At 54.9% G+C, this 70,532-nt stretch overlaps 1 protein-coding gene across 1 annotated transcript; it reads right to left on the bottom strand.

Annotated features, from left to right (window-relative positions):
- Nucleotides 1-34,020: 34,020 nt before the first annotated feature.
- Nucleotides 34,021-64,475, bottom strand: MN1 (MN1 proto-oncogene, transcriptional regulator). The gene is made up of 2 exons (XM_066609977.1): nt 61,322-64,475; nt 34,021-37,439 (listed from the first exon to the last, which is right to left on the bottom strand). The coding sequence occupies exons 1-2, from the start codon at nt 64,473-64,475 to the stop codon at nt 37,255-37,257; spliced, it is 3,339 nt and encodes a 1,112-aa protein (XP_066466074.1). The 3' UTR covers nt 34,021-37,254.
- Between the last annotated feature and the right edge of the window lie 6,057 nt (nt 64,476-70,532).

Here is a 70,532-nt window from a genome sequence, read left to right as displayed (position 1 = left end):
GTTTCCAGCAGGGCGCTCTGCTCTCAGGAGGGCTTGGCAGCAAGCGCAGACCCACCCCACAGCCGTCTCCATGATGCGTCCCAAGGATGAGCCCCCAAGGCCCCGCGTGCTTCCTTGGGGTCCAGAGTCGCCACTCCCTCGCTGGACAGCTCCCCACCCCTAAGGCAGAACCCTTTGCTTGGGAAGGCAAAGCAGAGGCATGGTCTTTTGGAGGAGCCACTCACCACAACCCTAGCCAGGTGCACACGTTTTGGTTTCCTTCCTGACCACCTGCTTCTGAATGCTGAAGCCAAGGCATAGCTAGAGCCCGGCTTTCTCCGTCCCTTGGCCCAGGCTCTGATGCCAGCCTCAGGGACAGGGATTCAACTAGAAGCCCATCCCAGCGTGGCCTGGGAGAGCGTGTTAGTGAGCCTAGGTGGAAGCAGCAGGTTATGGAATGACCCCTTTCTTTGCAGGGGGGAATGCTGGACAGGGGGGGTCGAAGAGCATTTTATTGACATTTCCACAAGAAGGCCCAAGACTTCCTCTCGCTGGCAGCATCCCTCTCCTGTTCAAGAGGGAACTTGTCAGCAGCGCAGGAAGGGCAGGTTCAATGCTGGGGACGCAAAGTGCTTTGGGAGGAGCCGGGATCTGGACGCGACAGTCCACCTGCCTCTCAAAACGGCCCACTGCCAACAGTTCTCTTGGGGCACAGAGTTCCACCCTCGCCCGCCTGCCCCCATTCCCAGGCTGCTGTGCAACGGGACGGGGGCAGCGGTCATTGTTTTGCTTGTCCGATTAAATTAACATTTCCACCTCTCCCTCCTGCAGTTTGCAAACTTTTAAAAAATTAATCCCATCGTTTCAACAAGTGTAACAACTAAATTATCATCTTTACATGATTAAAGTCTGTGCAGTGCCTTTTCTTGGCAAACATTACATGCCCATAATTTTGCTAAATGTAATAAACCAACCATAGAACTATTAATTTTACCATGGTATTCATAACAATTAGAAACGCGTGAACCTTAAAGCGATAAAACCTGCACTGAATGTGAAACTAGCCGCGAACAGGCAGAGGCCTGCAGGACGCACTGGGGTGGCGCCATGCTTTGAGGGGAGCATCAGGCAGTTCCAGAGCACCTTTGATGCTCCCCAAATCGCCCCAGGAGGAGCTGGGGGTCTCGTTGCCTGGTAGATTAAGCAGCAGAACTTTCTCTCTTCCTCCTGCCACTGGCAATAATCTCCACAGCCAAAGCGTTTATTCCAAACTGGAACTAAACCTTCACAGTGGGGAGAAAGGGAGACCAAAACTGTTCAAAGATGCCTTTGGCTGGTAATCACAGCCCACAGCCCACCTTGCCTTGTGAAGATGGACCCCCTTTCAGGGCAGCTCCAGGGCCTCTTGGCAGAGAAGTCCAGCCTCACCCCAGCTCAGGGTTCATACGAGTATCCTTGCATAGAGAACTGCCATCACTCTCCTCCTAGTCCTGGCCCATTTGCCAGCCTGCTGGGGAGCCCTGAGGAAGGGCTGCAGAGGTGTCCTCCCAAAGGTGCTGATTTTGCAGGCTAGGTCTGCCACCTGTCAGAGGTCCTTCTGGCGCAGGCCCTGCCCCCTACTTCACCACACAGCCTCGGGTGGCCTGATGCCTTGCAGGCCCTGAGCTGCTCTGGAAGGGAAGCGTCCCCTCGCGTGGCACTGGGAGGAGAGGAACATAATGAATGACTGCCCTGCCTCACAAGGGAGCTGCTATTAGAGGCTGGGCACTGGGAACAGCAGGGGGTAATTAAGCCACTCATTTAATTGAAAGTTCTGTGATTTATGGTCCATAAAATCAAAGGCTTCCTACTTACTGACACCAGGGCCGGCATGGAAGCAATCGCCTAATGGACGCGCATCTCCTCTGGGGGGATGACGGGACCCTCGGCTGCACCGAAAGCCCCACCCAGAAAGCCACCCTTCGCACCCTGCAGCAGCCTGGTCGATCTGCACTTGACCTGACCAGGGCCTTCCTGGGTGCCTGCAAAAGTGCTGTCATCATGGCAGGCCACTCGTCCCCTTGGGCGAGAGAGGACCAAGGTGGCCTTTGAGCACAGGCAGGTGCCAGGAGAGAAGCAGCACAAAACGCGCCCTGGAGGCCAGGTGGCCTGGAGATGCACGCAACAGTGTGGTGGAGCGGTCTGGTCACTGTGAGAGTCCAGCTGGACATTGCACACGAAGCCACGATGGATAAAGGCTCACAAGAACAAAAGAGGCCGAGGGTGTAGGGACCTTTGCTGTCAGGGTGGGCTGCCTCCCGTCTGGACATGGGGCGCTGCTGTCTACTGAGGCAGCGCAATTGTGTCCACAAGACTGGCAGCAGCTCCTCAGGGCTGCAGGCACAGAGAGCCGCTTAACTGGCGGTGGCGACAGGGGTGCAGCCTCCCCGCATGCCCACCTGGGGCTCCCCCCTGAGCAGCGGCCTGCTTGATCTCGCGGAGGGATTCTCTGCACCGATCTTTGCCAAGGAGGGGGTCAGGGTATCTGCAGGCCAGGACCAGGCAGAGGAGGGCTGGTGGGTGGCTGCTGCCACACAGGTGGAGAGCCAGGCCGGGCAGCACAGCCTGAAGCCCTCCGAAGCCTGAGTGCTGGTGCTGATGAAACCCCCTGCATCCTACAATCACCCACCGAGACCTGCTGAGTCTTTGGGCACAGGAGGTGCCCAAGCACAGCCCATGGCAGGGAAGGAGCTCCTTCTCCTGGTGAGCCTGCCTGGCTTTGGCTGCCCGCTCTGAAGGAGCCTGCTGGGCGCTGGGCAGATGGACAACTTCTGAACTGAACTGAAGCGAAGTGCCTGGATTGCCAGGACCAGTTTACAGTACCACGGCTCAGCCTTGGTACCTCCGGGATAAAAACTGAGACCATGCTCTGAACACGTGCAGAGTGCCTTTTCGCTGCAGGTAACACATACGTTCACACGTACAGTTTCACTGAGTCTGCTTGGAGAGGATTTCAAGCCAGAGAGTGCAACTACCTGCCTGACTTCCACACAAGCTTGAGCAGCACACCGTCCTGCCCCATCGCACCCACCCGCTGCACCGCCCTTCCATGAGGCTGATCAAAGGCAAGCAGTTACTTGACACCTTCCTTAGGGAGGGAGACCGTTTGGGGAGAAGAAGATCAGCTTCCAGCCTCATCTTCGCTCCAGGGAGAGCTTCTCTCTCTCCCTCCTGGCTGCCAAGACAGCCTTGAAAAAACCTCCCCCGTTCTTTGTGGATCTCAGAGGCCAGAACAGTGGAGCAGGGAGGGGACCAGCAAAGAACAACACAAGCCCAGGAGTCTGGGTAGCCAAACGCAGCCCATTGCGTCAGTGAGGAGAAGGTGGCTAATGGGAAAGCCGGGGGGGGGGGCGCGGAGAGGTCTGCAAAGCGCATGACAGAAAGAGTCGAGGGCTGCTCCCAGCCACACAGGATTCTCTGGACCAGTCATCCAAACCCACCTGGCCAGTCCAGCTGAGGATATCTCGCCCCTTGAACTCAGGTTTGCAGCACCGGAGTCCTCAGCCCTGAAGGAATGAGCCCAGAGTTGTTTCTGACAGCCAGGGAGGTCTTGGTGGCACACCTGTGACCAACACTGCTAACATCGTGGTTTCTAGGAATAATACCCTCATGTTATATACCACTCAATGTATAAGTGACAGCAGAACACAATGAAGAAGAAACCAGAGCGAAGCATCTCCTTTCTATCAAAAATGAAGGCCAAAAAATTAGAAAAAAATGTAACAAAAAGTACATTTCCTTAATTCAAAACGGACCAATGAAACTGAATGTTAGAAGAGCCAATGAGATGTTATTATGGCACAGCATGGAACCAATAAGGTGTTGGCAAGATGACACGGGGGAGGGGGGAGTGACACCATTAGTGACCAAAACTGCTAAGATCCCATAAAACCATCGTGGCAGACACCCTTCGATGCATAATTTACAGAAGAAAGCAATGAAACAAACCACGATGAAGTATCTGTGTTCCTTCAAAAGGTATAGCCAAAAAACCAACAGGGGCAGGGCGACGGTACATCGCCATGCCCACCACCCAGGTTGTTGCCCCGCCCACTGCATGGGAGGTGGTCCATCACGGGGGTGATGCTCCCACACCTCCCACACCGGGTGACACAAACCTAGTGATGCCACTGCCGATCAGGAAGCGACCCTGACTGAAGAAGGCCTGAGGAGGATGAGCACTCGCTCCACCAGCAGCCACCACCACACGCGTACGCAGACTAGGGCTGCTTGAGCTGCAGAGCCCAGCAAAGGTGGGCTGGCCGTGCAAGAACTCAGCTGGACTCGCTCTGAGGAAAGCTGCCCGGACGGTGCCCGGGGCGGTCTCCATGTGGGAACAGGGCAGAAGGTGATCGGCCGAAAGAGGCGCTCTTCTACCAGGCTGCTCGCAAACCAAGGCACTAAAGAAACTTAGGCCAAGCAAGGATTAAGACGGAAACAGGAGGTTTACTTACAACCTGATGCAGGTTCATACAGACACTCACATCCAGGCTGTTAACACTAAAAGACCAGGAGCCCTAAACAGCTGCCCCTGGGTGCCTGCAGGGGTGCGAGAAACAGAGACTCTGACACACTCACCTGGAATGCAGAAAGGGAGAGATGCACACAGAGGAAATCAGCAGAACACCCACCTTGACAATCACCATTAAAGGGACACATGCACTTTCACCGAAAAAGATTAAATGCTCCCTCAGCTGAGGAACACCACTCAGTGCTGCTGTTCCCCAGCACTCCAAGGGAGGCTCTCACAGGCAAGCAGAGCAGCCAGCAAGCAAAATGCACAGGGCTGCCCACTGGTGCCAAAGCCGGAGGCTAACACTAACCTTCCCAGCTCGGCACAGGTCTGGGCTATCAGTCCCAAGCCAGGCTTCCCGAGGCCCACCTCTGCGATGGACGTCCAGTCCCATCGCTGTTGCTCCAGGGCTTCAAGAGCAGCTGAGTTCCCTGCGTTTATAAATCTCGCCCAGCCCCCCCCCCCAGCCAGCCACAGATCGTGTGCTTTTAATTGCACAGTCCATCAAGGCTCCCGCCAGGGCGGTCTAAACGGAGGCCACTTCACCCATGAAGGGTGATTATCTTTTATGAGTGCCGGAGCTCCATAACTCAGGGCTGCCCCGGAGAGCGGGAGCCACGTGCTCTGGGCCACTGGGCGCCTGGGCCTCCCAGGGCCTGGGGGGTAGACGTCTTCCATGCAGCACCAGTCTGGCCGCTCCTCTGGCTGCTTCCCCAGTCCCCCACAGGCCCCACTCTGAAGCCACAACCTGCTCTCCCTGTGACAGCCATGAGCTGCTCAACAGCCCCAAAACTCAGCATGAATGCCAAGAACCTCGTGCCACGCGTTCCAGCCCCTCCTGCTTCAGCCCAGAGCCCTCAGCGCAAGAGCCTCTGAAGAGCTCCTTGAGGCCACTGGCCTCCTGCGGCTGCTGCTGGGGCACAGCGGGCCTGCTGCCCCAGGTAGGCCATCTGCAAGGAGGCATAAGGGGCAGCCACTCTCTGCCTCCCACTCTCTGCCTCCCACGCCCGGTGGGGACCCTCCAAGCGGCAGCGCAGCGTAGCGCCACAGATCCCGGGTGTGTTTGCAGTTAATTAGCGGGCCTTGCAAAGTTCATCAATAATGGATCCTGCCAGGGTGGCTGATTGCTCCCTCCCTCGCAGCGGGTGGGTGAGGGGCGGGAAAGCAGGCTGATGGATTGTTGACCACTCCAATTTCTCCAGCAGTCATTCCAAGCAATTAAAATGCCTCCCCCGGAGACTGACAAGGTAAATAGCGTGTTGGGGGCAGCACCAAGCCCAGGCTTGGGTCTGGGAGCGGAGGAGGGCCCACCTGGGCATCCAGAGCAGCAGGAGGGAGGGAGGACTCTGAAGAGGGCCAAAGTTCTGGTGCTGCAGGCTGGAGAGGCCAGGAGGGGGTACTGTGGGCTGGAGCTGCCCCAGCTTCTGTTGCCCCACAAGCCAGCAGAGACAGGCAACAGAGTACCTGAGACCTGGTGCTCAGCCCTGACTCCCATGCCGCCTCCAGCAGCTCAAGTGAATGCAGGGGCAGTCTTGTGCTAAAGCAAGGGGTCCACAGCCCTCTAAGCCACATACCTGGAGATCACTGTTCGGCTAACAGCGAGGTCTGGGCCTGCTTCGGCGTCATCACAGTCTGGGCCTCTTACTGGAGAGTGGTGTTTTGCCATTTTGCCAGCACAATGGAACTTGTGGGGTTCCACAATTTGTGTGTGTGTGTGTGTGTGTGTGTGTGTGTGTGTGTGTGTGTGTGTCTTACATACAGAGAGAGGGGAAGAGAGAGAGCCGCATGGCCAGTTGTCATTGCTGGGTGATGATGATAGCAGAGACGGTCTCCCACTGGGCAGGTCTACCTGTGGTGACTCTCTCTCTCTCTCTCTCTCTCTCTCTCTCTCTCTCTCTCTCACCCAGTCAATGAATGTTGGGCTTGCTTATGCAAATCTACCCTTCTGCCATTTCTCTGCAGGGCTAGGGAGACACTTCCAGCCAGAGCTGCCTATCCTGGGACACCACCTGACTTGCAAGCAGCCGCCCTGCTCTGCTTAACCAGCCCCTTCAGTGCCAGGACAATCCTCTGCTGGCCCCAAAGTGCACCATTGGCTCAGGGTGCGCTCAGGATTCCCCGCCTGCATCCCCTTCCAAGTCAAATCCATCTGTGCCTGAGGAGGGGGCAGCCTTGCAAGGGGGTGGGGGCAGCTGCTGCAATTGCCTCCTCTTGACTGGCAAGTGAAGCACACAGAGGGAGGGAGGGGGCGCTGGAGGTCTCGCTCGGCCCCCTGCTGAGGACTGACAGGCCCGCTGACCTTTCCGCAGCCACCACAATGGCTGGGAAGTGACTTTTTGACAAATGCACTTGGTGATGGTCTCTGGTCTTTCTCATGCGGCTGGTGGAGCAGTTAATATCTCAAGCCACAGCAGCAGCAGCAAGGAGGCTTGTGATTAATTTAAGTTGCCAATTAATCACCCCAAATGGGCCAGTTTGTCATCACTTCCTAATGGGAAGATGTTGATGTGTCCTGCAGAATTTGTGGAGAGGGCCTTGGCACATGCTCAACCAGCCCCCCCGCCCCCCCACCGGCTTTGCCAGCACAGCCAGACTGAAAAACAGAATCACTCCTGGAAGAGGAACAAACACACAGGCAGGGGGCATGAGTGGTGCAATCCTGCCCCCCCCCCCAGGAAATATTACCAGGCATCAGCCTGGATGTCCTCCCTCCCGCCACATGCTCAGCCATGAAAAGTGCAAGGTTGCGATAACGAGAAGGCCTCTGAGCTCTTGCAGAGTGCCTGCCCTATGAGGGATGGATTCTGCTCATCATCTGGGAACAGTCCATCTCTGGAACTCGTGTGTGGAGTGGAGGCCATCAGAGCCCCTGGAAGCCCCTGGGTCCCGTTAGGGAGAAGGGCGGGATATAAATAACGTTGTTTATTATTATTATTATTATTATTATTATTATTATTATTATTATTAGCCAGAGGGGGCTGCCAATACACTTGTCTGTGGAAGGAGAGACACAACTCATCCCGGCCCTCAGGACAGGCAGCCAGGGAACACAGTAGGTCACAGGAGTGGCCTTTCCCAGGCACCCAGTGAGAGCAGCAGGGGAGCCTCCAAGTCCAACAGGTCAGGGACTGTGCCGCTGCCAAACCATAATGTCTGCTAGGGAGGGCCAACGCTCCCCCCACCAGTTGAAGGCAGCTACAGGACAAACTGGCCAAGGAAGGGTTGTTCCCCCCAAACTCATTGCCAGGTAGAAAGCAGTGGCCCGAAGACCAGGGGAGAAGGCTATTGGCTCACCAGTCAGCCAGCCCCACAAGAGAAGGGGAAACCCCTTTAGTTTATGGGAATTAAGGTGGAGGGCTTTCCATCAGGTCCTCAGGGTGGGAGCGGCAAACCCATGGTTGCAAGATCAGAAGAGGTGCAAGAGGCCGACCTGTTCGGGGTCGGGACCCTCTAGATCGGAAGCTGCCCTGCCACTGATAGAAACGGTAGCCCATTTTGTCCAAGAGTGTATGCCGGCGAAGGAGTTGTGGAGGGGCGTAGCGAGGGCCTTCAAGTGGCCCGAACTGGCCCAACAGGCCTGGGAGATTATTCTCTGGGAAGGAGCCAGCGGGAGGTATGAGGGGACCCAAGAGGACAAGTAATGCGGGACAACAGAGGGGAGGAAACGATAGGTGGGAGGTGCCATGGTGTACGGTAAGACTGATAGATCTGTATGTCCTTTTTGCGCTGGGCATCCAAAGGGGCAAAGTAATAAAGGAGAAAAAGTCCACCAACATGCAGCGATGGGTCCGCTTTGTGGTCTCCAGAGTATACGGCGTCGCGGCTTACGAAAGGGTGAGAACCGGTAGAGACAGGTGGAAAAAACAGTGGGAATGGTTAGATGGGGTGAATCCACCTATGACGTGATGTATCTGTGTTCTAGTTAAACAGTTGAGGTAATGTGACTGTAGCTGAAAATGTAAAATGTGATTTCTTTCCTTTGTATTATTTATTGTAGTATGAAACTTTTTACTTACTTACTTACTTACTTACTTACTTACTTACTTACTTACTTTGTAGTATGAAACTTACCCCTGGGGGCTGGGGGATAAGAATAGGTCCTCAGCTTGGCTGTACTTGTCGTAAGAGGCGACTAAACAGCCACCGGGTAGATGGGACTCGTCAGCCTGGGAAGGCAGCTCATCTGAGAGAAGGAAAACTCTGATGCCAAACCTAAGAACATAAGAACATAAGAACATAAGAACAGCCCCACTGGATCAGGCCATAGGCCCATCTAGACCAGCTTCCTGTATCTCACAGCGGCCCACCAAATGCCCCAGGGAGCACACCAGATAACAAGAGACCTCATCCTGGTGCTCTCCCCTACATCTGGCACTCTAACCTAACCCATTCCTAAAATCAGGAGGTTGCGCATACACATCATGGCTTGTACCCCATAATGGATTTTTCCTCCAGAAACTCGTCCAATCCCCTTTTAAAGGCGTCTAGGCTAGACGCCAGCACCACATCCTGTGGCAAGGAGTTCCACAGACCGACCACGCGCTGAGTAAAGAAATATTTTCTTTTGTCTGTCCTAACCCGCCCAACACTCAATTTTAGTGGATGTCCCCTGGTTCTGGTATTATGTGAGAGTGTAAAGAGCATCTCCCTATCCACTCTGTCCATCCCCTGCATAATTTTGTATGTCTCAATCATGTCCCCCCTCAAGCGTCTCTTTTCTAGGCTGAAGAGGCCCAAACGCCGTAGCCTTTCCTCATAAGGAAGGTGCCCCAGCCCCGTAATCATCTTAGTTGCTCTCTTTTGCACCTTTTCCATTTCCACTATGTCTTTTTTGAGATGCGGCGACCAGAACTGGACACAATACTCCAGGTGTGGCCTTACCATAGATTTGTACAACGGCATTATAATACTAACCGTTTTGTTCTCAATACCCTTCCTAATGATCCCAAGCATAGAATTGGCCTTCTTCACTGCCGCCGCACATTGGGTCGACACTTTCATCGACCTGTCCACCACCACCCCAAGATCTCTCTCCTGATCTGTCACAGACAGCTCAGAACCCATCAGCCTATATCTAAAGTTTTGATTTTTTGCCCCAATGTGCATGACTTTACACTTACTGACATTGAAGCGCATCTGCCATTTTGCTGCCCATTCTGCCAGTCTGGAGAGATCCTTCTGGAGCTCCTCACAATCACTTCTGGTCTTTACCACTCGGAAAAGTTTGGTGTCATCTGCAAACTTAGCCACTTCACTGCTCAACCCTGTCTCCAGGTCATTTATGAAGAGGTTGAAAAGCACCGGTCCCAGGACAGATCCTTGGGGCACACCGCTTTTCACCTCTCTCCATTGTGAAAATTGCCCATTGACACCCAATCTCTGCTTCCTGGCCTCCAACCAGTTCTCAATCCAGAGAACTCCACTGCCTTGTGGCTACATCCAGTTATGGAAAAGGCTTCAGGAGTCAACCTCGAGGCAAAATCCGGAGCCGGAGCCCGAGGCAGTTCATGGCTGTACACAGCCACGTTCTGGCAACTCCTGCGACGTGGGGGGAGGGGGAGGGATTTGCTGCATGGGAAACAGCCTATCCTCCATACCTGCTGTACCCAGGCTTCGCGCACCGTAGAGGACACTCTGTTCCAGAACCACCATTCAGGTCGCAATACCAGAGTCTTCCGAGACTGCAGGAGGCCAACATGAAACTTTCTAAATAAAAATCTAGATTTCCCAGGAGATAAGGGGGGAAGTCTGCCCCATGTGTTGCAGGCCCGCCCTTCTCTGTGCTTGGTAGGGAATGCAGAAGCCCAGAGCTTTGCCCAGGGCTGCCCTGGGGCAGGCGAGGGCCGTTGTGAGGTGGGTGCTGCCTGGCACAAGCCTCCTGGCGCCCAAGTGCCACTCAATCTCGGTCGGCATCCTCACTGCGCTTTTATTGACAATTAATACTGCGGGAAGAAATGGCGCTGTTGTGCCAGGGAAACATAGCATTGCTTTTTGGCCTCATCAATTAGATGCTTCTGGAAATGGCCAGAGGTTGGGCCAGTGCCAGCCTTCCCTGTGGCTGTCGCCCCCCAGGCTGAGCTGCAGCCAGGCCAGCAGGGGAAGTGGCAGGGACTAGGTGCCAGCCCCTCCCCCCCCTCCCCGCTCTGGCTTCTCCAGGGCGCCCCACCAGACGGGAGCCAGATTTGCCTCACAACGCGCATGGCGGAGGGAGCGGGATCCAGAGGAGGCTCCAGCTGCTCTGACCACGGGGGCGGTTGCCAAAGCCAGTTGCGGGTCTGAGTGGCAGGGGTCGCAGAGGCAGAGGTGAGGCCAGCCTGAGTTCCCTGCTCTCCTCCACACACACACCTTTGCCCTCTTCAGACACTGGGTCCAGCTTTGCCCTGGCAGGATTCCTTAGCCTCCCGTCACACTGTGTGACCTGCAAGTTGAAGCTGGGGCAAGGCTCCGCAACCAGGGACCCCCTGGTACCTTGGTGGCTCTGCCCAGGCACCAAATATCAGGCCCCTGCACAATTTGGCACACTGAGTGATAGAGGAGGGCTGGGGGACAGACCAGCATCTGCCAACCCCACCAGGTCTCACCTCCACCGGCTTGGCACCTCTTGAGCCAGGGCTGCGTCTGGAACTGGACGAGGAAGGCCAGTGAGGCTCAGAGGGGGGCTCTGTCACATGCTTAGGGGGGTTTGGGGTGCTCAGAGTTCTTGGTTCTCGAACCCTAAAGCCCTCGAGGCCCCCCCGTCCAGTAGTACTGCCACCACCCTGTATGTGCCAGTGCCTCAGTCCAGGGACACTGAGACCCTCTAGGCTTAATTCTGTCCCTTGCAGGCACTGAGCGCTTTCTCCAGTTAAAGCTTCAGTCCTCAAGTTACTAGACCTCAGTGAGCACTTGGTAGCTTGCTGAACGGCTAGGCAGGATTCTGAATCTTTGTTCCCAACAGAAAATGAAACAACTTGGTAAAAGAGATTTTAGTTTATTAAGTACATACGGTTACATAAGGCAGCAAATGCTAGAGGCATAAACATCTAGGAAACATATCAGCAATAAAATAACAAAGCTAGCTGGCTATCTCTATTAATCCCTCTCTCACCTGGGTCAGTTACTCTTGTAGATGTCTTAGCTCCAGGGTTACCTGTGAGGCCAGGTGCCCACGTTGGACAATGGAGCTCACAGCGTGCAGGATGTTGCGCCCAAAAACTCTGCCCAAGAAGAAGCGCACACACCCCTTGGGGCACTCATTAGTATGCTTCTTATGCTAATAGTACTGAGCTGACTTCATGCTTATTTAGACTGTCCATTCAGAAACTTTTGAGGACAGAACCTTCTCGGAGTGGGTCTGGTTGCCAGCCCTCCTAGTTCCTAACCCTTCCAACCGGAGATCCACAGCTGCACTCCATCCACGCTTGATCAGGCGTCTCTCTGTCTACTAAGGTGCTAAACATTCCAAGGGGTTGTAATTCTTGTTGTCTGTCCTTTCTGGCCAGCAAAGGAGAGACCACAATCTTTTTGTTTGTCTACTCACATTCTTGCAGCTGGGAACTGCGAGCCACTTCTCCGTTACTGACTTAGTTTGGTTCAGGCTTTACATGCTAATCCAGGCCTAAATTGTACATATTCATGACAGGGTCCCAGGGCTCAGCAGTCAGTCTTCCTCCTCCATTGGCTGAGGAATTTGTGGGGATACCATGTGACTCCTCACTTGCTCTGCAGAGCATTGCCACGTAACCACAGCGAGGAACGCAAATTGGACATCAAAGCCACGACTAATACCAACAGATTAATTAACTTCTTGGGGGGAAATCTTCTTTTTGATTAGTTTTTAAAAAGTGGTAATTAATTATTAACCCTGCCTCCCAATACAAGCTTTGGGATCTAACCAGTAATTATTACACTTGAGTAGCAGCTGGAGATTGTACAGCAAGCTGGAGCTCCCAGGGAGATCAAAGCCAAGATCAAGGTGACTTGAGTAACGGCCTGTTCAAGGCGGAGCTGGTAGCAGCCTCCCTGCCCCCCAACCGTTTTCTACCCCCGAGATGCAGCAGAACTCCAGGACTGAAGTGGGGGGGGGGCTGCATGGCTGATGGCCAACCTGCAGCCAGAAAGGAGGATGTTCTGGTGACCAGAGCAGGTGCCCCAAACCCATATCCCTCCCCCCTTCCTAGGGACCTGTCCTAGGGCTGCAGCTGCCATTGTCTTCCTTTAGCCAGCAGGCCATCCAGCAAAAGTCAAAATAATTCAACCTTAACTCTTCAGTGCACTTCACAGCTGTCCACTTACCCCAACAGGCTGCTTACCAAGCAAAAAGTGCCCCTGGCAGGTAGGCACCACTGGGCAAGCCAGGCAAGAGGCATGGAGGGTCGAGGCCCTTTTTTCTCAAGATTTGGGGCCCGGTGCAGAAGTGCAGTGACTCTTCTACACGATGCTCCAGGGGACTGGCTGCCCAGCAACCCAGGGTAAGCCACCACTAGGGAAATGGACCACTGTAAAGCTTCTGGACTGGAGTCCAAAAGGGTACAACTGTGCACGGAAAAAAGGAGGAGAGGAAGCCGCTCGCTGTCCTTCTCTCTCTTGGCCAGAACCCGTACCATCCAGGCCCAGAGCTTTGCCTGGACTGGGCTGGACTGGGCTGGACCCTGGCGACACACCCAGGAGAGATGCCCAGAGCCAGCAACAAGCAGCAGCAAATGGGTTTGCAAAGTGCGTGTTCTCTCTGGCGACCCTGAGATCCTGCCTCCCGACTCCAGGGCCCGGGAGCCGCAGCACAGGTCTCCAGGCTTCCTGCCACGGAGCGCGTCCAGATGAGCACCCCTTTCTCTTTGAATTAAGGAGGGGTGGCGTTCTGTCCCTTCGAAGGGCCGACGCGCGCCCTGCCTCAGGGCAGGCACAGCAGTGTACCCCGGCGAGATCCGACAGTGGCGGCCTTCTCCCCCGCCATGGGCTGTTTATTTCTGCCGTGCTTCCCTCTGAAGGACACTGGAGGGTTGAACTTGTCATCTTTGGAGCGCGGAGAATCTCGTGACCGCAGGGGGCGGAGGCGAAGGCACTCTCGGCCGAGGCCGGCCTGCGCTAACGCAAAGTGACACCCCTGTCGCAGCCAGGGTGGAGGCCGGTGCCTCTTGGCCCCTGCTGAGCGGCTGCTTCTGGCTGGCTAATGTCTCCTCCGAGCAAAGGCAGCAGGGGACACTGCTGGAGAAACTTCTCCTGCATCCTGCTTGCATCTTGAGAGGCTAGTGGCCAGAGCGCTCCCTGAACAAGGGGGGGAGCTGGAGGAGGGAGGGAGGGAGGGCTCAGAGCTGAATATGCCCTCGCTGCCCCCCCCATGCCATGACAGGCCTAGCTCTCCACAGGGGCCTAGCCCCCTGGACCCCTCCTGTCTCTAGTGCAGACCCCTTCCCCACACCGCAGAGGTGGCCCCCAGGAAGCCTCCAGCTGGAGCCAGAGCGCAAAGTCCCCCGGAGAGGCTCATCAAGCACACAGACCACACTGCCCTCACTCTGCATCAAACAAGACTAACAGCACAATCCTAAGCTGCACTGGAACGGGGAGGCCGGCACGCTTGTCCCATGTCCAGTGCAACCTCAGGTGGGAAGCAGCTCAGCTTCCCCTTAGGCTGGGGAGAGCCACTGCAGCCCCAACACGTCTGCTCAGATCTGCGCCACCTACAGAGGAGCTGTCCTGGGCTGCCCTGGAATGGGGTCCTGGGCCCGCCCCAACTGCCAGGTCCAGAAGCAGGAGACCTGCGCCGGCCCAGTGCCATCTCAGGACTGCGCTCTGACACTCGAAAAGAGAAATAATGACTAGATTCCGGGCAAGCCAGGGCAGACCACCGCCAAGTCTCTCCTGCTGCCCCGTCACAGAGAGGCAGAGAGGTCACCATCCAGGTCAAACAGGAACTGGACCAGAGGGGGCAGAGTCTCTTAATCCTACTGCTGGTACCCAGTACCAGCTAGCACTGCTGCTGGAGGGGCCAGCACTCTGCACATGCTTGACAGCACTTACAGAACAGGACAGACCACCCAGCCTGTAAGGGAGGCTGCTGAGCCCTTCACCTCAGTCAAGGAGGCGGGAGGTTCCAGAGGCTGCGTGGGGGCTGACATGTCATGTGCCTGCTCCCCACAGGCCACCCTTCTTCCTTGGCAGTGAGCAGATGCAGGGAGGGCGACAGGCACAGTTCTGCCACTGCCCGAATCCCCATGGCCTGGTGGTGCCCAACCGGCAGCACTCGCAAGCCGCCTTGCAGGATCAGGCTCTTGCTCGTCTCCGGGTGAGGCTGCCTCTCCAAGCTTGCTGCTGGTTAATTGCCGGCACACTTCTCCCTGCACACGAAACACCCTCTGACAGGGCGCCTGATTTATTGCTGCCCACTGCAAAACGGAACAAAATCAATTGCCTATCACCTCCCTTAGCAAGAGGCTGTCACCGCCTGGAAGCTGAATGTTGGGAAGCCGGGCCAGGCTCCGGGCCCACCTACTCCAGGACAGAGGCCCCTGGGGAAGGGCTGCCTTCCCAGCCCCTCCTAGACAGCTCTCCCACTGCATCCAGGGCTGAGGGGAGTGGGGCAGAACCACAAAGATCAGTCCCGCCTCCCCGGGCAAGGAACCCCCTCATCAAAGCAGTGTGAGAGCTGGTGGTGGAACTGCACTGTCCAGTGATCTCAGGCACTCGCTTCTGGATGTTTGCTAAGCCAGGCCTTCCCCTGGACCTGCACTGAAAGCAGGAGAGCTGGGGAAAGGGGGCTGGCTTCATCGCGCCAATGGGAGGAGAAGCACTGCTGGGCTGGGGAGTGCAGAGGGGAACTCCTTTTGCGTTATCTGGAGGCTCAGGCCTGTCCCCATGCCTGGCTCCTGGCTGCCAGCTCTGAGCCCCTGTTCGGGTCAGGTCCAAAAGAGCGGTCTCCGTTGGGGTGGGAGCACTCCCGTCCCCACCCCTGCAGGAAGGGCACTTTGGTGGAAAACGAGAGGCCTGGGCCCCAGGAGGGTGAAACAATAGCAGGATGTGACCAGGAGACACTTGGGATGGAGCCAGAGCTGCTCCTGGCCGGATGCTGCTCGACGCAGACTCCAAAGCCCTGCCAGAGGTCCGGGGCTGTCCTCACGCTCCTCGGGGGGGGCCAGCGGCACAAGCCTCAGGGGAAGGGACGTCTGGCTGGGCTACTGGCACTGTGCCACTTGTTGAGGGGGCCCAGTTCCCATGTGCTGGCCAAGCCTTGCCTCCACTGGGCTCTCGCTCAGGGTCCTGCCCCTCCTTGGCACACGGCTGAGAACCCAAGAGCGACCCTGGCAGCACTGCCAGGCACAGGTGGCAGGAAGGCCGCAGGGAGACCCCCAGGACCACAGGCCCACTCCCTGCAGGGGGTTGGTGGGGTGGAGCGGCTCCCCAGCCTCCCAGAGAGCTGCCTCTGCAACCCCACAAGGACTGCATTGTTCTGGCCTGCCTCAAGGCAGGCCTTGCTATGCACAGGAATGGGGGGGTGCTTCCCTCCCTCCTGCCTTTCTCTCCCCACACATCCACAGGTTGCCATGGCTACTTCTTGGGATTTGTCAGCACATGGGATGGACCTCTGCTTCCCCCACCCCACGCGCTGTTCCTGGGAAGCCAACCAAGGTGCCTGTGAGCATGTCCAAAGGCCGCAACAATAGATGCCAATGGGGGGGGAGGCAGGGGCAGAGGGTCTCTGCATTTCAATGGCACAGGCAGGAAAAGGCCCGGCCAGCCCCTGCCTTTGTGAGTTCCCAAGAAAACCCCCTTTGCTGCCATTTTCTCCCTCTGCCCCACCCCCACCCCTGCCTGGGGACCCAGCACTCTGCGCTCTCAGGGCATCGGGTTACCTGGACAAAGGGGGCTTTGTGGGGCACAGCAGGTGTCTCAGGCTTGCTGATGCAGCCAAAAGAGCTGGCTTGCTGGCTGGAGACAGGGCCTTCAGGGGCGAGGCGGGGGGGGGGGCTTTTCTTGCCAACCCCACCCTTGTGGGAAGATTCTCTCCCAGCCCCCCAGCAACACCTGGCTTTGGCCACTTGGGCTGCCTGTCTCGGGCACAGGAGAAGGTGGGTGGGCTGCACTGACTGTGGGACTTGTGGGGCCAGGCTGTGTTGGCGTGCAGAAAGACTCAGGCAGGACCTCCAGGGAGGAGGATATCAGGCCACAGGTGTGGGGACAGACTCTGCCTGGATCCCTGAAGAGCCACTGCCAGGTTAGGTGAGCCCACCCTGACCCCTGGATGCTCCCTGGGCACAGGGGAAGCCGTGGGGGGGATTCGGCATCCTGGGGGGAGAAGCAGCCTTTGGTCCTGCAGGAGAAGGATGGGTGCCTGGCGGGGATGCCTCTCTCTGTGGGTGTGGCTGCCGCCGCCCAGAGAACTCAGAGCACTCCTCTGTTCTGGGCTGTTTTCCTGGGCCTCAAACACCCCCCCCCCCGCTGCAGCCGCTGCTGCCTGTGCCACCTCAGCCCCCTCACCGGTGCCACTGCAGAAGGCCATATAGTCCACCCTCTACATTTAGCCAGCTGTTCCTCTGGAAGCCTTCGCTGGCGGGCTTGGGGGCATTTTTATGAGTGGGATTTGCAGGAGTATTTTGGGGCCGGCCGCCCTACTGCCAGGCAGGGGGAACGTGGAGGCCGAGAAACTCTAGAGCAGTGGCAGAGATGCAGGCCACCTCCTGGGGCCTATATTTAGCGCCTGTCGCACGGCCTGCCTCTCAGTCGTTCTGGCCCCTGAACACGAGGCCCACCGTGCAGGGCCCTGGATCCCGGGCCTGGCTCTTGGCTTGGGGCCAGGGGTGCGCTTGGCAACCGTGGCATGCGTCCTGGGCAAAGAGCACCAACAAGCCAACGCAGGGGCACATGCTGCTCAGCGAGAGGCCCCCGGGCAGCTGGAAGCTGGGGAGCCCCAGGGCAGCCCCACCCAGAGTGCCACCTTCCTGCCCCCTCTGTTTCCAGAAAGGCTCAGGGAGGGAAGGGGAGGGAGACATGCCTGGTGGGTCCCTCGCTCTGCCTCCTGCGGCTGAGGGTAGCCTGAAAGCAGACGCAGCCCCAGCAGCAAGACAGCCCTGCTGGGAGCAGCTGCCTTCGGTGCCCTTCCAGGAGGCTCACCGCCTCCCTTTGCCTCTTGTGCTGCCTTGCCCGTAACAAAGGCATTCCAGATCAAAGGAAAGCGGCGGCTGCCACCGGCCTAGTGGCCATGCCAAGAGTCTGGGGAAATATAGATTTTTTTTGGGGGGGGGGACGACATGCCAAGAGTCTTGGGGCTCTGAAGACTGTCAGTTCCCGCACAGAGGCGAAGGTGTCCACTCCACTCCATCAATCACTTGTTGACAGATGGCTGGAAGCCCCTGCCGTGGCGAGTTGCGGACAGCTGACCAGCCCTGGCTTCGCTGGGCTCAAACGTGGCAAGGGGGGCTCTTTGTTTTCTAACGTGGGTGGCTCTGGAAGGAAGGACGATGACCTCAGCCAATCAATCACAGGACCAGGATTCTGGTCTGGCAGAGGCATTAATGGCCCACCCAGCTCCACACTGAAAATCTTCCAAAATCTTCCAAAATTCAGTGTCACTCCTGTGGAAATGGCCAAACACCGAGCAGAAGAAGAGCCCTGGCCTGCAAGCCTGGTGTGGACTACAGGCAAGTGTGCACACTCACCAGGACAGCTTCACCGTGGATTCATCAGCACGCCGGCTGGCTGGCTGGCTGGCTGGCTCCAAGAAATGGCTCACAATAAGGCCGGGAACCCACAGACTGACTGACAGGAGGAACAAAAGGAAAAGAAACAGGCAGCAATGGAACTGACCCCCCTCCCCCCAGCACAGCCGGGAGCTGCTGTCCCCACCAGGCCTGCCGCAATGGAGTGACATGCTGTGCCAAGTGTGTGTGAGGCAGGAGAAGGCACTGGGCGAGCCTATTTGGAGCACCAGGTTGGAGCTCATCTGGAGGGGGAGAACTTGCCTCTCAGGCAGCCTCCGGGGGGCTGGCCTGGGCCAAGGGAGGCTTCCAGGATCAGGGAGAGCTTCTGCAGGACTCTTCCGGGTATGCAGAGTGCTGTGCTGCTCTTGTCTGGTCCTGGACGAGAAGGCACAGAAATGATCAGGCAGCTGGATCTTTGGGGGGGGGGATGACAACTCCTTCCCCTCCAAATTAAAGCCCTCAGGCCATCAGATACACACACTCACACCCCAGATCAGCTCCTAAACTGTGTGAAGGGCCCTTCAGCTACAACTCCTTCCACGGCATTGTTCCAAGGCGCCTTTTTGCCATGCTGTGGGCTCCCTGCGTGTTGACTGTTTGCACAGGTGGGAGAAGGCGCAGAAAAAGACTTGAACCTTCTTCCAGGCCTTTGTCTCTGCCGCCCAGGCTGACAGCAGCCAGCAAGCCAAAGCAGAGCCTCGTGGCGCAGGCTCAGGATGAACAGCAACACCTCCTCTGTCCCGGAAAAAGAGTGGGTGACACTAGAAGGTATGGCAGGCTGGCCACTCGTGGCCCACCAGCTCTCACCACACTGGGGGCAGCAGTGGCACCTCCCTCCCTGTAGGGAAGCCCCCAAAGGGGACAGCTCTACTAGGTGGCCTTTGTGGTGCCTTTGTAATGCTGATCCCCTGGCCCAGAATTTCTCCAGAGTCTTGCTATGCCCCGCTGGCATTCTCCACGCTTGGACAAAGGGGAGCCGCGACAGAGATGGGCCACAAGTTCTGAGCACACAGAGGAAGCCCCAGCTGCGGCGCTGCACACAGCCAGCCCTCTCCTGCACCCTCCTTTCCTTTGGCCAAGTTCTTCCTTTGCTGCTTGTGGTGCCAAGTGGCGACACTTGGGGGTGGGACCTTCTGGAATTTGAAGCAGGTTCCCTCGTTCAGCGCAGGTGGCCAAGGCTCTTCAGCCCTGTTCCTGCTGCTCAGGTTCGCACTCCGAGCCACCCAAAGTTCCTCCGGGCAGCCCAGGTCTGGCCACCGCCTGGTCCAACCTGGCTCTGCATGTTTCCCTTGTCACCCCAGCCCCTCAGCCGGCACCACAATTCATTTCAAGAGGGGCTTTCGACTCATTACTTTGCAGCCGCCCTCCCTGGCAGGATCACACATAATTCTCCTCCCTGAGATGGCTGCAATTATGAATGGTGCTGGCTAGCTCTCTGGCTGGCAATTCCCCTTCCTTCCCCTGATTTAATGACCTATTTGTATTCTATCAATAAATGAACTTCTCAGGGCCACCCTGAAATGGAAGAGGCCCCGTGCGCCGGTAGCCAGAGCCGGGGGGGGGGGGGGAAATCTCATCATGGGACCCAAATGTCTGCTAGGATGTGATGCTTTGACTTATTGGCCTCTCCTCTCCGCTGCACTTGAATATTAAACATTGTATTAATAGCTCACTCTTAATTATCCATGAGTAATGGACTACAACTGGAAAATTAATGGAGGGAAGCGCCACAAAAATGAACATCTCTCCTCAGTGTCTTGGAGACATTTCCAACGAGGCTGACAGGCACACGTCAGCAGCCCATCCCCCTAGAGTCTGGGGGTCAGGGGGCTTTGCAAGCCCACTAGTTCTCTGTGGGTGCCACAGGAACATGCATCCAACCAGGCCTTTGGAGCCAGTGATCAGGACTGGACCTTGCAGGCTGGAGAAGAGCCTAGCAGCCAAGGGTGGTGGAGGGAGGGTCCTGAGAGATCAGCAGGATCCATCACCCTGGGGGGCGGGGGGGGGAGCTGATGCAGCGAATGGGCTTGAACCAACAGCAGGTCCAAGCTGCCTGGGATGGAAGGACTGGCCTGAGCACCATGTCGGAGAAAGCGATGAGGATCTCAAGCAGCGGTGTGAGGTGAGCTACAGCTCAGCAGGATTCAGCTCCCAAACCTGCTTTCAGGACCAGGGCCTGGAGTGTGCACATCCGTCATATGAAAAGAGCTGCACTTCTCCCAGCCAATGCAGCTGAGCAAGGCATCCACGGCAGCGCCTCAACAGGGCCTGCTACCAGCCTGGCTGGCTGCGTGGAGCTGCAAAGATGAGAGCGCAGGGTGCCTGCGAAGCACGGGGGGGGGGAATCCTCTCCCGCCAGCAGCAGAGCCTCTCCATGCCCAGGCAGCCTCCCGCAATGCTGACATGTCAAACTCAGGTGGAAATGGGGAGGAGGAAGTTGCCATACCTTAGCCAGGCACCGCCACACCTGGGAGGTGAGACACCGGCTGGCTTGGCAGCAGTGCCCTGGCTGGCACACTGCCTCCTGGGGCCAGACTGCGCTGCTGGCACAGCAGTCGTCAGTGGACATTGTTGTCCATGAGCCACTCTGAAAATGTGCCTGAAACTGGCCCGGCCAAGAAAGCCGAAAGAGCGAGAAGAACTTGCTGCTCTGCCCTCAGACAGGCTACGTTCCTGCTTCCTGAAAACATGCCAGCCAAGTGGAGCTGCTCAAGGAGGCCTGGAACCTGGGCAGCTTTCCTCTCCCAAAGGTTCAGGTGAGGAGGCAAGAGGCCGGCAGGAAGGGGCCCTCAGCCCGCCTGGCAGGAAGGAGAAAGGCTAAACATCTGCCGTGTCTGCAGGAGAGATGCCCCCTCTAGAGGGAAGCCATATGGCTAAGGCTGTGAATTTGACCCTGCAGGGTGACCCTCGAGAGAGACGAGCTGCACAGCCAGGATCCCTGAGCTGAACAGGGACACTGCAAGGTGGGTAAGCAGCGCTTGAGAACATCCATGCACTCAGACTCACAGAAAAGAGCAGGCTCACACGCAGGCATGCACAGTCGGCAGGCCCTTTTTGGATCGTGCTGCAAGAGAAGCCTCCAGGGCTGCGACGGCCTTCCAAACACATCTCCCCCTCCTCAGCTTCCCCACTGGCTCTGCAGGAAGAGGCTGTTGGGAAGTGGGGTTTGCAGCAAAGGTCACCGATTCTCCCACATCCAGAAGGGCCCCCTTCCTGACAGTGGGATATGAGGAGGGAAAACAAGGACCCCCCCCTCCCTGTTCCAGCAGCCACTGCGGAGCGGACAGCAGCCAGGATCCACCGACGCACAAGCAAGCCTCAGAAAGGGAACGTCCCACTCCCAGACTCCTTCCAGATGCACGGCTGCCCCTCCACTCACATGCCCCACTTCATGAGATCTGGAAAAGGCACCAGGTGGCTGCTGGCCCGGAAAGGGCTCGTCTCCCTATAAAAGGAAGCTTCAATTGGGGCTTCCCAGGAAAGCCCAAACTGGCAGGTGCTGCCTGCGAGGAGCCAGAGGAAGACGGGTGCTCTCACTGCAAGCCTGGGCAGTGCAGCCTGCACAGTCCCCTTCCCAGCACGATCCCAGAGCTTGAACTTAGCCCTGAACTGTAGGAGGAAGCACACTTCTGGGCGCGTGCAGAGAGCGCCTTGGCCTGGCTTCCACCTCACCCCAGCTGGGACTACAGAAGGACCTTTGAGGGGGCTGCAGTGCCCAGCAGGCCGGTGCCTCTGCAGAGTGACCCCGACGCACAGAGCCAGCCGCCACCTTCTGCCTGCTCGCCGGTGGAAAGCCAAGGTGCTGTTGCTGGCCAGAGGCAGGCCAGCCCCCCCCCCCCACTGTCACTTGTAACAAGAGCCTCAGCCAAAGCAAACAAGCCTTGACACTCCTCATCTGTTCGGCATGTTTGCGTGGAAGGGCGGAAGAAGCACCTTGGCCACCTCTGCAGCAGGAGGTGGTGGACACCCAAGGAGAGGGTGGCTCCCTGGCACTCAAGCAGCAGGGGAGGGAGCTCTGACACTGGGCTGGCAGCCAACCCCACCGCTCTTGTACCAAGCTATGCTCTCCTGTTGGCCAGAGCATCCTCTGGACAGCAGCAGCTGGGCCTTCTCCAGGGTGGGTGCAGCCACTACGCCTCACCTGGAGGCATCCAGAAGAAGAGCTGCCACACACAACTCAAGGGGCCTTTTCCTTGGCTGCCCCACAGCCTTTCGGCCCAAGAGCAGTGGAGGGATCAGAAAGGTCACTCACACTCTTGGTCAGGCATTGCATGAACAGGTCAGGTTTAGAACATTCCCCCCTCACAAGAGCAGCCCTGTGCTTGGCCGGGCCCAGGAAGTCCCCTCCCGCCCTGACCCTGGTGCCTCACAGTGGGTAGCGGAGCCCACCAGCAAGAGCCCAGGGCACTGCTTCCCCCTTCTGTGTGCAGAAGCCTCTGAACCTGGAAAAGGCACTTCCTCAGCATGGCCAGGAGCCGCAGATCAACTGAGCCTGACCCCGTGTAGTAGGGATCCAGACAGTGGTTGCACCCCCTCCCCCAACACACACAACACTACAGAGTCCGGCTCCACTGTTACAGGCGAGGGATGAACACTCTTTCCTCCACACCAGGCACCCGCTCATGAACGTGCCTGCCCTCTCCCTATTCCACTTGTTCTCCTACCCAAAAAACTTCCAATGTCACAGGCCTGCCCTTGACGGAAGGTGCTCCAGCCTCCAGTCTCTGCAACGAGGCAGGCCACACAGGAAACCCGTGTCTCGTCCCACCCCACACTCTGCTACCTACGGACAGGCAAGCTCTGGCCGTGGATTCCAGGAGGGCATCCAAACATGCCCCACCTCCCTGGCCACTGGAGGGGCCCTCAGACCTCACCACTTCTGACCAAGGAATGCCAGCAGCAGACTCTAAGCAGCCACCCTCAGCAGCACAAGGGCACGGAGGTCTGTCACCACAGCCCCAGTCTGCACAGGCCCACAAGGCCATCCTGTTCCTGCTGCTCCCCCCTCCCCCAGCCCCAGACCTCCTGCTCGAAGGTGCTCAGGCAGGAAGGGCAGGCCCAGGGATGTGTCTGGGCTAGGGGGATGTGCTGAGCCCTGCTTGGCGGGCCCTGATGAGTCATTTCCTCCCAGGAGGAGGGAGCGATAAGCAAGCGCTGGGGCTGCTCCCAGCCCTCAGGCCAAGCAGGGAAATGGCAGGAATCCGCAGAGGCGAGGCTGGGGCCCAGGGTGAGTGTCCCAGGGGCCTTCCTCTGACTCTGGCTGCCAAGCTGCAGGACTCTGCTCCAGCAAGAGCAGCCCTGCAGGCCACCGGAGGTTTCAGGAAGGCGGCGGGCTCCACCCAGGGCAGGTCATCCTCCAGGAGCAGCTGGGACTTGGCCTGCCAAGGTGCTCCCTCCACTCGCTGCTGCTGGGACTGCCTCCTGGAGGGGAAGAGGCCAGGCCTGGGCGGCTGTTAAGAGGCAGGTCACAGTCACACTTCACATGACCGGGGAGAGGCCCCCTGACCTGGAAAAGCCAGGCAGCTGCCCTGCATGTCTGAAGGGGAGGTGCTGATGGAGCCTGTGCTCAGACTCCCTGCCGGGCTCTCTCAGCTGCCCCATCAAGGCATCGCCCCAGGCAGGGAAGAAGCAAAGACAAGGCAGGCCACCTGGTCCATCCTGGGAACCCTGGGAGAGAGCTGCGTTCCTGACATGTCAGGCACCAGGTGAGAGAATTCCAGAGCACACCTCCAAGCTTAGTGGGCCCTGCACCTGCCACTGCCCAAACCACACTACGCCCAAGGTGCCAGCCAGGACAGGGAGGTGGGACTGGCTGGCTTGGGGCGAGGGGGAGAGGGAGCTGCTGCAGGTTGCTAACGGAGATCATGAGGGGGGGGGGGCTGGCCTTGCTTCTGGTCATAAGAACATAAGAACAGCCCCACTGGATCAGGCCATGGCCCATCTAGTCCAGCTTCCTGTATCTCACAGCGGCCCACCAAATGCCCCAGGGAGCACACCAGATAACAAGAGACCTGCAAGGCTTCCTGGGAATTGTAGTTAAGAACATAAGAACAGCACCACTGGATCAGGCCATAGGCCCATCTAGTCCAGCTTCCTGGATCTCACAGCGGCCCACCAAATGCCCCAGGGAGCACACCAGATAACAAGAGACCTGCAAGGCTTCCTGGGAATTGTAGTTAAGAACATAAGAACAGCCCCACTTGATCAGGCCATAGGCCCATCTAGTCCAGCTTCCTGTATCTCACAGCGGCCCACCAAATGCCCCAGGGAGCACACCAGATAACAAGAGACCTGCAAGGCTTCCTGGGAATTGTAGTTAAGAACATAAGAACAGCACCACTGGATCAGGCCATAGGCCCATCTAGTCCAGCTTCCTGGATCTCACAGCGGCCCACCAAATGCCCCAGGGAGCACACCAGATAACAAGAGACCTGCAAGGCTTCCTGGGAATTGTAGTTAAGAACATAAGAACAGCCCCACTTGATCAGGCCATAGGCCCATCTAGTCCAGCTTCCTGTATCTCACAGCGGCCCACCAGATGCCCCAGGGAGCACACCAGCTAACAAGAGACCTGCAAGGCATTCTGGGAATTGTAGTTAAGAACATAAGAACAGCCCCACTGGAGCAGGCCATAGGCCCATCTAGTCCAGCTTCCTGGATCTCACAGCGGCCCACGAAATGCCCCAGGGAGCACACCAGATAACAAGAGACCTGCAAGGCCTCCTGGGAATTGTAGTTAAGAACATAAGAACAGCCCCACTGGATCAGGCCATGGCCCATCTAGTCCAGCTTCCTGTATCTCACAGCGGCCCACCAGATGCCCCAGGGAGCACACCAGATAACAAGAGACCTCATCCTGGTGCCCTCCCTTGCATCTGGCATTCTGACATAACCCATTTCTAAAATCCGGAGGTTGCACATACACATCATGGCTTGTACCCTGTAAGGGATTTTTCCTCCAGAAACTTGTCCAATCCCCTTTTAAAGGCATCCAGGCCAGACACCATCACCACATCCTGTGGCAAGGAGTTCCACAGACCAACCACACGCTGAGTCAAGAAATATTTTCTTTTGTCTGTTCTAACCCTCCCAACAGTCAGCAGAGGAGCCTGTGGCTGCTCCAGAAACTATGCTGGGCCAAGGAGCTGGGTACCGCCATGTTGCCTTGGTCCACGCCTGCTCACCCCAGCCCTGGGCTTAGCTCCAGCAACAGTGCCTAGGTCTGGCCTCTGGCCACAGAGACACCGCCTGCACTCTGGGTCGGTTTGCGCCCCAAGGGGGCCAGCCTGCAGATTTTGGAGGGGAGGGCTGTCAGTCAAGGGAAGTGGGTTGGACGAGCAAAGAGGGGGTGGAGTTTAGGAGGTGGTCTGCCAGGGGCGACATGTTTGGCACCTCCCCAGCTCACTGGCGGGGGGGGGGTATGAGCGCAAGAGACCAAGAAGGGGGTTTCTAGGAGTCGGACAAGGAGCTTGTACCACACAACTACTGTCAGGCCTGCAGGAAATGGGGCTGCCTCATGTGGCAGTCAGCTGTGGGCTGTTTATATCACCAGGCCGGGGGGGGATGTATTTTGGGCACATGTGCGCTGTGTACAAGAGTGATAAGCACAGTGGCCTCCTCACAGGAGGAGAGGAAGTGCATGGAAGAGGCGGGTTGCGCAAACAGGTGTGTCCCCAGCCCCCCTTCCTATCAGGGAATAGGCATCTTCCAGATGCGAGCAGAATGAGGCCCCTGGGAGAACTCCGCAGGCCTGCCTGACACATGTCCAGCAAGGTGCTGGCAAGACCACCCTGTCCCACTCCTAGGTGCAGCGTCCAGGGAAGAGATTCCAAGAGACACCAGCAGAAGCATCGGATCCCGTCCAACAGAAAATGCGGGGGGGGGGGGTCTTATTGAGTGCCTTCCTTCCTGGTCCTCAAAGTGCCCTGACCCCAACACATGCATGATCTTTGCCAGGCAACACACATAGGAAGCCCTAGACAAGAGGCCAGAAATGGCCACCAACGCCAAATGGGATCTCTGGGACCAGCTCTGGCTGGCTTGTCAACAGGTGGCCACTTCATCCGAGAAACAGCTGGCTGCCTGTTGGCCAAGCTCTCCTCCCTGCAGGAAGCAAGCCCTGGGGTGGCAGGGGGGTGGGCTGGTGCAGAGCTCATGTCAAGACAAGGCTCCTGGGATATTCTTTGCACACTGCCTCCCCGCTCCATCTGGATAACGCATGGGGAGGCTGTCTTCCACCCTGCGAGAATCGAAAAGGCTCGATTTGTGTGTGTGTGTGTGTCCCTTTGTGTGTGTGTGTGTGTGTCCCTGCAGCATACTCCTGCAGAGCCTAAGTAGCAACCGAAGAGACCACCCAAGGGACTGGGAAGTAGCAACGGCAGTTTTGTTCGGGAAAGTCAAAGGCCAGTCAAGGCAGCCCCTGAGCAGCAGAGCCACAGGCCAGAGCCCACCATGATGCCACCTCAGCGTCCCAAGGAAGGCAACGGCATCACAGGAGCTGGGGGGGGAGTTTTTCCCAAATAATGTGCATTGTGTGCAAAAGTGTGTATTTTGAAACCTCCACTTCATGTTCTCAGTGAATGCCTGCAAAGCACTGAAATCCCACCCCCCCACCCCCTTGCACAAGAGAATTCTCCAAACGTTGCACTCCGGCTCAGGAGCCAGCTGCCCACAATGCAGGGCAAGTGGGATGGTAGTTGAGTGCCTTGCCATTGTGGAGCCTTCACAGCAGCTCAGACCAGTATCTGGAGTGCCAGGGCTCCTGCTGCAGTTGTCCGACTGACTGCCCTTCCAGGCACAAACAGCCACATGTTGATTTTCTCCCCCCCGCCCCATGCAGGTGCATCATCAGAAAGTCTGTCAATACAGCAAACATCCTTGAAGAAGCACCAGCTCCCTGAAGGGAGGGGCTGCCTCCTCAGTTAACCCTTGCAGGCCAGTGAACACAGCCTCCCTTTCTGGGCCTCAGCAGGCAGGACCCTCTCATCTCATGCATGATGCAACAGAGGCCAAAACTGACCATGCTGGCCTGGGAGGAAGGTCTGTTGGGAGAGCATCTCAGGCAAGCAAGAAAGCTGGGCAAAGGAGCTGTGGCTTGAAGAGGAGCAGAGACTGTCCAGGGAGTTTGTGGCAGAGGCAGGTTGCAGGGCAACCTGCCTGCTGGCCTCCACCCCAAGCTGGCATGCTCCTGGTCAGCCCTGGGCCTGCTCGGCTCCTTTCCACACCAGCTCAGCCTCTAAGCACCCCACTGGCATCCAGGGCCAGGACCAGCTCGACCTCCTAGTCGCAGGTTTCCCTCCAGCTGGGCCTGTCCGACGGCCTCGTCTGCCACCCATACGGTCTTCAGGGTGCACCTGCTGCTAAACCAGGCCAACGAAAAGGACCATCACAGCAGAAGGGTCTAGCTGCTGGCTCAAGCCAAAGGGCATCAGGCCAAGTCTAGCGTCCTGTTTCTCCCACACACTTCCAGAAAGCCCCGAGGCAGGCATGAGGGTTTTGCTCCCCAGCACCTGGCACTGAGAAGTCAACGCCCCAAAGGCACAGGCTCCACTGAGCCCTCTCCACTCAGGGCTGCTGACTGTTGAAGCCCTCCACCAATATGCCTGCTCTGCCCTAAAAGCCACTCAAGCATGTGGCCCACCGTTCCACTGCTGGGGGAGGCAGTCCTTTTCCGTCTCTCCTGAGTCGGCCAGCGCTAACGAGAGAGAACTTCTCGCTCCCTCTTTCCTCCACACTATGCCAAAGGTTATGTGCTTCTCTCATGCTCCCTCCCCCCCCCACACTTGAATTAACGGATCCCCCCCAACAGTGGGGATGCAAACTCCCTTTGTCTGCCTTTGGCTCACAGCCAAGAAAGACGCAGCCGCTGCAGTGCTTTGGCTTCTGGCCTCCGGGTGGTCCTCTGCCGGCGGTGAAGCCTACTAGCTGGAGCAGCAGAGCATGAATGCATGAGGTGAGGACTAGAGGATGCTTTCAGCAGGCAGCAGGTCCAGGGGGGCCTTGCACTGGCGGGAACAGGTGCTTTCCCTGCACGGAGATGAGGGCTTCCTGGGAGGGCTTCCGCTCGCTCTAGCAGGGAGTGCAGGACCTGCAAAAGCTGTGTCTAGCGGCTGCCCTGGAGCAGAGTGCGGCCAGGGTGGCTGGGCACCCCTTCCCACCAGGATCCTAACCCTACCCACATCTCAGGTGCGTGGCAGCTCTCTGCTGCAGAGGGCCGGGGGGGGCTGGTGTGGGGGTGACACTTGCAGGCTCCTCGACAGCTACCAGCCTCTCCGGGTGCCTGGAGTAGGCTTGGCATCTCCGATCCATTCGGCAGCACTGCTGTGCTTAGCAGTTCCCCAGCACAGCTCTGGCTTCTTAGCTGCTGCTCCAGACAGGCCCAGTTGTGGGCAAGGGGCCAGGGTGCTCCCTCCCCAGGAGCACTCCCCACTGGGGACTCTGGCTGGGTGCCTGGAAGGAAGGAGGGTGGAGGGAGTTCCCTGCTGAGTGCCTGGCAGAGGATGAGCCTCTCCCTCCTGCCAGCCGGGCCAGGCCCAGGCTTGGGCGCTGCCAGAGACACTCTGGCTAGCATCTCTCCCCAAAGGCAGGCAAGCCTGGGTGCCTGCCATGTGCCAAGCAGGGCTGGCCAAGAGGAAGTCCAGCTTTGACCCTGTTGGGCGCCAGGCTGCAGAGGCCCACGGGAGGTAGCCGGTGTCCCCACCCTGCCTCTGAGCCTGTCAACAAATTATGTGGCGACAGAAAAAGTGAATAAAGATACCCATCAATGGCAGGAGCAAAATCCCTGAAGAAGAGGGGCCTCTTGGGTGCAGTGTCTGCAAAAGGACCTTAGTGTCAAGCGGAGCCCAAGTTCAGATCTGCAGGAAGGAGGGAGGGGAGCTCAGGAGGCCATATGCTGTGGTCCAGACCCTTCTTGGCAGGGTCCTTCCTGAGTCCTGGCAGTGGGGACCAGGCCACAGCGAGCAGGCTCCGGTTTGGTTTTCAGGGGTTGATTCTGAGAAAGAGAAAGGCTCTAGGAGGGTGGGGTGCGGGAGGGAGACAGGACTTCCCCTCCGCCCAGCTGCCCCCAACATATAGTGCAAGTCAGATCCGCATTTGAGAAGCCAAGGCAGCTGTCAGTTCCTCCCTCCGCGGCCAGAAAACAGGCCAGTGGTTGCCAGCTGTGAGCCCAGTGATTGTGCGACCAGCTCCTGAAACTGCCAAGTTCACTTCGGACAGAGACGTTCTCCAAACAGAAACAGACTCGGCTAACTGGGGAATCTCTCAGTTACTGCAGGGGAAAGAAAGAGGAAGCCCCTTCTTTCAGCCATCAAAACCCAGATATCCAGGCCCTGCTGCTCACAGGAGCTGGGAGCCAGCAGCATTTGTGACCCAGGCCAAGGCAGGTAGGCAGGTCATGGCAATGCTGCCTCCATTGGTGAGGGGGTCTGGAGCAGCCCTGACCGCCACAGTCATGTTGAGCTACTCTTACAGGCCAAGCAATGGGGAGGTGGCATTCTGCACTTCAAGCAGTCTGGTTCCGCGGGGACTGAGAATGCAGCATCAGAAGGAGCTGAGCGCAGAGAGGGGTGCCTCTTGAGCTCAGGCTGGGCTGCTGGGCCTAGAGGAAGCTAGCAGGGTGGCTTCTGGGCCTCTGCTTCCACCAGGACCTCAGTGATTGCCACTGTTGCTGAGCCAATGGACAGCTGTGGGGCTGCCAACCAAGTTCCTTTTGGGTTCGTTCCTCTATCGGTCCTCCTGGGAGAGAATGGAACCCTTTTCAGTCCCAGGGCTCCCACCGGGACCCCTTCAACCCTTGCATTCTACACACTGGCACAGCTTGGCGCAAGTGGGTGCTGGCCCAAGCCTGCTACACCTCACCCTCTTCCATTCAAATATCAGGCATGGACTGCGCATCTCCACCCCTTTCTGAAGAACCCCCAGAAGACCACGTGCTCCAGCATGGGGTCTGCACAGGGGTTGGCATGAAACTTTGCTTAGCAAGAGGAGGCTTCATGACAGGGTGCAGCCCGCTGCTATGACACGCTATTGGTCAGGCCTTCCCCATGTGCTGCTTGGCCGATTGGAGGGGGGAGTCCTCCTTTTTCCTAGGCACAGCTTCCGAAACACTTCTCTTTTTGGCATGCAGGGCCTCAACCTCCCAGAGCATCGGTGAGGGAAGAGCACCTGGCCTTCAGGCTACTGCTCAAACCCCGGCCTGTGGCGATTGCATAAGGGCAGAGAGGCTCCACCTCGTGGGTATCACAGATGTCCTGCATAGTCTCCATATTAATAAATGGGGGTGGGAAGGGTCCATAAATCTCCCAAGTGCCAATTTGCACGGGGCTCGCACTTCCCCTGGCTATGCACTGGCACCTTTTACAGCCCATTAATTACTTTCTCTAATAAAGTTTGACAAAATGATAACTTGCCCACGAAAAGTGTTGTAATAAATACATTTTCCTTTAACTTTCAGCCATTCTTGCATGTCTGCCTCATAAACCTTGGCTGCGGTTCAGCACCTTCCTGTGTCTCTCTATATTTCTTCATCAGGGAAGGAACCAGCAAGGGTTCCAGCAAAGAACCAGCAAGAGAAGGAACCAGCAAGCTGTGAACTCACAACAGGGTTATGAGCTGTGTGCTGTTTGGGACCCTTTCCAATGCAGAGAAGAGGTGCACACACGCACCCCTTGCAGGCCTCAAAGGGCTCCTCTCTCACTGCATTACTTAAACCAATTTATGGGGAGTTCATCTTCATACACAGAGAGTTGGGGGGGCAAGTACTGGTGAGCCAGAGCCCAGTACAGAGCTGGGATCGAGGTGGCACGGCCAGAGAGAGGAGCACAGGCTTTGGGGCAGCAGAAGATTCGGAAGCCAGCTGGTCCGTGGCGATGCTTATTTGGGTCCCTGGCAGGAGGCGGATTCAGAGGTGCTGAGAAGTGCGCCTGAAGCCAGAAAGGCTGGGAAAGGGAAGGGAAGGGCAGTGAACCACCTGCAGCAGGGAAGAAAACCAACTGACTTTCCTTTTTGCCAGACTTCCTCCTTTTCTCCAGTCCTCCGAGTGATGACATGGCACATTCTGAGACTTCTCTGCCCATCTCATTGTTCCATCTTGTGGCACGTCTTTGATGCACCTCCCAGAGTACCCTGGAGCAAAAGCGAGTCCTCTTTCTTAACATTCTCAAAGAACGTGACAGCGGACAGGACGCACAGTGGCTCCAGTCTTGGTTTCAGAGCAAGGCTGAGAGCCGAGCCTTGCCGTCCTACACCAGAGAGCAACACTGGCAGTGTGGAAGCCCACTGAGGCCACCTGGCCAAGGGCTTGGATACACCAAGAGGCCCAGGAGGGCCTGGCACCTTTGCCGCCTCCCCTCCCTCTCGGCTGTTCAAGAAGGGCACGGTGGCGACCAGCCTCCTGCCTACCCAAGCCAGCGCTCAGAATAGTCTCCAGGGTCCTCCTCCAGCCCATGCCCAATTAGGAGCCACCTGCTCAGGAGCTTATTTATACCGTGACTTTTCAGCTGGACCCTCTCCAGCCTTCCTGCCACAAGAGCTGAACTCCAAGCCAAGTAACCTCTATAAATACTACACTGCCATGTGCTCAAGTCCAGGGGTGAGTGGAAAGTGCCTCCGGGCAGAGGGAGGGGGCCAACTTGCACCTCGGGAGCGACATTATCCGGTGTCCTGGCCTGGACCTCACTCCTCCTCATTATTCCTAGCCCATGTTTCATAAATACCACAGCAAAGCAGCTCGCAAGATGGGACCAAATGAGACCAAAAACCTGCAGATCATGTCACAGGCCAAGGGCAGTTCACGGAACCACTTTGGAGGCCTAGCGCCATCACTTGGACACCATGACATTGTTATGGGAAACCAGGAGACCCACCTTGGGCCTGCCTGCGGAGTTCCAGCACATTTTCTCCTGCATACAGGACAGGTACTGAAAGGACCTCAATGTCCCAAACTCTGCAGAACAGGTGCAGAGTGACCAGCTCAGCCCCAAAGCACAGCAACTCAACTTGCCAGGGACAGAGTCTCATGCTCCCATAAGGAACAGTGTAGGAAGAGAAGCCAGCTCCCAGGTCTGCTTCAAGGACCCCTTCATTTGCCCAAGAGCCCAAAGGTCCCGTCTTTAAGCCATACACCGGGATGTCTGTTGGGGACGACGACAAGCGGTCGCTATGCCACAACGGTCCCAGAGTAGCCAAGGAACACGGTGTACTGGCCCCAGAGATTTGGGAAGGGGTTCTTCGTTCACCCAAGAGCAGCACTGCAGGGATGAAGGGTCTACTAAACACAGATGGTGCCACTTGCCCTCATCAGCCCGATACAGAGCCTGTTCACGGGCCTGCTGGGGCCTTCCCAGGAAAAGGCAGCAAGTCCCCAGAGAAGGCTCTTGGCTTGGCTTTGGTGCCACTGAGCACTGAGATAACAGCTCAGAGTAAGATGTCGTGGTGGTCAGGCCATCTGCAATCACATCCAACCCCCCAAGAGGAGTTCACACCACTCTGCAGCTTGCCAGCTCTCTCCAGGGCCATATACAAGCCCCCTCAACCACAAAAAGGGGCCTGTTTGGTTAATGCCCCAGGACAAGCACTGCTGTGTGTTTGGGTTAGGCAGCAGGGGGTTAATGGAAAAGGCCCAAGCCCTCACCTCCACCCCAAGAAGGAGAGGGATTCCCTCCCAGCTCTGAATTTCCTGAAGAATAGGCTCCTGTGCCGGATTTTATTCATCAGGGGTTTGGATTCCTCCGTCCCCAGAAATCGCTCACAATGAGCTTTAAACAAAAGACTCCCAACAAAGGGAAAATTTACACAGTAAAGTTTTCTTGCAAGCCCAAAGCAGAGGCTGGAAGAATCCCAGCATTATAAAGAGAGAGAGAGAGAGAGAGAGAGAGAGAGAGAGAAGCGGAGTTGGGGGGCTCCCTGCTCCAAGCAAAGACCTCTCCCCCTCCGGCTCGTGGGAAGCATTGTTTTCCACTGAAAACAAGTAACATTAATTACTTGCTTGCTGGAGAGAGCCCCAATCCATTGCTGTATTTAAGATGTTGTATGGACAAACACACATGGGCAGAGGCAGTGTCGGACCAGTGAGGATCTTCAAGTTGGGAGAGAAGACACTTGTCCGCCTCTGGCATAGCTGGCAGATTCCAAAGAGAAGCAGCTCTAAAGAAGCAGGTTTTACTCACTAACAACACATGTGCCACATTTATCCCATGGTAACTGCTGCACGCATGAGATCCTCACACATATTGGGAGATCCTCACACATATTGGGAGATCTATAAAAAGAACCAGGATAAAGCATTGACAGGACATCCTTTGATTGACGCAGGTGGAAAACAAGAGGGTTGCCCCACCAATAACAGAACCAATGGAAACATTTGGGCTGCAACAGGCACAGGATGGAAGGGGGGCTGGAACATCCACAAATGCGAAAGGACATCTCTGGGGGGAAGGAGTGTGTCAAGTGAGTTCTGAGCACAGTAGCCACTGACTGAAGGAGCCGGGCTCAGCCAGGGCCCACAAGGCCATCCCCCACTCACTGTGCCCTCCTCTACTTTTGGCAAAGGTGGCCAGCAAGTGGACCCCTCCAAATGTGTGTGTGTAAACCCAGGTCACAATATCCAATCACCACTGTTAACATCATATTTATTGTTATTTAGTTGCTCAGTAAAACATATACAGATATATACAATATGCATGAATACAGAAGACTGCACTTTACATATTTAAAAAAGAAACAAAATAACACTCACTTTTCCATGAGCTTTTGTCACAGTCTTCCAACCAAGCATTGAGAAATGAATTTAAACAAAAGCTCCAAAAGGAAGGGAGGGGAGGGGAGGGGAGGGGAGGGGGAAGGTTACAGATTGCCCTCCACATTAATAATATCTTACATGTGCAATAACATTTGTCAGACTGCGTTGGCAACGTCGTAGGGGTTTTGCAAGGGTGGGGGGAGAAGGGACTTCTTTTTCAGGACTGAGATTCAGCACCAAGTAATACCCTTTTGCTCTAGAAATCAGGCTTCAGAGCTACAGATGCCGAGTAGTGGACACAGATAAACTGCACGTTGGAAGAATCCCCTGGAACCGAATTTGTACCTCCAAGGGGTGGATTGAGGTTCCCCGCTTATGTCTGAACCAACCAACTCTGCTGAGCAGTTCTGGCTCATGTGCCTGGAGACTGTTCAACAAAGCGGTGAAATCCAACTCCAGGCACAGGGAGACCTCTGCTTGCCGGGAATCAGGCCGCTGCTGAAGCAAGCAAGGGAATTTGCCTGGACTCATGGTTGTCATCGGAGGCTCAGCTCTTGACAAGGGAAGGCACGGCCTCTGCAAGAGCACCTGGACAACTCTGATATCGGGCCGCAGCCTGCCTCCTTCCACAGCCCAGGGTGTGTGAACCACACAGAAAGCCACTTGCAGATTTGCTGAGATTTTCCCTGTGATTGTTTTGCTGCAGCTGTTTTGTAAAGCAGACTGTTCTGTAAACCCCCCCAGCACTGAAAACCATGGGAGGGAAAACATTTTTTTTCAAGCTGCCTGAATAGGGTTTTAATCTACTGCCTGTTTCTTTTTAATGCTCTCATTTTATTTATTTTATTTTTATTATTCATATATGATATTACTTCAGTTCTTTTAATATCGGTATTTCATGTGTCCAGTACTGATTTTTCAATGCAGCCTAATTTATGTGTGTGTGAGTTTTGTTTTTCCCCCCCAAAAGAAAAACAAATGCTTTCATATTCTTACGGTGAAAGGAGAGGGACCCGGCCTGGTGACAAGGCCAGCCAGTGGTTCCCGAAGCCCAGAACAGTCAGCAGACCACCCAGCCGCTCAGCAAGGCCTCAGGATTGGTTCTGCTCTCCGAGATCCCCCTCCCAGAGTCAAGCCCTTCAGAGCACCTGGTCAGCACAAATGGGAGTCCTCTGAAACCACTGGTCTGCAGCCACCGCTGCCACCACGCACGGCGGGAGGAAAGACTCCTGCCATGGCTGTGCTGCTGCCAGACGCACAGGCTGCGATGCAGAAGCGGCAGACGGTGGCCCACGAGCATTGTGGTCTAGTTTAGGGCAGAAAAAGCACCAACTCTGGTTTGAACTATAAGAAAATCATTTCATAGAAAAGCAAAGCTAAAAATTTCCCATTTCTTGGGCTGCAAGGGTGGGCCTCCCTTGCCTGGACTCAAGCAAACTAGCTGGATGTTCCCGAAGGGAAACAGAAGCAGTGCGGGAAAGGCTGAGGGAAGCTGCCTGCCTGGAGGTGCAAGGGCTGGCCTTCTCGCAGGCCCAGGGGCTTGGCTCTGCAAAGAAGCATTTGACGGTGTTCTCTCCAAGCAGTGAGACCTCCAGCCCGCTCTGCCTTTCTAGTCCCACACTCATCACCTCTGGAAAACAAAGCGGCCTGGAAATGCAAGACCAAAGGAAAGAGCAGCAGGGGCCATCGGTGGAAAGCAGCCACCCCAAAGGGCGCAGCAAACAGAACAGGCTCTCTCTCAGGGATGCTGTTTTGAAACCCACAATGACCTCCCTTCATGGAGATTCAGAGGGCTCAGTACATTGGCTGGGTGGAACTTGCACTCCAAGGCCGCTTAGAAGCCCCTCAGCTCACCAGCACAGGCACCTCATCCGCGACACGTTGTGTGGACTCCGGCCCCACTGATCCCTGCATTCAGATGGGTCTGAGCATCATGCTGTCATGTTCGCCTGACTGTCTCTTGCGGCCGGATACAGCACTGTCAAGAGAAAGTGTGGACACAGCCCTTGCAGTCCAGGGTGGAAGTGCATGGCCAGCATCAAACCTCAAAAGTAGTTTCAAGCCTCCCAGGTGGCCTTTCAAAAGTCATCATGAACTGGGAGGGTGGCAGCTTCTGAGGCCACAGAACACATGGCTGCTTGTTCTCATTCATGTCCTTCCCCCCACCCCCAACCCAATGCTAAGCCCAGAAACTCTCACCATGTGGATTATGAAAAGGGGGGGAACGGGACTCTGTGCAACCAACAATTCCCAAACAGAGGGAAGCAACTCATCTGCAGGGCCTTTTTAGATTTCCGTGGCAGTGAAGGGAGAGTTGGTCTGGGCCCTACAGCCCAAGTCAAGGGGCCAGGTAGCCTGCACTGCTCCTGCCTGGTCCCTTCCAGCCCCCCTCCATGCCTTCAGACGCCTGTGTCCAATGCAACCACCACAAAGTCACAAACCCAGAGAAAGTGCAGGGCTGAGGTGGACTCCACCTGCCCCCCCCCCTCGGCAAGGTGGCCAGAGTGGCACGGAGGGAAGGATGCACTGCCATCATCACCCAGGTCTGTGATGGGAAGGAACAGGCTCCTGTGGAGAGTTGCAGCCATTTAGCCCTGCCTCTGCACTGCACTTTGTAGGGAGGCTCTGCCTGTCCCCCCCCCTTCAAGAAGAATGGGGGATGGCAGAAAAGAAACCAAGCAGCAAGAATGGGGGTGGGGAAGGGTGACCAGGGAGGAGAGTGGCTTGTAGGCTTCCCCCCTACCTCCCCACTCTCTCTCTCACCTCTCCCTGCAAGGACAAAGCAAAGGCTGCACCCTCCGCTGAGCAATCACAGGCTGGCTGGCTGGCTGGCTGGCAGGAGATGCCAAAGGCCGGCTGGGAGGGAGGGAGGGAGGAAGAGAGTGAGCTCACTGTCGCCCGGGGGCCATTTCATGTTAAGGGGGCACCTACTCCTGGCGTTGCTCATCAGGACTCCCACTGCCATAAGGGTGGAACAAAGAAAAAGCATGAAAAGGGGAAGCGGCCTGCCTTAAGGCAACACACCCCACTTGGGCAGAGGTGGCAGGAAAAGGCCCAGGCAGAAATGTGTGCAGAGCTCAGAGTCCCAGGACCTGTCCTCCAAGCAGGCACCTCTCCAGAACACAGGGGCCAACTGCAGTAGTAACATACCAGGGTGGGAGAAGTGGGGGGTAAACCGAAGGTGAGCTTTATTTTAAATTAACCCTTTCCAGTCTCTATGCCGCTAAGCAGGTACCAACCTAGAAAAATAGTCCAACTAGCAGAAGCGGCCCTTTAAACAGAAAAAGAAAAGAAAAACAGCTCCTTATTTCCCTTCTTCAAGTCAGGGCAGCTACAAAAGTCCCAAATCGGTTGGAGATATCCGAGTGCAGGGATCTCCATGTCGGCACTGCAGTCCGGCCCTTCGTTTCGCCCATGTCGTCCGTGCAGTGGACAGAGAGACACTGCAAGTGGTTGCCAGTCTGTGCAGTGGCCGAGGTCTTGCTCGGGGGGAGGTCGTGGGCTGCAAAGGGTGGACAGAGAGGTTAGGGTCAGCTTGAAGCAAGGACAACGACAACGACAAGCAGGGGCTTGAATCAGGAGCGCCTAGGGGAAATGCTGAAAGAAATCCCAAGACGTGTCCACAGAGTCTCAGGCAGATGGAGGACCAGTCATGTCCAGCCCCTGATGGAAGAGGAGGGACAGCTTCAACGGCCAAGGAGTACATCTTGTCTGCCTGCTAAGAGGTTACCGTCAGAGAACTTCAGGAAAACAGTGCACTTCTGCTTTCCAGTCCCTTGTCTCTAAATGTGCGAGAACCCAAATCCCTTACAGTCGTCTTTAATCCCTTTATTAAAGGGAGTTAAAAGCACACTTGATGATACCACCACTATCCAGAGGCCGCATGCTCAGGAGGTGATGCTCTGGAAATTAACCATGTTACAAGCAGGCAGTCTACAAAAGTTGGCACTGGGGCACTAATGAGGAAGGATGCTGCCCCCCCCGCCCTGCCTGGAAAGAAGCCAGGAACTAGGCTAGCAGGGCACTTGGAACACAGCAAGATCTCCATGGAGGAAAGCAGGCACTTGCCTTACAAGTCATCCTTTGAGAGCAAAGGCACACTCTACCCTATGACATCTAAGCCACAAGAGGTCATAACCCAATGCTGCAGGTTCTCCTCACAGAACGTTACAATGTTGTGTCCACACAAACCATTCCTAAGTGGAGTCAAGGGATGCCAAACTACATTCAGAAAAGGGAAACTTTAAAAACAATATTATATAACTTATTCCACAGTTTTGCTATTTTGCAAGATTGATTTTTCCTTTCCATCTAACCTTGGGGTGACAGTATGTCCCACCCCCTCCCCCAGAAAAATTTATTCCACCAGCATGCCAGGCCAAACAGGACTTTGCCGGACAGAAATGGCTGCAGCCCGTCCTCTTGTTCCCTGGTCTCTCCCATGGCACAGCGTCACTGTGTGCCCCCTCCCAGCTGCAAGCCAGCGAAGTGGCGCAGGAGCAGTGCAGAATCAGTCACGCTCTGTCACACATCTCAGATCTGGTTTCCAACAGACGCACACTTCAGGTAACGCCAAGCTTGGTCTGTGTGAGTTCCATGCAAACTGCCCCACACTCTCAAGCATACTTTTCCAGAAATAGGGGCCAGAAAGTTAAAGGTGGTTTGCGAACATGATGGCCAAGATTCTCAAGCTCCTGCAGAATTGCAGCATGCAGGCAGCCCCTGCCCCGAAACCCAAAGTCTTGGGGTCTGCAGTGCTCGGAAACCATCTCCCTTCCTCAAGGCTGACCAGAAGGATTCTTTTCCATCCATAGCCACAAATCGGAAATGCAAAGGTGCCAGGTTTTCTGGTCAGTGGGTGCTCCCCAATCCCAGAACGTCCTCCTCCTCCGTAGATTCCCTCAGCCTGATAATTTACTCAGAAGACAGGGAAAGCGGCCTTTTGGCGAAACTGGCCCAAGAGCGCTAAGTACGGCAGAAAACAGCTTACAAAACCTTCCCGTCCCAGCAGCAGGAACCTGTGTTGCTTTCCCATGGCTCCCTGCCTCAAGTCTCACCAGCCAAGCAGTCAGAAATGAACCCAAACACACACTGGGACTCCACATACACAGCAGAGGAGATGCATGCAGTCCTTGCCCCAAGATCAGCCCTGCAGGCCCAGACTGCGCTCCCACGCCAGAAATCTCAGACCTTTCCGCTTGGATTTGGCTTGGGGCAGGTTTAGCCCTTCGGCAAGAGGGTGAAAATGGAGAACCCCAGACTCAGTTCCCAACAGGCTGCTCTGCTTATACTGTGGACATTTACCCAAGATCCTGCCATTCTGTCAGATGTCTCCCTCTGATTGAGAGAACCGACCCAAACCAAGGGTTCTAGAATCATGCTTCCAGACGCACCCCCCACTTCCCCCCAGCAATGTACAACAGCACATTTAGAGCCGCCAACCAGTCGGCAGGGAACGCAACACCAAATTGCCCATATCTAAAGATGTGTGCTTCACAAAATTGGTCAGCAATGAACGGATGCCACTGCCGGTTGAGTATGAGGCCAGACTAGAACAAGGGTGCCTGGTCCATGCTCCGGAGGCTTTGAAGAAGAGCAACAGGCTGTTGTGGCCCCTCCCAGCACTGCCACTCCCGGAGGAGAAGCCACGCAAGGACACTCCTTCCTGGGCAGGAGCAGGCCTGAGAAGCAGGCAAGATCACATGGGTCCAAGGAGTACTTGGGCGGCATGGGGGCGGCTCCAATCCAGAAACCAGTTTTCGTCTAAACTGCACAAGAGGGGCAAGCACAGCAAGTCCTTGTCCAGGGTGCTCAAGGCACCACTAGAGGTGGCAGAGACACTTCACCTCCTTTTACTCACTACCCTCAGGTGGAACATAACGGCAGCCCAATGCGCCTCACCCTCTGAACTCCGACAGCACTGGCCAGGTCCAACAAACTGTCCCTCAGAAACACCACCCGCCAGCGAAGAAGGAATCTCACACTGTCACCACATGCAAAGGATGTGGCATTGCGAGGCTCCCGCTCTGAGTGCTTTTTCACAACTCACGCAGCAGCAGCCCAGACACACGGAACGCGAGAGCAGGAGCAATGGTCAGTCTGGCCTCTCCAGCGCCGTCCACGTCATCTTGCAGGAGGCCCAAAGGCTCATCCCTTGCACCTCTTCAGAGGCTCTGACAAAGCCCCGCAACCACCGGCAGCGTCAGAGTCTGACCCGCCCAGCTCAGCGTGGGCCTGACCAGCAGCCGTTCGCCCTCAATGCCCAGTCAAGCGTGAAGCTCCCTGATGAAGGCCAAGGCTGAAGGCTCCAGCCCCATATGTCTGCCCTGCTCCCTCGGGCTACGCTCCTCAGTGGGAGGGGCTCACAGGCCTGCATCTCATTACTCACACAACTCCCTCAGGACAAGATCTTTTTCACCAAGTCTCCCCTGTGACAGTTTGACATATTGCTTTGGACACCTAACCGTGCATCTGTGCACACCACAGAGCTCTCCACTACAGAGAGTGCCCAGCCACAGGCCGACTTCCCCACTGACGGCGCACTTTGTCCTCACAATGGCCTCTGAATACAGAACAGGCTGGGTCATGACTGAAGGGGTCACAGCCGGTGATCTATGCGCTACACTGATCAGCCACAACCCGCACATCAGGCTGCCCGTGCTGTGCGGCAAGGGGCTGCGGGGCACACACAACTTCTCCCCTCTCCACGCTGCAACAGAAACAGCAGTCCTCCCACAAGAGGCTTCCTTGGCTTGCGTCCAGATGGCATTTCTCCCTGTTCTTGCACACCTTCTAACCCAGAAAGGCAAGAGATGGAGATGTTGCTTCCACTGTGGTGGGCCCCAGAGGAAGCAGCAGCTTCATCTCCCGCCTTTCTGACCAGCACTAGATGGATGTCAGTGCTCTGCGCACCAAACCCGCCAAGAGGGCCACTTCTGGAGCAAGGACAGCTTGCAGAACCACCCAACTTGCCCAGGGTCTGGACACATTCCGCAGACCAAGCAGAAGCCCTCTCTTCCTCTCAGTCACCCCTCTCTTCTGCCTTTCTTTCTCAGTGAGCAAAAGGCCCTACAAGTAGATGTTACACTGCATGGCAGAGAGCTGCAGAGGCAAAGGCCTGTCTGTCCAGTCGTCGACCCCCCCCCACCCGCCAAGTGTTGGGAAGGGAGCCCATTTCTCCCCACTGCTTTCTCTGCGCCTGGCTCTCCCGCACCAGCCCATCAGCCCTGGCAGGTCTCCTCTCAAAGGCTCTTCCTTCCCTGACAGGATGATTAATGGAGGGGCCGAGGATTCTGAAGAGGGCTTGCACCAGGCTGTGTTGCAAGGATGTTTGTTTTGCGTCAAGTGCTCCAAGAGCTGGCAAAGGGCTGGCGGTCCTCGGCAAAGCAGCAACAATGAGAGAGCGGCCAAGAGGGGTCCTGTGGCTGAGAGTGGCCTTCCCACTCAATCCATTTGGTCTGCAACCCTCACAGAGTGGAGGGCCCCCTGACAGGCCAAAAGCAGGCCCTGGTCGCAGGAAGAGGTGGGGGTGGAGTGCCACGGCTTCACTGGCTGGGTTGGGGCAGATAAACTACGGGGTGCCCAAAGGACCAACTAATCAGGCCTGCATCCAGGAAGGAGGGCGTTCTCCTCCCACCCAGGGCTGGCTTTCCATGGGTTCAGTCACCTGTTCTGCAAGCTGCAGCTCAGAGAGGGAAAGAATGTGTGCAGAACGTGCACGTGAGGAGAAGGTGGCAAGAATGGCCAAGAGCAAAGGCTTGTCTTGGAGGCTGCTGGCTCCTTTCATGGTCTGTGCCCCCAACCAGCTCTGGCCACCAGGAAGGCCAAAGCTCCTCCTCTTCCCTGTCTGATAAAGCAACGGACCTGAAGCTGCTCTTCTGCAGCAGCTTTCCAAAGAGAGGACCAGAGGAGCCTGCACCTCCCAAGGGCCAGAACCCTCCCCCTGCTTGCCATCCAGGAGGAGAAAGGAAGGAGCAGATGTCTCTGCCAAGAACTTCTCTGCCTTGGGTCCACGACCTCGGGAGGAGGCTTTGGGATCACTCACTGAGTGCTACAAGCAACAGCTACCCCTCCATGCAGAGGCCATGCCTAGGGTCTCTTCAGCAGACCCACACACTCCCCCATCCCGAATCAGAACACTTTCACCAAGGCACAGCCCTGGAAATGTGTCCTCAGCCCCTCCTGGATGGAGGAGCAGCTGTCCATCAGGGCCAGGATCTGTCCATCAGGGGCCCCACAGGCAAGCTGCCCCTCGTGCCCCCTACCAGAACTCAGCATGGACAGAGGAGTACACAACGCTTTGACTTCTTCCAAAATGGTTCAGGTCGCTTAACCCAAACAAGCTCCAAATCCTGAGCATCCTCATTCCAGGAGAGACTGAAAGCCACAAAACGCATCTGACAAAGAGCTAAGGAAGTGTGGTGGGATGGCTCAAGCAGGGCTTTTTACTTCCAGCAGGGAAACGAGCGACAGGAGGTGCCCGTAGCATGCGTCGTGTCCTGAAGATGAAATTCACAAACCAGGACACACAGAGGACCGTCACCAGTTTTCCTTTCCTGCCCAAGATGCTCATCAAGGAACTGCGAACAGGCAGACGCCACTTTGGGCAGTTCAGCAGGTACTTGACATCTGTGAAAACACTGGAAATTTGTTGCCCCAGACAGTCTCTGAGGAAGGCATTGTTCCATTCCACAGATAACAAGCTGAGGTAACAAGGAAGCAGCCTGGCCAAGCAAGACTTGAACTCAGCCCTCCCTTTTGCTGGGCTGTGCCAAGTGTGGAGGACCTGAGCAGCTGGAGCCCAAACCAGCCATCTGCCCATGCCGGCTTCCCATGTTTCCCAGCTTCAAAGCCTCTGGTATAAAAGGCTGGGACTGAGCCCGCCCTGCCCGCAGCTTGCCTCGGACATCTCCACTGCCTCTCACTGGCACACACTCTGCCCATGGCCAGGCAAGCAGGCAGAAGGTGGCCGCCACGGCTCTGCTTCCCCCACCAGTTCCAAGTCCTGGCAACATCAGCTAGGAGGCCTCTTTAGAGAGCCGCAGAGCCTCCAGCTGGAGGCCTCCCTTTAATTAATCCTGAAAGGCCTCCTCTCATCCACCCGCGCCTTCCGAGGAGAGGACAAGATTGTGGGCCTTTCGGGAAAGACACTCTTGCTCAAAAACCAAGAGAAAGGCTCCAGGCCCACTGGGTAAAGCACCTTCCAGGAGGCCTCATCAAGAGGGCCATCCCCAGATTGTGTTTAAACATATGCAGCGACATCACGCTGAGACAGCCTGTGAAAACCCCACAGCAGCTTATTCTTGCTACTCCCCACCCCCCTGCTCTTCCTAGGACCAGTAATGGAACCAACTCCCTGGAGCCCCAAAGCAAATCCAAGTTTCTCTTTGGTCGCCAAGGGACATGTCTATGGCGGCCTCCAAGAAGACACACGTCTGCCCCGGTGCATCAGCCCCTTTCCCAACGCTCACCCCCTGAGCCCTGCATGTCCCAGCCTGCAGGTGCAGCTGACAAAAACTGCAGAGATGACAGCTGGTGCAAAAAGATCACAACGCTACCCAAAGGAAGAAGAAACAGAACAGGCCCCTGTGCTTTCGAGGGTGCCTGCCACCTGAATGTTTCAAAAAAGTTTTGAAGATCAGGAGATTGTCACACGTAAGGGGCAAACTAGGCCTGACCAAAAGACATAGCGGCCCTTCCCTGTTTGGTTTTTTAGAAGTAAACAGCACACGGGGAGGGGATAGGAATGGGGCCAAGGTGGCAATGGAGGGTAAGGGGGGGCTTTAGTACTTTGCCCTGCCACAATTTCAATTCTGATCACACCTAGTGTGTGTGTGTGGGGGGGGGGGGGGTGAGAACCCCAATCAGAATTGTGAAAAGAGTGAGGTCCTGAAGTCCCTCCTATGGTGCGGTTCATCTCCCCTCCACAACATTTACTTTAAAAAACAACCACAGAAGGACTCTTTGTGGCTTAGCATCGCTTTCCAGTTTTACCTTAAGAGGAGACACCCCCTTTTGAGAGTCACTATTGGCCTAGGAGAGTAGAAGCTAAAGGGAAATTAAGGAGGCCCCAGGGATCTGAGCGGGGACCCCTGAGTCTCTATCACTCAATGGCGTGGACACCACATTGCACCACTCTCTACCACTCTGCACAGAAGGTCCAGCATTGCTGCACCAATGCCTGGGTCAGACTACCACCCCAGGAAGATGGCAGCCACACAGAAGCCTAATGGCAACAAATGTGCCTGGCACAAAGCCGACGAGGAAGGGGCAGAGACCAAGGAGTTAAGGCTCGTGACGCAACCATCTTGCAGAAGGGAAGCAGGTGTGAAGAGGAGACAGCAGCTGAGAACCCCACTGAACTCCCTGGGAGAAGCATGGGGGGTGATGTGTGTGCAAGCGGACATGCGCTGGGAGAGACACTCCCCCCAGGAAGAGAAGAAAAGGACTTCTATTTCTGGCCCGTGCTATTTATAAGCCACTTTTCCAACAAGTGGCTCAGGCTGGCGTTCAAGGACAGATGGGATTAGTTCCCCTGGACTCACGTCACTCACCCCACCAACTTCCCCAGCAAGATACAGAAAAACTGTGAAGAGGGAGGAGCTGCCCATTCTCTCTAGACACGTTTATGGGTTCCGTGCGAATTCTAACTTGTGTGAGAGATGAATAAGGGGGAGTGCTGTGCTGTGGGGCACAAGGATGTGATATTATATTTTTCGCAACCGAGCCAGCTGTGGATCTATGCATGCACCATCTTGAAACACCTGCCTGAGAGCCAGGATTGGGCAGTGGTTCTGTGGCTGGGTTTAGACCTGGGTGTTCCACATTCAAATCCCTACCAAGCCACAAAGTTTCCCGGGTGATCCTGAGCCAGCCATTCTTCCTCAGCCTTGCCTACCTCGCACGGTTGTTGTAAGGATAAAAGGAGGGGGAGAACTATGTACACCACCCTGAGCTCAATGGAGGAAAGGCGGTATTGAAATGTGAAAAATAAAAGCACAAATTGAACGAAGGGTCCAGGCCAACAAAATGAGTGAAACGTGAAAGACAAGACACTTCCACCGAAGGCAAAGAAGTCTCCTTCACAGACCAAAGCCAGCCCCCACCATTCCTGCTCGCAACTGCATGACTAGGGAGCAGCCCCAGGAGGAAGACGGCCATGCAGGGAGGCAGGCCAGGGGTTCGGGGGTTCCAGTGCTCCATGCTAGGAGGGCTGGTTTCAAGAACAGGCTTGTGTGCAGGCATCCAAGGCCAGACCAGCAGCACACTGGGAATTGCTCTTGGAATCAAAGCCACAGCACGTCTGTCAACTCGTGCAGCATTTTTGCTTTTTCCAGTTCACCGTTCAGGATGCCTTTGTGCGACAAACCCTCAGTGCACGCACTACTTTCAGGACACAGGAGGGTTAAAAAATTGCCAGTTTGTTAGATACATAAATCATCATCATGAAATAATTTCAACTGAGCATCTTTGGGAAGAAAATATTGATCTGAAATCATTAATGCAATTATTCGTGGATAAAACTGGTAAGCACTGCAGGGGCCAGATTCCTTCGTTCTCTGCTAGACACATGCTGTCTCCAGTCAGACACATGCTGAACTGTGCCACTTGGCTGGATGGGAGGGCTCAAAACAGGCAGAACTGGGGCAGCTGAGAGTGGGGCTTGACCGTCTGCTCCCACTGCCGTTCTGAGCCCAGTCAGACCTACCCCAGGCCAAGTTTACATGAAAACAAAGCAAAAGGGGCAAAACGGTGCAAAATGACAATGGGATAAACTGCCCCCCCCTGGTTTTGCACCCTCATTCCTGCCCACTTGCTATTTAGTCTTTCCCATCTGACCAAGTTGCATGATGAACTGCAGTCCGGCAAGGTACTTTCCAGCTGCACACACAGAAAACCACAGGCGTTTATAGGGCTGCAGCGCCCAGTTCAGAAATCTGCCCATTAAGCCCTTCCTTGGGGCAGGAAGAGGAACCAGGGATGTTCCCGAGGGTGGCACCCACTCCCCCCCAGCTCAGTTCTTCTTCTGCATCTGTGGGTAGTTTCTCTCCATTTGTCACTATATGGGGGGGGGGGGAGAGTCCTTCTCTTGCTAGCAGGACAGCAGCACCTTTCCTGGATTTTTGCTGCTGCCCATTGAAAGGATCAAAACTAACAAAGAAGTGCTCAGCCCCACAGTGCCTACTCTCAAATCGCTGGGAGCTGACCTTGAACAAAAGACATCTTCGCCTCCACGCATGGACAGACTGTGAGCAGGACACAGGCTCAAGTGGAAGGCAGACCCCTTCTCTGCAGCAGGGAATTCAGACGGTGACACACCAACAGAACCTGCAAGCAGCCCCAGGAGCACAACCACAGCCTGCTGCTTCCATCACATAGCGGAATATTTACAACGCCAAGGGATGCATTACAAGGGACAGAACGGGCAGCAAGGAAACTGCCAGGCAAAGACCAACTCCTCTCCGCAGAGGGTCTTGTGACTACCCAAGAATCCTGCTCAACAGTTTTCCAGTGCAGGAAACATCCGCTGGCTTTTGTACTCTTTATAAATGCTGAATATAAGTTAATTTTAGATTCTGGATTAATGACTCTGAGCTGTAAGTGGGAAACTGTATGGGTGCAAAGAATGCTTTTTCCCGTAAATCAGAGCACTGGAAAACCTGTTTTAAGCCAGAAGGTTGCCTCAGTCTTGTTGTCATGTCTACTGTGCAGTACAGAGGTTTATTTATGAACAAATACATCAAAACCTCAGTTTAATTCTTCAGTGGCGGGGGGGAGACGCACCCACACTTCCTTGGACCCTGCACATTCAGGGGAACTGGCCATTATAAGCCAACTGCTTCCTTGTCTTACCAACAGCGACATCAATGCAAGAATAGCCATTACTCATATCGGAGAGCTACTCCTTCCAATCTTCGGAAAAGCTGTCAAAGGGAAGAAATTGCCTTCATTTTCGCATACGCCAGCTAATGACCCGTGACTGCATGAAGCCAGCGTCAACGGCAGCAACGCGTCATGCTGAAAGCCAGAAAATACTAACACCCAGTCACAGGGTGAGCGCATCTGCGCACGCCCTGCCCGCGTTTCCATAATCAGGTGCCAGGGTGATCCGGGGGATGAAGCCTCCGACTCAGCCGGGGGCTTCACCTTCTGGAGCCAGTCGGACTCCCCCCTCCTCATGGTCTGCAATGGTGAGACGGAAATTCTCGCAATGCATGCATGGAAGTCACAGGACCGCCGCAGAGAGGCACAAGAGAAAGAGTGCACAGCACCCTGCGACACCACACCATTTCCACATACGCTGACTCCACCTCCAACCAGCTGAGGCTCATCAGCTACGTTTGTCCGGCTTACTGGCAGATCCATTCCAGGCATATGCTGCACTGCTGTTAGAAAACCTTAGGAAAGGGGACTCCGTTTTGCCTTTGGAGCGCGCCAGACCAAGGCTGCCCCACCACGCCAGGGCCAGCCTGTCCCCTGGCACAGCAAAACCAATCTCTTGGCCAACGCAGCAGGACACATTTTAGAATGAAAATGTTCTGATTCGTTTATTCACTCAGTAGCGGCAGATTACAATTCTGTACCTAAAGAAAGATTCATTTTCAAGTTCCAGGCTATAATCACACAGTCTAGATCCTATCCTGACATTTCGCCCTCACTCTGTAGAGTTTTCTCAAGAGAATAAAAATGTAAAAGTAGTTAGCCGACACCTAGAACTACTGAAACTCACTTGGAGCAGAATAATGTTCTACTGCCTAAAAAATTCTATATATATAACATTTATGTATATATGTAACATTTTCATTCAAGTTAAGAACAATCACAGTGATAACTGGAGGTGAAATAAGAGCACACAAATAAAAATCACAGTATCACTTTTATTTAATTTTATTTTATTTGTGTGTTCTTATTTCACCTCCAGTTATCACTGTGATTGTTCTTAACTTGAATAAACAATCTCTCTCTCTCTCTCTCTCTCTATCTCTCTCTCTCTCTCACACACACACACACACACACACACACACACATATAATTTACAGAAAGAGAGAGAGAGCACAAATATTTCTGCCTAAAGTAACCCTGTCTATTCTCCCAAGAGCAATGATCAGCTCAGTTTGCTACATGCTGTTTCGCACCCACCCCCCAAGAACACAACTTGCAAGCAGATTTGACAATGTGCAGCAAGAGGCAGCCCCCTCAATGGGCAGAGGGCTCCACAGGACCTAGTAGCTCACGCCTGCACATTCTGCATCCAAAGATAAAGATCAGAGTTTCTGCACCTGCTGTAAAATATTCTACCTTTTCAGAAAAATGTAAATAGAAGGAAAATGCTGGAGAAAACAGGGGTGTGTAATGGGGGGGAGAAATAAGGACAGGGCTCAGTTTTGCTCTTAAGCTGCCAGTTGCATATTGCTGCTTGCACAAAAAGCATTAGAGTAAAAATATAAAACCAGAAAGTGCCTATTTAGGAAGACCATAATAAATGAATAGATTCTTATTATGAGAAGATAAAATGACATTTGTATGTATGTGGTTTTTTCTTATGGATCCTATTTACAGCAGTTTATGTTTACAGGTCCTTAACTGACAACTTGCAATTTGGACCAGTCAAACCCTAGGGGAAAAAAAGAAGAGCATCCAGTGTTTTGTCAATAAGCCTTTCACATCTTGTTCTGGCAAAAGCATTGCATAAAGTGGGGGAGGGAACAAAGCACTGGAAGTGGCAACCAAGGGAGAAGGGGACCAATCAGGGACCAACCACACATCACAGACTGTGGGCCAGTGGACATCTCAGCAACCACAACGTACATTTCAAACTCTGAAAGGAGAAGCACACTTTGCGCACGCGAGTAGCAGAGCTCTCTCAATACCACCCCCCCCCCGAGTTACGATATGCCTGAATGCATATAGCGCAGTGGTCCTCAAGCTTCTTAGCACTGGGACCCACTTTCTTAAATGACACTCTATTGCAGGGGATGGCCAAACCGTGGCACTTGAGCCACATGTGGCTCTTCGACGTATAACGTGCGGCTCACAAAAAAACAGGTTGGCTGAACTCCTTTTTTGCATCACAATTAACATAAAAGGTAAATAAAAAAATTTACATTTCATAATTATTTACCAGGTATAAATTGAGAGTCCACTGGATTAAAACCTAAGTTTCATGTTCACGGTGAGTAAATATATTTAAGAATTTAAATGTTTCTTAAATACTGTGGCTCTCAAACTTCTGAAGTTTGTCATATGTGGCTCTTGCATTAAACATGTTTGGCCACCTCTACTCTATGGGGACCCAACTACAAAACTTTAAAAAAGTGATCTGGAAAGAACTATTTTTATTTTTTACAAGTAATGTTTTGTTTATTTACCCCAAAAAACCAAAAACAAAAATCACCTCAATCCATTCCTCGCAATGAGGCAGCCCTAATGAACAGCCTCAAGGCTTGAGGGCTTGGTTCTGTAGCCCAGTCTTCACCTGCCCCCACTACCTGTCATTGACGGACTTGGGAAAAAAACACCCCAGAAAAAAAGACACTCAGGCTGCAATCCTAACCACACTTTCCTGAGAGTAAGCCCCATTGATCAAAATAGAACTTTTTGTTCTGGTTAGGATTGTGCCCTCAGACATTTATTTCCCTTTATTTACACAAGCTTGCAAACTGCAGGAGCTCAGCTCTTTGCAGGGTACTTAGCAGCTCTCTGGTTTCTGAATAGCCTCAGGGCTTGAGGGAATGAGTTATCTGATCTTTCCATCACCTCTGTTTTAATTGAAGGCACTGCGGGATGCACCAGAATTCAGGTCACAACCCAACAAGTCGGTCCGGATCCACAGAAATGATATAGTGTGTAGCCAAAGAGGCAGGTTGAAAGAGGGGAGGGTCAGACAGAAGACGGGCCTTCCCAGGTAATTTGTTTAGGTGCAACGACTGTGTGTGATCCTCAAGGAAACATTTTCATTTAGGAGAGATCATATGTGCAGAGCCCTCAAACTGCCATTATTGCAAAGCTATAGAAAATGCAGGCCCTGCCCCGTCTCACTCAGGGCTGCTCGTTTCAGCTCTCCAGGATCTCACAGAGGCCTTTCCCAGCATCAGTTACCCAAACTGCTCGAGACCAGGACATTGTGCAATGCAGGATGTGCCCCCCCCCCCAAATCCAGAGGAGCCACTGCAAGCTGCAGTGCTGTGTGGGATGTGGCCAAGTGGCAAGGGCTGCTGGCATGGTGGACAGGCAGCGAGCGAGGCAATGCCCTCCCACCCCTGGCACTGCCAGTATCACTTCTAGCATTTACTTTTCAGAACACGTTTTAAACTTTAATGGACAGACCCCCCCCCCCTAATTGCAGCACCAAAAATTCAGTTGCCACTAGTTCTGGGGGGGGGGGGGCAGTAATGCTAAATCCTTGCTCCTGCCTTCTAAACATTTCAAGTAAAAAAAAGAGAGAAGGAAGAAGAACTATCAGATAAAATGGAGGGCAGCAAAGGAGAACTTTCAAAGAGGGAGCCTGCAGCTACTTGGCTATTCGTGTAGGCCTGCCCCATCCTGTTTACTAGTGCACATGCACAAGCGCATACCTGCAGCCCACAACTGTTGCTCCCCCCCAGAAGCAACTGGGTAGGGGGAGAAAGGGCCACTCTCAGCTGTGGCGCCTGGTGTGTGGAAGGTTCTTGCCAGGGAGGCTCACCTGGCACTGAATTTCACCTCTTGCACCATCGAGGGAAAACCTTCCTGCTTGTCTGGCTTTTAATTCTACTTCTTTGCTATTTTTTTGAAGTTGTTTTTTTCAATGTTTTGATTGTCTGAGACTGATTGTCAAACTCAATGGCAAAATACTGAACATTTTAAAACAAACCACCAACAATGGCCTCCCCTCCAGCCATCACAAGAAATTGGGATACAAGAGCACAAGCACTACAAGGAGCCAGCATCAGTCTAGCTCAAGCAATAGATGCCGGCTTCTGGTAAACATCTGCTAAGCCTCTACCAGGATCACGCCTTAACCTGTTCACTGTAGCAGTCCTACGGGAGCCTGCAGGTCCAAGCAGGTAAGCCCTGCACAGAAGCAGCAGAACACACTGTAAGGAGATGAAGCAACACAGTCCTCTCTCTCTCACACAGGATTTTTGCCACCTTCAGACACTTCAACCTATAGAAGAATGTCCTGCAGTGGGGCAAGACCTGAGTCAGAATTTAGGAAGGCCTCAGGTGCCAAGTCTGTGGCTGTCGCCAAAATTCTAAACCAGGACCGTCATCACTTCAACTTGCTGCATTTGGTTAAAAACTAACCAAACGCTGCATGTGACCACAGTAGCATCATTAACAACCAACATCGCTTCCCTGCAAATATCACCATTGCCCACACTTGACAATTATGGCATTTCCCACATTTGCCCACCATGATAATGTTGATCTCCCGTTTTGATGGGCCGGCAGGGCATTTATCAGAAAGTGAGCCTCACAAAGCAAGATCTGTGGCCACGGCTGCTGCTGCAAGCAGACAGGAAACCATCTTCTGCATCCCGTCCACAACTGAGTGCCTGCCCCCAGTGTTCAGTGTGAGGCCCTTCCAGAGCCAGGCCAGCCACCAAGCCCCCACACTCTCTACCCTGCAGGCGCAATAAGGCAGCGGCACAGACTGCACACCCTGAAGTGCTTCCCCTGCCTCTTGGAGTTGCACCAGCAGGCAATCAAAAATATTTGAGACCTTTACACAGACTGGGTTCAAATAACTTATCTCACAAGAAAGGATGTGAGTGAATTCTTTGGATTCTCTCTCTCTCACACGCACACACCCTCCCTTAATCCAAGACTCCTCCAACCAAGGAAAAGTTTCAGGTGCACCTTGCAAGGGGACTTCATCAAGCAGGAGGCTGAATGAGCAAGTGCCCCAAAAGCTTGCCACACGATGGAGCTTCTTGTGTGTTGGGACATTGGATTTTATGCCTGCATGTTGCCTGCAACCCTCAAAAACCTGCATGGGGGGAAGACACATGGGCAGAATCTTGAAGGCTCTATTACCTGGACACTACAGGATTCCAAACAGCTACACCCAAACTTGGGAGGTTAAGCAAATTATCATTTTGCTGGGCACAGGCCTGTTGAGCCACACCACTCCTTTCTTGGTCCAATGATGTTCTGAATTTCCTAAAGTTCCAGAGTTTGGAGACATTACTACACAGAGTTTGATGCTGGGGCTATAATTTGAGAAAACACTCAGGTTGCACTTCTCTGGTGGGAGGCACTGGTAACTGATCTGGTTTGCCCAAACATGCATCCAGCATTCAAGGGTTGGCAACTAAATCCCCTGACGTATAAGCCATCCAGCCCTCTATGTTCCAAAAGCCTCTCTCTGAACTGGCACCTATCCACAAAAATCAAAATTAAAACGAGTTAGGACCTTGTCTTTAAGTGCAATGGCTGCTGAGCGGAACAGCCAACCCTCCTTCCCCACCAAAGCGTGCAGAGAGGTCTCCACCAAGGGACAACTGCCTGGGACAGTGATTTCAGACCAGAACGGCATGCTTCCTGTACCCCCTCCCTACCCGCAGTATAGCACCAAGACAGTTGCACATCTTACAAGAGCACAAAGACAAGTCAAGCGGAGAAAAAAGCCGAAATCCTCACACCTGCAGTAAAGCAGGGAAAACCTCTCTGAGGAAGAGGACAGAACTGAAGTTCAGGTCTCATCTGACAGCTAATCCAAAAAAGAGGGGAAACAGTTCCCTCTAGATCCAGCTGGTCTCTCACAGGGACCAATCCTACAGCCTACTTACCGAGGCCAAAGCCGTTTCGTGCCAGCCCTTCCTGCAAGGATTCAAAACACACACCGAGCTATTGGTGATGCATATTTCTGGGGGGGGGGGTAACAATGACTCCCTCAAAATAATACAAAATGTCAAGACAGACAAGACACAGAGCTTGCCACAGTCCCTCCCATAATGCATGACCTGCAACTGTGGAAGTTTGAGGCAGGTGAACTGAAATGGACACTCCAAAAATGCGATGCCAACACTCCTCTCCCTGCAACGGGGCGGGAATGCAGTTTTGGCCAATTTGCAGTTCATCTCACACCAACAGTACCGACTGCTAGAGCATCTAATTGGAGGTTAGTGGCTTTGCGGTCACCAGGCTACGGTGGACTGCTCGGTTACCATTCTCCCCAAGCCCCGTCAATTAAGTCAAATATTCTAAACTGATGAAGTAACACAACTCAAGACACAAACGCTACTGTTACAGGATTCCCAAATGATCAGGCAAGCCCCATCTCAGCCTTGAAAAACCACAGGTTTAAAGCTCACTGAGCCACAGATCTCGTGCAATTTTAAACAATGTAGAAATGCTGGGTATAGACACCTTCTCAAGAGAAATCCGAGATAGCAAGCTGCCTCCTTCCAACACACCTTAGAGCAGGTGAGCTCTTCACTCACCCCCACCCGCCACAGAAGTGTCATGGAAAGAAATCACAGCACACACAAACGGATTGCCGGAGTCCAGGCACGGGACTGAGCCTCACACTCAGAAAGGTAACTCAGTTCTCGCCTAAGTGTACCAACAGATCACATTCCTTCGAACGTTCACACTGTTCAGTGGACTCCAAGGGAAGCAGATTTTAGTCGAAATGCTAAAATGGCCCTCCAAAGGATATTTCTCATTATTAAGTATATTTATATACCACTTTTCAACAAGAGTAGTTCACAAAGCGGTTTACGTAGTAAAATAAATCAAATGGTTCCCTTTCAGCAGGCTCATAATCTTAAAAAAGATACAGCAGAGACACCAGCAACAGCCACTGCAAATGACGCGATGCTGGGGTGAAGAGGGACAGTTGCCCTCCCCTGCCAGAATAAGGACACCACTTTAAAAAGTGTGTCCTTGACCAGTTAGGGCCCAATTTTTAATCCTATCCAATTTTTCAGTACCAGTGTAGCCTCAATGCAGCCCCATTGTTCCCATATCTTAAGAAGGCCTCTGTGACTGCTGCCCCACCACAAGATGCAGTGTATGCCCCATTGGCACAGCTGCACCAGCACTGGAAAACTGGATAGGATTGGGCCCTTAGCCATTTGCTTTCCTGAGGAATTATAAAGCAGGATCAGATAGCAAATAAACACACACCACACAACATACACTCTACTGGCCCTACATCACTCAGTCAGCGTTACCAGTGGCTCTCTCTCTGCCCTAAAGATCAAAATACCAATCCTGCCGAAAATCAGATTTGCACCATATTCCTAACATCTACCTTTGCAGGCACTCTGCACTCAAACACAGTAAAATAAAAGAAGCAAACGGCAAGGGATCTCCAAGGCAAGCGGCTGGAATCCTGAATGCGAGGGGAGTCGGAGCAGGAGGAGAACAAATGGAGAGGCGCCCTGGTAAGAGCCGCAAAGAAGCCCCATCACTTGTGAACGCTACCAGTTCAATACAGAAAACAGAACATACTGAAATGATACGGCTATTCTGGGGTTTTCATCAGACTCTGAGTCTATGCTGAGCATTACTGGTGAAAACCTCTGCAATTATTCTGAGCCTTAAGCTCCATTACTTTGGCACTTCATCTCAAATGAACTTCTATTATTTTAAGAAGAAGAAAAATTGGCACGATCCTTAAAAAACACCGCACTGGAAAACACTTCACAAAAGCCCCCACAGGCCACAATCCCAAACAAATCTGGCTACTGTGGCTTTTAAAGATTCCTAGCGAGGAACCACTTGCAGGAGCAGGCTGAGCAAATGTAAACAAGATATGACAAAGTCCTCTGCGCAGAAAACGCGCATACTAGTTCTCAGAAAAACAAAATGACAACTCCACGCAATTTAATCTGCAATCTCCGGAAAGTAAGAGCCACTGAAAACAAAAGGATTTACTTTCAAGTGAGTGCAATTAGAATTGGGTCATCCACATTCTTCTGTCGGTTCACTGTCTTCTTTTAACCACCAAATATATTAAATAACCAGTTAAACTATTTGAGTCTCTCAATATAGTGACATTTGGTACTTGTTAAAAAGACAACATCCTCCGCTAGTTACAACAAACAGTGGCACTCCAACCACTCCCAAAAATCAAAATTAAAACTACTGAAAGATTGTTTTGTACTATTGCAATTATTCTCTTGCAGAAGACCAAGAAGACTCCAAGATCCAACGCGAATAATCATTCATGAGCTAAATCAATACATTTGTAAATTAAAACAATACATACTTCTGTCCCTAACATGTCCAAGAGAACGTCTCTCTGGCACTGGGGCCTTCTCAAACACACACCAATTTTGCAGAAGGCCAGCAATAAATGAGTGTATTGAACACAGATGTTGCTTATGTAAAAACTTTTTTTAAAAAGACACCCTTCTTAGTCTCAAACCGAGCACTAATTTATGCAACGCTTTGTAACGTGGAACTGATACCTCAGTGCTAAACATACAGCAAATTCTACTGAGGACCACAAGACTTGGTTCCACACAAAAACGCAACATCGCTTTCATCATTTGAAGGCAGAGGAGCAAAAGATGGCTAATATTTTTTGCAGTGCAGTATCATCTAAGTTGTTTCCTTTGAAGCATTAAGAAAATCAGCTAGTTAAAATTAATGGATTATCCCTCCAGCTGGTAAATTCACATAGCCAGAGATCTGAGAAGAATCCAACGATCTCTGACACATAATCTCTAGATGGATGTCATGCTGAAAAATTTGACTGGGACATGCAATAAAAAAGGGACCCAGGCACATTTGTAGTGGCCTGGAGATGGGAGAAGGGACAGGTTTCTGCTGGTGCAGACCAGGTGGAAAGAGCCTGATTCTGGCCGTCCCTTCTTGTGTCCAAATTGTACAATCCACGTCCGCGGCTCCAGAAATAAAACGCAAGGCTGCCAGTCCATTTTAATGCAAAGCTGCCCCACAATGCCCAGAACTTCATTACTCAGTACGATTTCTGACCGTACAGCCCACTTTTGAAGTGCCTGAGCAAAATTAACATTTAATTTAAAGACAGACTATAAATAGTGGATTATCAACACAGGTTCCAAGTGCATTGCTAATCAAAGAAGAATCTTCAGAGCATATCACAAAAGAAGCTTTTTACCAGTCTATTTTAAGCTGAGAAAAAAATTAAACACTCTTCCAAAGATTCCTTTATTCATGTATAAAAATAGTTTTGGGGGAGTTTTTTGCTTGCTTGCTACTGGTCACAAAAGCTGCCAACTGCACAGGTTACAACTACAGTCCCTAGTCGACCCGCAGTCACATCATTAAACGGCATATTCCTGTTTTAAGCAGGAATGCAGAGGGAAGGCTGCACTGTCGTTATGGCAGCACTTTTTCATTCTAAAAGCACAATGCAATGTGGCAAAACTTCTATGGGGGCCCCCAAAAATTATTTACGAGTAAGAAAATGACACAGTTAGCATTTTATGAAATGCAAATATAGGATATGTAGAAATGCAAGTTCCACTCTGATCAGATTTTATGTTGCTCCATATTTGTATGCATGCAAGTTTAAGTTGAACCGCAACACAATTTACATTAGACACATATTGTCCATCTTTCTACCCTCCCCCCTCTAACATGGGAAGAGTACTAAATGTTATAAGGGCAAGGAATAGTAGGAGCCATTTCTAATAACACTATTTTGTCTCAAGCCTTACACAATTTATAAGCAAGCAGAAAATATATGTTTTTACATGACACCAAGTACTTTATTTGCGCTCTTCTTTCAAACACACATTGTTCAAATCTCTCAAAACCCGACCACAGGAGATTGCTGGAAAATAAACGCAAGACAATCTTGCCATGAGAGGAGAAAACATAGTGATTCCAAAGCCAGATTGCATTGTGCAGGATTTACACCCTGGAAATATTCAATCCTGAACAGGTTGCATATAAATTGAAGCCCAACAATTCCAAAAGAAACTCACTTTGGGAAGCAAGAAATTCTCCTGCTTACCCGAGCTGATGCACTACTAAATACCCCACCCGGCACAGTCATGCATGCCACAAAATGGAATTCTTTTTTTTTTATGCTTCATGCACTACAAAGTTGTCTGCCTTAACGTCAGTCGTAGATGTTTGCTACTCTTGTTGTTCTCAGAAAGAGTCACACAATCAGACAAACGGAAGGAAAGCTGGACGGCTTCAGTGAGGAAAGACCCTCCCCACTCTACACTTCTAGCCCAACTCTGCAGAGGCAGCCATTATTGGAAGCAACACACATTTTATCCTGAGAAGTGCCCAGAAATGCAGAGAATAGAAGGAAGAAGACTGCCGCTGAGCAAAAATACTCTTCCTGTTGAATGCCTGGGAAAAGCACAACTGCCGAGAGATGGTCAGCGGCCGGCAGGCACTGGGCTCCCATTAGTCAAACGAAGCCACATCACATCAAAGTAATTTCACTGTTTGGGGTGCTGTGGAGCAGAAGAGTTTAAATCATTGTTAACTCTAGAACCAAAAAACAGGCAACGATTCTACTCATCATTTGCTGCGGGGGGGGGGGGTCCTCTTTCTCTCCTAAACCAAATCACTAACCGAGATCACTTACTGAAGACTTGTATCTCTTATCAAAAGAGACAATCAGATAATGTCTTGGCAGAGGCAGCAGCATTGTCAATGGGTGTCTGACTCCTCGCATAAGTTTAAATGCTGCTACCAAAGCCAACAACTAACTCTGAGAATCCCAGTGAACGGCCACTGAGCAAGTTAGTCTGCCTCCTTCCAACTGCCCTGATTATTCCAATAATCTGTCTCAGCCCAAATAAAGGAACCCCAAATATTTTCATACTGCTTGGGTTTTCTGCAAGGTATTCAAAGCCAAGGCTGGACAGCAAAGCTCTTCTCTTGCACAAGTCAGCGACAAAAAACCACACTGAGCAACCGAGAAGACAAAACAGCAAGGGCCAACAGCCACCTCTAGATGGAATCCAAGTTCTTTTTTAACACCACAAATAAACGTTCCACGTTAAGCAGGTCATTCCGTTGATGTCCTCTCTGTTCTATTGCTGGCTTGTTTCAGTGACAGGTTTATGAATGCCATGAAATGTTGCCAAACCAGCAAACAGTAGCTCAACGTACTGCGAGGGCCCGTGGATGAAAATGCAACAGCCACAAAGTGTAACCACATCTATTTACATTTTGCTTGACAACCACCTCAGGAGCTTAAGGTTGTACATTCCTGTGGGCACATCGTGGGAAAAACCTCTCCAGACAGGTCTTAAAAACCAACAACAAAGAAGCAGAAGAGAGTGAACAGCAAAAGAGAGAGAAGCATATACCTTGACTACATGCAGCTAATTAGAAAGAAAGCGACACCCCCTCCCTTCAGAGTGCCCTGAAGTCCCAAGTTATCAGGAGTTTGTCCTCCTTAGAAGGGTGTCTAGAACTGGGGTGCAAAGAAGTGCACTTCAGGACAGGATCTGGGCCCTTTCACCCATGAAAACAGACTCCGCCTAGGAACAAATCAGGCACACCTGCATGTGGGAAAATGACCCAAGAATAGTTTTGCTCCTTGCTGCAGTTTCCAAACACAGGCCACAACAGGGTCCTTCACAGCGCTCAGATGTTCCTGCGATGTGTCACAGACTCTCCACCCCATTCACCTCAGGAACCCGTATTTTAATGGACTGCTTCTGGAGGCAAAAGGGTGGCTGGACAGAGCGACATGCCGTGGCCCACCTAGACCTTCTCTACCAGTGTTGTATCTGCTCCTTTGCAAAGCCTGCTGCTCAGATCTGTGATTCCATCAAAGATTCCACCCCCACCCCACTAGCAAGCAGGTCAGGGGGTTTTGTTTCTCCCTTTGCATTTCAAAAATGCTTCTGATTTGAGCTTTAAAATAAATTACTGTCGCAGGTCTCTCTTAGATATATTTACCCTACAAACTCCATCATATCCAGACTCAACGGGCACTATTTTGAAAGAAAATGGAACTGAGACGCAGTCATTCATTTACCATTGCATTTTGCCAGCAAGAAAGGGGGCTGCAGCTGGCTGGCGGCTACAATTAGGATACCCAAAGTTATTTGGGGATGGGGAGGAATCAAGTCCCGACACTATTGGTGGCAACAGCAACCTGAATCGAGGCACAAGCTGTCTGCTGGCACCTTAAGTCTCCTTCACTGCAACTCACCAGAACAAGGCAGGGGCTACACCTTCCAAACTCCAGCAGGATAAAACTTCCCCAATCACCTGGTCTCATGCTGCAGGCGGTGCCATTTCTAGGATGTTGACCCTTGGAAATAAGCTCTGCCTCTCCTCTCACAGCATGTTCCTCTGGAGAGGAGCCCAAGAGCAATGCAGTGAAGCTTCTCTGCACATCCCAGTAGGATTTTTAAACGTTTTTAAACAAATATATTTCTTCATTCTGTGCATGAGAGGACAAACAAGCGTATTTGTTCAGAAATACAGAAACAGAAAGATTTCCCTTCCCTTGCGGCACTCCTCAGCCCTGAAGCAGTCTACGACCTCTGGCAAGGAGGCCATTCTGGCACTGTCTCTTCAATACAGCCATTAAAGCCATTTCTCTGCCAGCTTTTTTGAAGAGCAGACCTCTCTACACTTTCCTGCATCGGGTCTGCTTTTCCACTGCTGCTGTCCACAAAGCTAGACTGGCATCTTGCATCTCAACTTAAACTTCTGCTGCACTCAGCTCCACCTGATAGCACGACAATGACTGTTTGCTGCTAACAAAACTTGCCATGCAAACAACGCAGGTTTTTCCCACCAGCACAACAAAGGCTGTGCCCTCACCACACCGATGCAGTCGCTGTGGCAGGACTGAGATCATTTACACACAGAATGCGGGCAAATAGGAGCGCAGAAATCAACCGGCTAGAGCTCGCCTAACTCTGTACTGGATTGTGGCCAACGTGTCAAATTCCTAGGTAACAAAGCGTCATTGATAGGCAGCACAACACACCTCCCTGGCTCCTTGAAACAAAGTAAGACCTTCAGTTATTTCTCTCCTTTCCACTCTGACTGCAGTTATGGAGAGCAAGGGTGTGTGTGTGTGTGTGTGTGCGTGCGTGCGCATCTGGCAAGGTAGAGGTGACGGGAGCTGTGATTTGTGCTAACTAGGTATTGATCCAGTCAGATCTAGATGTTGTGTACAAGAAACAATAAAAGAAGGAGCCAGGAAGGATGCGGTGTGAAACTCCATTTAAAGATGGCAAAGGCGGCCCAAACAAAACAATTTATATCCTTGCTTGGCTGAAGCCTGAAGAATGCTGATGGGCTCCCCCAGCACCTGCCCTGCATGCTAAGCATCCCCCCTGCTCTGAAAGAGCCTGGCATCATCGCCTACCCGGGAACAAAGAGACAACGGGCGGCAGCAGCATTTGTGCCTGACAAGGCTGAGGAGGTCAAGACAGCCGGGGCAGGGAGTGCTGCAGTGAGCCCCCAGAAGCCCCAAACTCACCAAGGGCATCTTTTTCCCCATGCTGTGGAAAGAGCACCCAAACCCCCAAAGAGCCAGCCCTTGGTGCTCACGCCTCACAATGGGTAGGCACACCTCACCCCCCCCCAATGCTCAAGTTTGGCGACCAAGGGGCACAATTCAGGAAGGCAAGAGTTTCGGGGGGACGGGGGACGGACGGACAAGGAACATGCCTGAAGCTGCACCTGACTGCACAACACAAAAGGCACCAGGCCAATGAGGCACCTAGCCTGAAATAATCCAGACGCTCCCTAAGAACACTCCTGGGCCCTCCAGGACTCAGCCAGCCACATTTCACTAGGCAAGCACCAACCTGCAAGGATGCTCTGGCCTGCCTAAATGCAGAGGCTTCTTTTGCGGTACACTTTTGAAGAGAGGCTCAGCTTACGAATAAAAGCTACAATACAGGGCCAGGCAGACCCTGCAGAGCTATGCAAAGGCCCACCGGCCCCCACAGGAGGGGACCCAGAACAAGCTCTTCCCTAACTGGGCCTCTGCCCTGCGCCTGGTTACCCACAAGGAGTTGTACTGTTACCAACCCTGCCACCTTGCTGGCTTTCCCAGGGCAGAATCAAAAGGCACAGTCGTGGCCAGCAGCAGCCAAAGGACAAGTGCAAGAGCCAAGCACACGACATCAACCAGGCCGATGCCCAGTGTGGAGTCCCTGCAGTCCAGGCTTTCTACGGCCTATCTCGTCAGGGGCGTTATGCAGGCCAGAGGCTCACCGCTTCCACGGAAGACACGGCCAGGATCTGTGGCCTGGCCCTCATCTCAGAAGGGCTGCCCTGGCAGCCTTCACCAGCCACCCACTCAGCTGAGCCCCTGACCCCGGGAGGAAGCAGCGACCTGACTTCTGCACTGCCCGCTTGCCCTGGCCCTGCTATGGGGGGGTCTGATGGGACCTAGAGCCCAAGGGGAGCACCAAGGGGGACCCAGCCACGGAGGGGGGGAGGGGCGGGTACTACCTTCCTTGCCCTGGTGGGGCGGCTTGGCCTTCTCCCAGGGCGCCAGGGCCTTGTCATCGTCCTGCCCCTCCAGTAGGGCCTTGTCGCCGGGGAGGTACCAGGAGGCGGAGTGCTCGGCCATCAGCGAGTCCAGGTCGATGGTGCTCATGGCGCCCTTGCCAGCCTCGGGCGCGGCGCAGCAGCTGCTCAGCTCGCCGTCCTGGCCCGCGGAGGGGGCGCCGCCGTCGGGGGGCTTCTTGGCGCCGCCCAGGCCCAGCGGCGGGTCCTCGGAGATGCTGAACTGCTGGCGCTGCAGCTGGATCTGCGCCTGAAGGATCTCCAGCGGGTGCATCTCGTCGGGGGCCGCGGCGGGGACGCTGCCGCTGCCGGGGGGCGCGCCGCCGTAGCTGTCCGGGCTGGAGGTAGAGCTGCTGCCGCTGCCGTGCAGGCCGAGCGGGGCCAGCGCCTTCGGCCCGCCCAGCAGCGCGAGGTCTCCCGGACGGGGCGGGGGCTGGGGCGGGCTGCGGCCGGGCCCCTTGGCGGGCGGCTGGTCGGAGCTGGAAGACACCTCGTCCTCGGGGCGCGGCTCCTCGGCGCGAGGCGAGCAGGAGTCCGCCCGGTCCCGCGGCGGCAGGAGCTCGGGCTGCTCGGGCGGCGGCGGCGGCAGGAGCAGCTCGGCGCCCCCCTTGGGCCAGGCGGGGGGCGAGCCCAGCGCCCGGTGCGGCTCGTGCAGGGGCGTGCCCGTCCCGCCGCCCCGCTCGCCGCCCTGCCCGGGGCTGCCGCCCTCCGCCGCGCCCGGCGGGCCGAACTTGTCATAGAAGCCGCCGCCGCCGCCCGCCGGGCTGACGTGCCCGCTGTCCCGCTTCCGGCGACCCCTGCCCCGCCCGCCGCCCGCCTTGGCGTCGGGGGCCGGCCCGGGGGAGTAGTTGGGCGACAGGCCGCTCTCGCCGGCGGCAGGCGGGGGCGCCGGGGCGGGCGGCGGGGGCTCGCAGGGGTCCGCCGGGCTGAGCTTGCCGCGCTTGCCCTCGCCCGCCGCCGCCCCCGCCCCCGCCGCCGCCGCCGCGCCCTTCTTGCCGAAGGTGACGTTGAGGTTGGGGGCGCCCAGGCTGGCGATCATGTTCTGGCAGGCGGTGGAGAGCGCGGCCAGGCAGCTCTGCCCGAACAGCCCGCCGCCCTCCTTGGGGCCCGCGCCGCTCGCCGCCGCCCCGCCGCCGCCGCCCTTGGGGAAGGAGCCCAGCGACAGCGCGCCCAGCTTGCTGCTGGACGGCGGCGGGCGCGGGGGCGGCGGCGGCGGCGCGGCGGGCGCGAAGTCCGTCGGGGGGCCGTAGGCGGCTGGCGAGGCGCTGTGCGGGGCGGCCTGGCGGCCGAAGGGGAAGGCCTGCTGCTGGGCGGCGAAGTCGGCGCCCGGCCTGCGCTCCGCGGGCGGGCTCAGGCCGAACTGGCCGTGCAGGCTGCCCGGGGAGGGCACGTGCCCCTCGCCGCCCGACGGAAGGCGGAGCGGCGGCGGCTCCTGCAGGCCCGGCATGCCGCCCACCCCCGGCCGGAAGAGCAGGTCGCCCGCGCCCGCCGGGAACCAGGCGCCGTCCTGGCCGTCGAAGGAGGGCTCGGGCCCGGGCCCGTGGTGGTGCTGCGGCGGCGGCGGCTGGTGGCCGAGCTGCTGCAGGCTGGGCGGGCGGAGGCGCTGCTGCTGCTGCTGCTGCTGGCTGCGGGAGGCGGCCATCTGCTTGATCATCAGGGCCGCGTTCTGGCGCTGCTGCTGCTGCTGCTGCAGGGCCTGGTGCTCGGCGGGCGGCGGGAAGCCCTCGGGCGCGGGCGGCGGGAAGTCCCCGGGCAGGCCCGCGTAGGCGGAGGGCGAGAGGTGGCTGTCCAGGCCGCCGCCCCACGAGTCGAAGCGCGGCCGCTTGGCGACGCTCATGTAGGGGGGCGCGTCGAAATGCTGCAGCCGCTGGCTGGGGGGCTGCTGGGCCGGCGGCGGCGGCGGCGGGTGGTGCTGAACGCCGAAGACGGGCTCGCCCGGCCCGTAGGGGTGCTGCAGGGTCCGGTTCTCCAGCCGGTGGATGGGGTACTCGAACTGGGCGTGCAGCGGGCCCCCGTCCTGCAGGCCCGCGCTGGCGGCGCCACCCTCGGGGCAGGGCTGCTGCTGCGGCGGCGGCTGCCGGGGGAGCGCGGGCGGGCAGGAGTTCTGCCGGGCCAGGAGGGCGGGCGGCTGCTGCTGCTGCTGCTGCATCAGGGGGTGCCGGACGTCCAGGCCCGCCGGCATCTTGCGCGCTCCCCCGAACCTCTCGAAGAAGGCGCCGTGCGGTGGGTGCGCCTTGGCCAGGGCGCCCAGGCCGCCCGGAGCGCGGGGCCCGGCGAAGCCGCCCGCGCCTGGCACCTGCTGCCTGCCGGCGCCGTAGTGGGGCAGCTGCCCGTCGGCCTCGGCGGGCGAGAAGACGGGCAGGTCGAAGTGGGCCTCGCTGCCGGCGTAGCTGTACTCCAGGGGCTCCACGGCGGCCGCCCCCTGGCTGGGCAGGCGCCTCTGCGCGTCCAGGCCGTGCGGCTCCGCGGAGGAGGCTCCCGGCAGGCCGTGGAAGGAGGCCGCGCGGCTGGGCGACTGGTCCAGGGGGAGGCAGGGCGCGGGCACGCCGGGGTTGTGCTGCTGCTGCGGCTGGAAGTCCTGGAGGGGGCCCGCCCTCTGCTGCGCGAAGCCGTCCGCCGGGGCCTGTCCGTCGGCCAGGTGCTGCTCGTAGCCGTCGGCCGCGAAGGCCTGCTGGCCGCCGCCCGGGTAGCCGAGGAGGCGCCCTCCGTGCAGGCAGGAGGCGCCGGGCTCGGGCCCGAAGCCGCCCGCGAAGTGGGCTGGTTGCGGCGGCGGCTGCTGGTGGGCGCCGTGCGGGGGCTGCTGGCCGCCGAAGAAGCCGTGGACGGGCTGGGGCTGGGCCTGGTGCAGCTCCGCGGGGGCGCCGCCGCGGGCGTGGAAGCCGTAGGGCTCGCCGGGCAGGCTCAGGTTCATGGCCAGCAGCGCCGGGGAGGGCTCCGCCAGGGCGCTCAGGGCCGGCTCGGCGCCCGCGTGGAAGGGCGAGGGCTTGAAGTGCGAGCCCAAGCCCTGCGCGAAGCCGCCCCCGCCGCCGCCGCGCTCCACGGGCGCGCCGCCCCTGCCCGCGCCGCCCTGCGGCTCGAACTGCTCCAGCGCGAACATCCCGGCTGCGTGGCTGGCTGTGCGCTGCCGGCGGCGTCAGCGGGACAGGCGGGCCGAGGCGCGGCGCCGCTCACATCTTGCGCGAAAGTGGCCGGGCGCTGGCGGCGGCACCTGCCGGGCTCTCCCGGCGCCGCTCATGGGCTCCGCTCCCGGGCCGCCGGGCCGCGCCTCATGCCGGGGCGGGACGGGACGGGACGGGCTGCGAGTGCCTCTGCGAGCGCTGCCGCCGCTCTCGCCCCGCGCCGGAGCAGGAGCAACAAGTTTTGCATTTCAGCCCCGCTCGAGCCAGCGCGGCTGCGCCAATGAGCGGCGGGGCGGGGCGGGGCTGCTCCTTAAGGTGGCGCCGCCGCCGCTCCGCTGGGTCCGGCCGCCGGGGAGGCGTGCAGGCGGCTGCCCGGCCGCCCTCCGCAGCACGCAGGAGCCCTCCCGGCGCTGGCGAGCAGGGCGCGGAGGAGCAGGCGGCCCGCCCGCCCGCCCGCCCGCCGCGCGCCTCCTTAAGGGCGGGGGTCGGGCCGCCCGAGCGGGTGGGCGGCACTGGGCGCCGCGCGGCCCTTATGAAGTCTCCTGCTCCCGCGCCCCGCACGGAGGGCACCGCCCGGCTCGGCCTCTGCCCCCCCCCCCCCCGCGGAGCGTGGCCGGCCAGGGCAGGGCCGCTTCATGAGCACAGGCTCCGTGTCAGGAGCCCGGCCCGGCCGGCCCGCCTTCCTGGAGGGAGCCCACCGCTCTGCTGGGCTGCGCCCGTCCCAGGCACGCCCTGCAGCCCAGGGCTTCCTCCCGGGAAAGCGCACGGGCGGCACCCGAGCCCCTGACGCGCCGCCGAGGAAGGCCGGCAGCCGCCACCTCTAGCGCTGCCGAGCGGACTCCTCCGCGCGTCCCCACTAGCCAAGCAGCGGCGGCGACGCACTGCCCCCTGGCGCCCGTCTGCGCGGAGGGAGGGCGGCCGCCGCTCGCCCGGGCCCGACGGCAGGTGCTGCTGGGCCGCCCTCTCGCCTCGGCGGCTCCCTCCAGCCGAGCCCCGCGGGCCCCCTGCTCTGCGGGACCTGTTCTGGCCAGACGTTCGCGCTCCCCATCGGAACACGGATGGCTGTGAAGAGGCTCCTGCCCGCAACAGGAGCGTCCGAGGCAGGGGCAGAGAGCAGTGGGGAGCACTGCAGCAAAGGCCTCCAGAAGGAATGGCGGGTGGCAAGAGCAACCTTCCCCAGCACCCAGTGCAAGAGCACGTGTGGGGGGCTCTCCCCGCTGAGCAGCGACATGGCTCCAGGGGCTGCAGATTTTGTGTCCTGTTCAACTCCAGCTCTGATTAGCTGAGCCTGGAGTGAAGGATCCCACTTGGCTTTCTGTCCTCACAGTCATCACCTGCCAGGCCTTGTCAGCCTCTGGGCGTCCACTTCCCTTTCAACTCTCTTGCTTTGTGTGTTCTACAAAGCCCGAGATGTCTTTGCTCCAATCTGCAGGGAGGCAGATGGTGCAGACGATTGTGTGGAAGTCGCTTTGCTCCCACCACAGAGCTGCTTAGCTTACTCCGAATGGCTTCAGGGAAAATCCCCTGGTCTGCCTTTCCAGCCTGCCTCCCAGCTGGGCCTCCGTTGAGCTGGAGCCAGCAGTAACATTGCATCAGGAGACTGGATGCTTGTCAGCCAGGACAGAGAATGCAGTAATCATGACTGACAACCCAATCCTCTCCACACTTTTCTGGGAGTAAGCCCCATCGACTCAAATGGGACTGACTTCTGAGTAGGCATACATAGGATTGGTCTGTTAACTGGGAGGCCAGAAGGCAATGCTCCACAGTGCAGCCCCTCCCAGCCCAGCAGCAGTGAATAGCCAGTGCTGGCAGAGAAGGAGGTGGCTAGAAGCCCTTGTGGAGCCATCAGTACACAAAACAGGTTTGGTGGAGGACAAGACTACCGTTTGTTCACTGTCCTACCAGATGAGAAAGTCATGCATGGTTACCAGCCCTGAAGAATGTTACTACATGGAAAGTAAGGAATCCTTAGAGTGGACAGCAGATAGTAATGGAGTGGGTCATTACTTTCAGCCTACATAAGAACAAGTGACTGCTGGGTTCCAGTGTTGGAGGGAGTCACAACAAAGCTGCAGCCTCTGAGGAAGCCCACCAAATGACACATCAGGTGTTGTGCTTCTGGTTTGTTAGACTTTTAGTAATCAGTTTTTAGTTCACACCATTTAGCTTTGGTTTTAGTTCTCAGCTCTCAGTCTTTTAGCCTTTTGGTTGGGCAGGAGGTCTGGTCTAGAGGGTAGAGCCTCCGTCTGCCTGAAGATAACATCCACAAGGTCGCCAGTTCGAGGCCACTGGCACCGTGCGACCTTGAAGCAGCTGACAAGCTGAAGCCGAGCAATTCCATCTGCTCTGAGCGTGGGAGGATGGAGGCCAGAATGTGAAGCCAGATTGGAATGAAACACCTGAATGTAGTGGTTCTTGAAAGAAAGAACCTTCCTTCAAATTGTAAAAATCCCTATTTAATAAGGGATTTAAATAAAGCCTGCCTATGTAAACTGCCTTGAATAAAGTCTTGAATAAAGACCAAGAAAGGTGGTATATAAATACCTGTTGTTGTTGTTGTTGTTGTTGTTATTATTATTCTCAGTGTTCTAGTGTAAGTGCTTCAGCTTTTAGTTCCAGCATTTTAAGTTTTCAGCTTTCATTAGTTTTAGGGCCCAATCCTACCCAACTTTCCAGTGCTGGAGCAGCCGTGCCAGTGCGGCGTGCACTGGATCATGTGGTGGGCAGGCAGTCAGAGGCCTCCTCCAGGTATGAGAACATTTGTTCCTTCACCTTGGGGCTACATTGCCATTGCACCAGTGCTGAAAAGTTGGATAGGATACTGGAAACACATCGTCATTGGCCTTGCTGAAATGGGACCCTGTGGTTTCATGGCCTTCTCCTAAAGGCCACCCAGCTTGCCTGTTAGAACTACAATGTCTCTCCTTTCTTAAGACCCAGTGCCCAGTTTGGTCACACAGCAGGCACTCCAAACTCTTCCTCACATTTGTCAGCTTCTTCTGAATCTTCACCATTTAAGCACCAAACCATCAAGCCCTGCTTCAGGTGGGCGCAAACTCCGCCACTGCTGCTACGGCACCTGCTGCTGCACACGGCATGTACTACACGCTCCTGAAAAAACCACATGGGAGGCAGCTCCTTCCTCATGCAGTCCCCCTAAACAAGTCAGGAAGTACAGGACATGTCGGGAGCATGTCCTGCACTTCCTGTTCTGGTTAAAGGCAGTGTACAAAGGGGAGGGGAGGGAAGCAGATCAGAATGACCCCATCCATGATGGGCGGGAGGGAGGCAATGGCAGGCTTGAGGTAGAGAGTGTCCCAAGCCTGTCTGCCATGTCCCACAGCCTGCCACACAATGTGAAATTCATTGTCCGTGAATGGGCCAGCCGTGTGAACAGATGTGTTTGGGGTTCTTAAATAATGCAAAACACAAACTAAGCTCAGTGAGATGGTGCAGTGTACTCAACTCTAATGCAAACATTTGCATACCCTTATGCCATCCAAACACCTCATCAATCAGAGCGGGTATGGCCATGACCCAGAGAGTGTCTTTGGGCAGGCACAGGGTTTTGCATGCATCCTAAAGAACTTTTGGCCTTTTTTTTTTAATCAGCAGCTCACCCCCCCACACACACACACACTCGCCCCAGATATGCTGAAGTTTCAGTCAGTGCTCATCATTTTGAATTCATACCATACGTTTCCTATCCTCCCACTCTGGAGACCTTTACATCTGGTTTCACCTAATTTAATTTTATTGTTTGCAACTCAGTGTTCCAATTTATCAAGGTCAGTGCTGCCCGATCTGAAAAACTTGGAGGGGAAAACAATAACTTGAGAAACAAACGTCTGGGGTAATCGGCCATCTTTGTCTCTCTTTTGACACCTGCCGCACTGCATGAAAGGAGATGATGAGCTAGGTTATGGGAGCCAGCAGTCCTGCCTGTGCTTTAAAAGCTTAGGTTGCTACTCACAAGCCATTCACACTGGATTGGAGCTCCGGAAGTCAAAAGGCTTGGAAACCATTTCAAGGCAAGCTGGTGACCCTGGAAGTGCAATTATTGGCAGAGGCGTAATTGCTGGATCCCCCAGTGAAGGCTCTGCAGAGGAAATAAGGCCCAGTGTCTATGACTATAGTAACACTCTTTGACTATTCCTGCTCCCTTGGAAAATATCAGCAGTTTGGCTCCTGCGTATTAAACTAGTTGCAGTTTTCAGATGCTTTTCAAAGGCAGATCCAGGTATAGAGCATTGCAGTAGTTCAACTGAGAAGGAACCAGAACCATGGGTGACTGAAGACAGCTCTGCCTCCTCAGGAAGCCAAGGCAAGCACCACCAGTCCCTGCAGGAGCAGTGTGGGGTCTGAGAGGGCTTTATTGTCCCAAAGATAAAACAATTCCCCTAGCTGGGGTGTGGCCCTGGCATTCCTCACTGCTCTTTGCCTGGCCTTTCTTCCTACTTGGCTTGCCTTGAACCCTTCCCTTCCTGGGCCGGCACATCACTGGCTCCCATGCTGTATGGCTTCTGCTCATGTGACCAGTGCACACATGTCTCTTGGGTTCACAGCCTCTTAAAACCAGCCTCTTAAAACCATCATGGGGGGGGGCAGCAACTGGCCCTCAGTAGCTGAGAACTATTCTGGTCAAGTCCTATTTGTGGTCTTCTGGAGACCCCCCCCCCCCCAAGAGACTATTGTGGAAAAAAGGATACTGGATTAGATAGGCTAGTAGTCGAGTTCAGCAGGAACGGTTTTTACAAAGAGTTGCTCAAGACCATTCAACAAATCTAGGGCAGTTGAATCCAGTGACCTAAGTCCAAGTCAAAGATGCTGTCCTCTGGCCAACAACATTTCACAGTACCCTAAGCAACATGACACCACCAACATAGACAACAACAGCAGCAAAAGCATTTTGGATTCAGAGCCAGGTACACTGACCCTAAAGCAAATTTCACAGAACTCAGTGGGAGTTGTGGGTCACTCAACCAAAGTGTGGAACAAATCAGTAAAAAAAGACATACTCATTGGGTCACCCAAATATCTATGAAACAGCTAATAAACTCCACTTTATGGGGCATCAAGTGCCCTTGAAAGGCTAAGGGTGGTATTTTGCATTACCACAGAAAAGACAGCAATGGGATTATTGCTACCACATCCAGGAGTTAACAGGGGGCTGGGAGGGACATTTCTGAAAAGGAGTGGGCTGCTGTAGAAAAGATTGTCAGTGCTAAGCCACATCACACTGGATGTTAGAAAGACAGTATACAAAAGGGAGGCCAATTCAACTCGCTGAGAAAAGTTGCCGCACAGCAAAATACATGGCCGTTAAAACCAAATTGAATGCATCATACATAAAACATCACAAACCATACACAATTAGTAAGAAAATGCAAGAGTTCAGCTTGGTTCATAATTATTCAGCAAACCTATTCAGAATGATTCTCTCTCCCCTGCAGCAATCAACTCTGTGGGCTCATTACCACTGAGAATCTAACTAGGAAACTGACATGTAAACGGCGCAAAACAAGCATATATGCAGGAGAAACTTGAGCCCAGCCAGTCAGCAGCAAGAAGGATTCTTTGACATTACTTCATCAAGCAAAAATGTGCCTTACCTTGGCTTGCCATAAAGAAGCTATTGCAGTGAGAGGCAAGTCGGAGCCTCCAGTATGTTGCTTTTGAGCAGCTACAGCATCAGGCCAAGATCGGAGTTGTGCTTTCCCGCTGGTTAACAGCTTGTCTTCGGTGGCCAGTGGAATTAGTCCTGGGTATCAGAGCTGGGATCTACAAAAAAGAATATAAATTGTTAAGCTTTGAACTCTAGTCAGCCAGTGGCAGCAAGACGCCCTTGTGCAGTTCACAAGCAGGGGCGTGGGTCATGGCCCTCATGTACTTGGTCCCTAACTTCTGGGAGCCACTGTTGGAGTTGATGCAACTCTGTCTCTGTCCAGAGGGGGCAGGATGCTGTCCAGAAGGGGTCACGCTATGGCCCAGTGACTCTACTCTTTCTTTACCTGTTCTCTCTGTGACCCTTG

This window comes from Tiliqua scincoides, chromosome 14 (assembly GCF_035046505.1).
Source record: "Tiliqua scincoides isolate rTilSci1 chromosome 14, rTilSci1.hap2, whole genome shotgun sequence".
Taxonomy (NCBI): Eukaryota; Metazoa; Chordata; class Lepidosauria; order Squamata; family Scincidae; genus Tiliqua; species Tiliqua scincoides.
This window is presented reverse-complemented; position numbering and strand designations above follow the sequence as displayed.

Excerpts from the sequence above, each read along its gene's own strand:
- MN1 (XM_066609977.1), bottom strand. The coding sequence starts at position 64,475 with ATGTTCGCGCTGGAGCAGTTCGAGCCGCAGGGCGGCGCGGGCAGGGGC. Across the intron at positions 37,440-61,321 it reads GCCCCACCAGGGCAAGGAAG|CCCACGACCTCCCCCCGAGC; the intron begins GTAGTACCCGCC and ends CACCCTTTGCAG.